The sequence below is a fragment of the Corvus kubaryi genome, unplaced genomic scaffold, assembly GCF_017639235.1.
Source record: "Corvus kubaryi isolate FWS band 111438036 unplaced genomic scaffold, C.kubaryi_AGA036_p1.0 121, whole genome shotgun sequence".
NCBI classification, from domain to species: domain Eukaryota; kingdom Metazoa; phylum Chordata; class Aves; order Passeriformes; family Corvidae; genus Corvus; species Corvus kubaryi.
The window spans coordinates 1,343,559-1,412,837 of record NW_024580656.1 but is presented as its reverse complement, the minus strand read 5'-3'; the positions used below and the strand labels follow the sequence as shown (position 1 = coordinate 1,412,837).

The following is a 69,279-nucleotide window of genomic DNA, read 5'->3' as shown; positions in this document are numbered from 1 at the left end:
AGAAACACCACTAAAAACTGCCAGGGGTCCTGCAAGGATGGCCAGAACAGGGAATGGGGGAGTCCTCAGAGGGTGAGAGGCAGCAGTGGCCCCTTCTCGACACCCTGGGGAGTTGTGAGGGTTCCCTGTGCCCCGGGACCCGCGGCCGTGTGGGTGTGACGGGTGTGACACCAGCTCAGCACTGGAAAACAAGGCAGGGCAGGAGGGCCTGCAAACCCCGGTGCTCAGGGGGCTGGGCTGGACTGGCCAGAAAGAAACCTCTCCTTATTTTTGCCACATCGTTCCCCTGCTTTGGTTCTCCATGTGGCTGCATAAAGCACAAAAAAGAGAAGCAAGAGGAGGAGAGGGAATGAGGAAGAGGATGAAGGCTGCTCCTGTCAGCTGATATCAGATTAAAGAGGTTGGGAAACAACAGCATCAGTTGAGTCTATTTGGTGCAATTGCAACACAAATGAAAGAAAAACCTTGATAAGGCACCAGTCCTGCAGCATCGGGGATTAACATTTACCTGTTCTGCTGCACCAGTTGCCTCCCGCTGTTTCAGATTCCCAGGATTTGGCTCGCAGACTGGAAACTTTTCAAGGCAGAGTGATTTATCTGTAAAAGATATTGCACATTCATGGACCTGCATAAATAATGCAAAAGTAATTAATAATAACTCGGTCCCTGCTCATAGCAATGCCAGGAAAAGAAATTGCTTCACCGGAGTGTCACTTATGCCTTTTGGAAAAGATCTTTATTTGTTAAGTGTCTCAGAGAGAAAGGACGGGGTAGTTTTGAAACAGGGAATGTTTCAAAGTCCTGGGATTTTGGTGACAGCCTGGCAATCTTCAGGACTGATTTAAGGAGCCTTCTGCTGGAGTCATGTGAAACCAACATTGATTCAGCTTTGATTTTATGTTTAGTTTTAATCTCCTGTGTCTGCAGTCAAAAGTTTGAAACCATGAACACAAAGGGCTGAGAAACCCAGGAAGGAAAGAGAGAAGCTCCAAGAATTATTCCTTTTAAAAGTCTTGTCCTTTCAACTCTGAGTGTAACTTTTGAGGTTTGACACAGGATTTCCAACTCTGAATCCAGCAATCCTGTCCCAGCCACTTCAGAACTGCTAGGAAAGATATTCCTTTATTTTCCTGCCCCCCAGTGTTTTCCCTACATCCTTGCTGGCCACTTTTCTTAGAAGACAAAATTAACCATAAATGCCAGGATTTCCCAGATATTGGTGGCTGTTCTGGAAAGGTGGAAGCTTCAGGTCCTGACTAGCTGACAGGGAATACTGTCACTATATTCCAAGGAATACTCTGTCACTGTTTTTGCAGGGTGTCGAGGTCCCTGCCTGTGTCCTTCTGTCTGAGCTGCACCCACAGCCAGGGCTGGGTTTGACCAGGGATCACGGAGATGTGGGGAAGGAAAAGCACAGCCATTACCTAGGCAAATAAACCAGTTGACCAAAAAATGAGGTTTTAATCAAAAGATCAAATAATCCCTTTGGCTGTTTCTATAAACCCCCATGGTTTGGTTCCACTTGGGAAGACATTCCCACTGCTGCTGGCAGAAGAAAAACAAGCAGCTCCCTTCTGTCTGGCAAAGTGGTTCGAATAACTTCAACTCTCTACTAATGGCTGCTATCAAAATACCTAAAATGGAAGGATTAATTTTTCTGTGCCTTCCCATTACAGCTCAAAACATGGTTTCAATTAGGGTCAGTCTCCACTTTTTTTTTTTGCTCACTTTCTGTGAACACTCAGTCGCTCCATTCCCTGTTCATGAGCTCAGTTCTGCAGTGGTTCTTCACAGATGTGTTCAAACGTAAAACTGGACTGTCCTGAAATGTCACACTTTGCTTCACTGGCACAAGTATTTAACAAACGACAAAGTTTTACCCGAAACGCTGAAATATTCAACATTAAGTTGTGCATGGGGTTATAAATTTCACCATCTGCAGTAGATGCTGCATTTATTTAGATAGGCCTTCAACAAGAGACCAGCTGTCTCAGCTCACTGAAATGTTTAAGCATATGTTTAATTTTAAGAATATGAATAATTCCATCGATATCAATGGCACTTACTTACACTTAAGAATATATTTTGCTGAGCTGGAGCCAGGAATAGTGCCATGTAATGCCAATAAAGTGCAAATTGCAATATCTCACTAAGTGCTTTCTGGGACCAATTTAAAAATTAATCAATGAAGATCTGTCGTGTGAAAATGCAAGAATTAATATATGTGAGATTTTGCTGTTTGCTATCCTAATATTGCCAAGTATTAACATCCACCAGAGCACTGACAAGTGAAATCAAACCCAAATCTGTGAAATAGAGCAAAAATGGCAACAAGTTGCATGTGTTGTTCATCAAGAATCATCCTATCAGGCTTCACGATTTACCCATGTAACATTAAATAACATTTACCATCCTTACAGGCAGACAGAGATATAGATTAATTCTAATTAAGATTTGGAATCAGATGATCTTTAAGGTCCCTTCCAACTCAAACGCTCTCAGGGATGCGCAGGGTGGGATTGCTGGGGTGTCTGTGCAGGACCAGGGGTTGGACTGATGATCCTTGTGGGTCTCTTCCAATTTGGGATATTCTGTGATTCTATGACTCTTAATGATTAAAATATTACAGAGCAAAGGGTCAGAAATAACACTATTTTCCTCTTTTTGCCTCTTACCCTCCACAAAACTTTGTTATGAGGATCAAATAAAAATTTCCAGGCACAAACACTTCAGCCATTTGTATTTGCTCTCACAATTTTACTCCTCACAAGTCCGACATCCCTGACATTGCCCGTGACCTACAGAGACCTGGGCCGTGCCCCTCTTCCCCTGGGACGGTGTCACCAAATAAATAACTCTATATCCATATGCAAATGATTGCTGTTTTCAAGCTGTTCCCCAGCGACCTCACACGCCGCCCAGACGGTGCAGGAATATGTTTCCCACATATGTCAGATGTTTCGTGACACATTTCACACGTATTTAAAATAGATCTCCTGGCCTATAAAAATGCCCAGGCACCCAAACCAAGTGGCCTGCACCTGAAATGTTTTCCAAAATTGCATGAAACGTGCCCAAATTGATTGTATCCTCCATCCAGCTCAAATATTGATGGTTTATAAGTTTATAAGTGCAGTGGATTCACTCATCAGAGGGTATTACCTGCCTTATTTGATGGCTGAGTAACAAAGAGAAAGAATTTGTTACAGCTCTGCCTCCACAGCGACAACTCTCAGTCCTCCCTGTATTGGTCAAAACAACATTTGTCACATGTGTTTGTCACTTTATATTCCAGCCTGACTCCCTTGGAACTGCACTGGCTGTGCTTTTATGCAACAAAATCCAGCTCCAGGGTGTTCGAGATGTGCCACGCTGCTAAAAAATGGTTTTGCTGCAATCAGGGGCACTCCTGTCTCACAGGTAATGATGGCAGTGATAAAGCTGAAGTTTCAGTGGGCTGAATTTCAGCATGGTAGGGCCAGCCAAACGCCCTGAGTCACAGCACGTTGGCATAGCCCCCACTGCAGCGTGGGGCACTATCTCAGCTGGTATCGTACCTGAACCAGGTAGAGCAGGGGTGGTTTGCATACATTTGCATATGTGGCAACCCCTCCTGCAGTTGCTGTGCAGACAGGTGAAAGCTCTTTTTACACCATTCCAGAAAAATAGTTTAGTGGAATCTGTCATGGGAGCAGCTGACCCAGAATCCACAAAAAAATCAGAAATTCTTAATAGTTTCATACAATCACAGAATCAATCACAATGGTTCAGATCATTGAGTCCAACCACCAACCCAGCAGCACCACCACTTAAACCATGTCCCCAGGGGCCATATCCACAGTTTTTTGAACACTTCCAGCAGTGGTGATTCCACCACTGCCCTGGGCAGCCCATTCCAGTGCTTTACAACCCTTTCTGTGAAGAGATTTTCCCAGTATCCAACATAAACCTCCCCTGGACCAACGTGAGGCTGTTTTTTTGTCCTGTCCCTGTTCCCTGGGAGCAGAGCACCCTCCTGTCAGGGAGTCGTGCAGAACCAGAACTGAGCCTCCTTTTCTCCAGGCTGAGCCTGGGAATGCTACAGGCTCTGAAAAACAGCTCCAGGAGCTCTGGTTTTGTCTCACAATGTGCTCTGAGTGCAGAGAGCATCACACACCACTGAGCTGGGGATCCACTGCCCTTGGAAAAGGCCAGTTGCTCTCAAAGCCGCCAGGCTGAATTACTGGGGTTGGAAATAGGCAGGACCACCAGATGCAAGAGGAGAAGGCTCCACACAACAGGAGAAGAGCTCAGAATGCTCAGAACCAGGGTAAGCATGAGTGTGCAGCCACTGGAGTGCCACATTAGAGCCCTAGGAATCTCCAAGCACTGGGAGTGCCTTGGGAGAGCTTCTATCTCAGTGTACTTGTAGAATCATAGAATCATGGAATGGTTTGGGTTGGAGGGACCTTAAAGCCCATCCAGTCCCACCCCTGCCATGGGCAGGGACACCTTCCACTATCCCAGGGTGCTCCAAACCCTGTCCAACCTGGCTTTGGGATGGGGCAGCCACAGCTGCTCCAGGTAATGTGGGATAGCAATCCCTACTCACTTTGTGGGCTCCTCAGTCCAGAGCACAACTCAGAACAGGCTCTTTGGTGCTGGTCAGACTTCCCTACTGATCTCCTTCTGTCATGTTCTATTTTTCAAGCTATTTTTTCCCCCATCTGGTATTTTTCAGTGGCCTAAAGGTCACCCTGCTGAGGGTGACAGTCCCCAGTCACAAGGTGGCCTCTCTGAGCATGCAGATGAGCACCTTTCAAAGACTTAGGCAGCAGCCAAAAGCCACCCTGTGCAGAGCAGACACCGATTTCAGCAGTGAATCTCCCTTCCTCCTATTGTCCCACGATTGTGTTTGCTCCAGTGGCCACATGAACTGCCTGGGCCCATCTTCTCCAGCTGTCCTCGTGCCAGCAGTTTGCATTCAGCCTGGGACAAATCCAGCCAGGGAAATTCTCCCTATGGCAGGTGTGGCCAGCTCTGGCACCACCAGGCCGTTACATCACTTGGCCAAAGCTGACCCCTGTGTGCAGAGCACAAGGGGAAGGTGCCCTCACCTCAATAGCCAGCCCCCGAGCATTGATGGGTGTCACTTCAGCGGCGCATTATAATGCCAACCTCACCTTTGGTGTTAATGAGGCCCCTTCATTAACAGGCTGGAGCAGAGGGGTCAGGGGCTGAATGGTGACAGGCTCCTTTCTCCCCCAGAAAGCTGGTGCTGCTCATTCAGAACTGGATCACGTTGGCGGGGCAGTTCGAGGACGCTTGTGCTGCCCATGTTGCATCTGCGAGGGACGTGACGTGTTTGGGACTATTCATCTGGCTCTTTTCACCAGCACTAAATATCCAGAAAGAATAAAATAAATTCTCATTGTGTTCCCACTTACTAAGAAAATTTTCCCTCTTCCTTCTGGTTTGGAGGGTTATTGTACATTTAAATCCTTCTGCATTTTTCAGTAGCTATAGCATGCTATAATTTAGATTTTCCTCGGGCACAAAAGAACTTAGTTAAGCTAAACTGTATTACAGTGTGGGTTGGGTTTTTTTCACAAAGTCCTTCATTAATAAGGAACTAAAGAATTTCCAAGCTGTCTGTAATTTTTCCCAGATGCAGCTAGTAGTTGCTAGGAGTATCTTTTTGGCAATCAGAGTTTTTGGTTATTAACAATCTGGGCTTTTGCTACACTACACCAGTGTTAAATATGTTCTGTGAACACTGCAGTGTGGAGTGTGAACTGCAGAAGGAGAAGGCAGACAACAGGCAAAAGAAAATCATTTTTTAGAAGAATAAACACTGCTGGGGTTAACAGCTGATTGGAACAGGCACAGGATTCCCTGCAGGGATCCCAGTGTTGATTAACAAACCAGGAGCCGGTGTGGCTGCAGCCCTCACTCACCCCTCACTCACAGCTTCTCCCTGTCACCCTGAGGTGACCCTGTGCCAGACACAGACCAGAGCAGTGCCCAGGCCCCCCCAGAGAAACCAAATCCTTTCTCAGCTTCAGGTTCAGGACATTTTCCAAGGCTGCACACAAGGACATGACGGTGCTGTTAGCAAAGCCTTGGTCCACTCCAGGAGAAAGATCTCTGCCCCTTCTTACCTAAATATCACCATTTCTGGGTTTCAGCTGCAGATTTGTTCATCTTGGGAACACCACCAAGCACTTGGCTCATGGGATGTGCTTTGCAGAAGTGGGTGAAGACCACTGTAATCACTTTGCAGCTGTAAGAGAAGGCAGTGAAGTCACTGACATCCAGAACTTGAGAATCCTTCCACTCAGGCACGTTGCACATGGGCACAAAGTGGAAGAGTGAATTTTCTCAGAGAAACCCCGTTCAAATGTGAGGTTTGTGTCTTAATCTTTAAATCCTTTAGAGCTATTACAAGATGATCGTTTTTCTACATTGCCTGATTCTTTCCGTGCTGGAATCAGCCTTGCTTGTTTCCTGGCTGGTGCCCAAGCCACTCAGAGCCCAGACTGACCACAGAAGTCATAGTCTTCAGTGCAAGAGTGGAAGCAGGGAAGGCTGCAACTAAATTAGTAATGAGAAAATAATAATGAATATGAAAAACAGTGAAACAAACTTGTTTCTCCAGAGACAGGAAGGGCAAGCCACAAGCACAGACATACAAAACCATGACAGGGACTTGCAGTCGATGTGCAGTTGATGTACAGCCCACCTCGCAGTGAGGGATGCTAAACGTACAGGAAAGAACTTTTGCTGAAAAATGAGCAATTCAGGCATCTCAGGCTGCATGAGAACGGTCTGGAGGGGCTGCTGGGGAGGGTGGGGGGCCCTGTGTGTGTGTTTGGGGGGTCAGTGCTGCGTTCCTGCAGAGAAAGGGAGCCAGGGGGAGGGAAGAGGTGCCTCGAGGAGCAGTTTTGTCTGCAGTTGCCTGCTCCTCAGATCATCCCAAGAGCTGGGGTGGGCTCTGCCACAGCTTCTGACAGTCTGGTGACTGGGGACACCTGAGTGAGGGCTGCTCTGTCCGGACCTTCCCCACTGGAGCACCGGGACTCATCTCAACGCCCCTTTACTCACACTCCCCAGGAACAGCCACGTTCGGCCTGTAAAGCATCTGTGGTGTGCACAGGCAGGAGAGAGAAAGAACGTGTTGTCCTTTCCCAGGGCTGGAACCTGGGAAAACACCCCTGAAATCTTTCCCATCCCTGGCCAAGACAGGGATAAGCGCAGTGCAAAGTCTTTTTTCCACTTTATTTTCCATCATCCCCAACTCTCACGGGACAGAACCAGCCCTTGGCATGGTCTCCTACCATGGGCCAAGCCAGATTAAACACACACCTTTCAGTCCAAGACAAGGATCTTTGAGGCAAGAGTCTGGAAAGAAAAATTAAAAAATAAAACCCAAACAAAAATGAAGGAGAGCTGTCGCGTCTCATTTGCATATTTGAATATGCAAATCAGAGCTGTTTCTTATCCATTGGCACTGGCCCTACTGTAGATGGCAGCAGCACAGCGGATCTCTGCCAGCATCCAGTGCCACAAAGAAAGACGCTAATTGGATTTGCAGACGCTTATTGCAAAGCCCAGAAGTTGCTGGAATAGGTATAAAGAACCAGGAGCTCAGCCCACGGCTGCCTCGGGTGCGAAGGCACTCGGCTGACAGCTCGTTAGCTTGAGATCTCCCTGCAAAATTAGGAGTTTGGAGAAGCCTGGATGGCTGCTGGCTCCGGCGTCCCCAGCACCCGAAACTCCCAACACGCTCCCAAAGAGCCTGGCAAATTTTCTACCCTTGGCTGTGATTTTTTTTTTCTGTTTGAGGGGAGCTTGAAAAGAAAACCGGGGTAGGTTTGATCAGTGGTTGCGCTGGAAACAGTTCAGGCTGGGAACTGCTAGCGGAGCAAAGGCTGGTTCTAGGAATTTCTCTCCTTGAGTGTTTTCACAGTTGAATGTAAAGAGCCACCCCAGCACATTTTAAATTAATCCATTCACGCCACTTCATCGAATATCCTGAGTTGGAAGGGATCCACGGGGATCAGCAAAGTCCAGCTCCAAACTGCTTGTCCCAGCAGAGCGCTTGGAGCACCAGCTGGTGCTTACCCCAAATGGGACACTCCAAATTGTTCAGTAAAATGTGGTTTAATACCCAATTATTGGGCTGCCAGCATGCATGTGGAAGCTGAGGCACTTGGCTCTGGGTTTCCTATCTTGGAAGTGTCCAAGCTCTTGCTCAGATCCTGCCCCTGAAAGCCGGAGGAGAGACCTGTGTCCAATCCAGAAGTGGGAAGGCAGCTGTGTCCTGCACTGGGAGAGCACAAAAACAACCATTAACACCAGGCTGGGCAAAAATAAAGGCACGGGAAAATTGCCATTGAGGGAAATTAAAACAAAAAGCAAATTCTAATGATGTTTCAGAGGAAGTAACAGGCAATTTTTCAGGAAAAAGCTCATGGTCTGGTGTGTCTGAACAACATCTCTTGCACAAGGTGGAAATTCAGCAGAGCAACAGCAAGCTTGGAAAAGACGAAGACATTCCCAGGAAATATTCAGCCCTGGGAGCACGTAACCACCGAGGACTCTGATGAGGCTGTGAGTGAATAGCCAAGATGGGGAGGTAGAAAATAAAAAGATTTAGACCCGAGAGTCACGTGCATGGGAATAATGTTCACAATTAAAGATATCAATGAGAACTCCCAGAGAAAGAGGCCCTGTTTCAACAGAGAAGAAAAGGGACTGTCCAAGGAGATGTCTCTTGGGACTGCATCAGACAGAAACATGGAAAATTAAAACTGGAGCACTTAAAGGAACCCAAATCAGGCTCTTTTTTGTTGTTGTTGTTGTTAACTGAAGCGATTAAGCATTTTGCTTCGCTAATATCCTCTATCAGGTTGATGAGGTAAAGTGGCTCTTTAGAACGATTTGGGAACCGATTAATCCTTGCCTGTGGCGATCAGTCAGCGACACACAGAGTTATTGGCTAACACGGGGGTTTTCTGCTGCCTCGCAGAGATCAACAAACTATTTCAAACAAGAAAGTTGCACGGAGGAAAAGAAATTCTGAGCGAGTTTGCTCGGAAACAGTCACCAATTGCACTTGTAAAGATAAGTCCCGCATTCCTTTAGGGCTGGCAAAATTGAGAGCTATAACTTGTCACTTAAAACTCTAAAAAAAAGGGTAAAACTCTCCCCGGGAGGGAGAATGATGGAGGGGGAAAGAGGGGGGAGAGGGGGAAGGAAGGCGGGAAGGGAACTGCGGGGGAATGAGGGACAAAGGGGAGAAATGAGGGAAGTGGAGGGGAAATTGGAATCGAGAGGAAATGTGGGAGACTGAGGGGGAGAATGAGGGGAAAATGAGGGAGATCGAGGGGAAAAAGAAGAGAAACTGAGGGAGAAACGAAGGAGAGTGAGAGGAAAATTGAGAGGAATGAGGGGAAAATGAGGGAGACTGAGGAGGAATATGGGAGAGTGAGGGGGGAAAAGGAGAGAAACTGAGGGGGAAAATGAAGGGGACTGAGGGGAAAAAAATCGGCGGAATGAGGGGAAATGTGGGGAAATTGGAACCTGAGGAAACGTGTGAGACTGAGAGGAGAAATAAGGAAGACGGAGGGGGAAAGGAGAGAAACTGAGAGGGGAAATCTAGGAGACTGAGGGGAAAAGGAGAAAAACATAAAATTAGGGAGACTGAGGGGATAAAAGGAGGAAGACCAAAGGGAAAAGGAGATAAACAGAGGGAAATTAGGGAGACTTGGGGAGAAAATGTGTGAGACAAAGGGAAAATGGAAACTTTAGAGGAAATGTGGAAGATTGAGGGGGGAAAGGAAAGAAAATGAGGGGGGAAATGAGAGAAACTGAAAGAAAGTGAGATTGAGAGAGAAAATGAGAGAAAACATGGGATACTGAAGGGAAAATAGAAACTGAGGGGGAAATGAGGGAGACCAAGGAAAAAAGAGTGAAACTGAGGGGGAAAGGAAAAAAACAGAAAGAAAAAGGAGGGACACTAAGGAGAAAATGGAAACTGAGAGAAAATGTGGGAAACAGTTGGGAGAAATGAGGGAGACTGAGAGAAAAAGGAAAGAAATTTAAAGAAAATAAGGGAGAGTGAGGGCAATTGAAACGAGAGAGAGCAAAGGAAAAATAAGGGCGAACAAGGGAGAATAAAGGAGTAAGGCAAAGCGGGGGAGAACAAGAGCAAATGGGAGAAACGGAGGAGAAATGAGAGATAAGCAGGGGGAAAAGGGGAGCACTGAGGGAAAATGAAAGACAACGAGGGGAAAAATGAGACAGGGGAACGTGAGGGAGAGACGGGAGAGAAAAGGCGCAGGACGGAGCGAGGCTGCGGGGAACAAGGCGAGCCCTGCCCGGCCATCCCGAGCTGCCGAGCCCGCCGCATCGGGACCTGCGGCTTCCCTCGATTCCCCTTGTTCCCGGCTCATTTATGTGGGGAATTAACACACCGGCGGGGAAACGTGGACCGAGGGCGGGATGGGAGGAGAAGGGGCGGGATGGCGCGGCCGGGAGCGCCCGACGAGGCCCACTCGCCTGGTGCCGGTGTTGGTTGTACACTACGAGGGACATCCCGGGGGACAGAAGCGGGGACAGCAGCGGCACAGCAGCCTGGGCACCGCAGCCGCCGCATCGCCCCACACGGGGCTGGGGGGGGCGGCCGGACCCCGCTCCCGCCCCCCGCCTGACCCACAGCGCTGACCCCGCCCTCAGCCCCGCCCACTCAGCAGCCCGCCCGCCGCTCATTGGTGGAAGCGCCCGTCCATCACAGGGCGGAGGGCGAGGCCCCGCCCCGCGGCGTGCGGCGCGCGGGCATTGGCGGCGCGCGGGGGCCGCTGTGGCGCTGAGGCGGTTTCCGGTTCCGCGGGGCGGGCGCGGGGCTGGCGCTGCCTGTGAGTGACACACAATGAGGCGGGCGGCGGGGCCGTGAGGGGCCGCGACCGAGCAGGCGGCGGCCGAGGCGGTGGGGAGGGGGGTGGGGGGGACGGACAGAGCGGCTTCGCTCGTGGACAGAGCGGGGGAAGAGATTCTCTCCCCCCCGCCCCGCCGACCGGGCAGCGAAACCGCCGCGGCGGCGGGAGCGAGCGAGCGGGGCCCGCGGCGCTGCTGTGCCCAGCCATGGACAATCAGGTGAGGGGAGCGGCCGCGCCGCGCTGCCGGAGGGGTGGGGCGGTGCCGCCCCCCCCTCCAGAAAGGGGGGCACGTAGGGGAGGGACCCCCTGGGAGGGGGCTCTAAAGGGGGGGGGTCCCTGTCCTCGGGAAGGGGGGGCCGGGGGGCATCGCCCCCCTTTGGGGGGGCATATCCCGTCCTTACAGTCTCTTTGGGGGGGCACACCTCCTCCATACACCTCGTTTGGGGTATACATGTCCTCCCCATACCCTCTAAGGGGCACATCTCCTCCCCATGCCATTTGGGGGGGGCATACCTCCTCCCCAGCCCCTTTTGGGGGGCACACCTCCTCGTCAGTCCCATTTGGGGGGCACACCTCCGCCTTCCCGCACCCTGTTGCGGGGGCAGGTCTCCAATCCCATTTGGGCGGTACACGTCCTCCTCACACCCCTTTGTGGGGGCACACCTCCTCCCTACACTCCCCACTTCGGGGGCATGTCTCCTCCTCACACCCTTTCGGGGGTGGCACATCCCCTCAATCCAATTTGGGGGGTCACATCTCCTCCCCACCCCCCATTTGGGGAGGGTGCACGCCTTCTCCCCACTCCCCTTTTGGGGGACACATACTCTTAATCCCATTTGGGGGGCATACCTCCTCCTTGCCGCACCTTTTGTATGGGCACATCTCCTCCCCAATCCCATTTGGGGGAGGCACACCTCCTCCGCACCCCCCGTTTGGGGGACACATCTCCTCCCCATACCCCTTTGAGGGGGTACATCATCTCCCCAATCCCATTTGGGGGGGGCACGTCACACCCCTCATTTGATGGGCACACCTCCTTCCCACCCCTCATTTTGGGGTTACACCTCCTTCCTAATCCCATTGAGGGGGGACACCTCCCCCCACCCTTTTGGGGGGGGGGGATCTTAGCCCTGTCCCCTCCGTGGGCGGCCGCTGCAGCCTCGCCCGCGGTGGGGGGTGTGAGCAGCATTTCCCGCAAATTCCTGCCTGGGATTATTGCCGGGGAGGGAGGTGCCGGCGGGGTGACCCCCCCCTCGAGGCGTGCCGGAAAGGGTTAATGCCACCGGGAAGGGTTAATGCCACCGGGAGAGTCCCTGCCGGCCCGGGGGGGTTCCAGGATGGATTCGGGAAGTTTACCTGAGGTGATGGGGATGAGGAGCCTTTTGTGTTCGGGGAGCGGGTAACAGGTACCTCTCGGGCTGGGGTTTGGGAACGAGCCCCGCTATCCCGGATAATCACCCGGAGGAGCGGGAATGGGAGCTGCTGATGGCTTTCAGGCAATTAGCACATCAAACAAAAACCAGAGCAGCCTTCAGAATGTTTATTGAGAAGTTGAAAGCAGGCTCCTTTGTATTATTACAAATTGTTTGAATAGGATCCTGATTTCCCTTTGTTGAGAGACACGCTTGGGAAAAAAAAGGAAAAACCCTCCATTTTCAGCGGAGCAACTTTGGATGCTGGTTATGTTGGGAGATCTTATTTTCAAATGTGTTTCAACTTCTGGCTTAATTCACAGCGATTGTTAATTGGAGCGGGGTGTGAGGAGTGCAGCAAGTACAACTTTCACTCTCAGTTAAACAGTTCTCTTTTATGTTTAATTTCGGTCTCTTCCACACAGCCCCATCTGGTTCTCAGCTCCCATTTCTCAGCCGTTTCAACTCGGAAAGGCAGATTTTGTAGCCTGACAGTCATTTGCACTTCTCAGGAGAGGGGTAGTAACTGGCAACAGTAGCAGGATTTAAAGGGTAATTATGGAATCGATAACGTGAGGCTGCGGCACAGACTGGCTCAGGGGATGTGAACACTGTGGGAAGCATCCCAGATAAAGCAGGCCTGCAGGCACACTCCAATGTGAGCTTAGGATTTCGGCAGGCTGGCTCCACATAATGCTTTTGCAGCGTTGGAGGGATTGCTGTGCTCGGAGTGAAGCACACCTTGCCTTTCTTCTCAGCCCTTAATGCGACATGAAAGAACAGCCGGCCCTGGGCCTTGCTTCTTAGCGCAGGAGCGAGGTGGAGCTGGCGGAGATAAGCCTTAAGAGCAGGAAGAAATGGCTTGCCAAGAGAACTTGCAGAGGAAGGTATCCCAAAGAAATGCTGTAGCAATAATGGTGGAGGAATTAATTAGATGAGCTTGTCCCCGAGCCGTAGGATTGATGCGTTGGGTGGCTGAAGGTATTTTGCTGTAAAGATTTAAACTGCCTGAAAGAGTGTGTTAAGGCTTATGGTTGAAATTGGAACTGGACTGCAATTTGGGAGGTCAGGCTTTGATGCCTGGTGCTCTGCAGACCTCCTGTGAGAGCTTTTTACAAAGACAAGAAGGCTGAGATGGAGTCACTTGTGCTTTTTCAGCAAGTATTCACCATGCTCTGGAAAAAGAAAGTCAGGTTAGAGAGATGCAAAATATTTTTTGAGCATTAATTGTGATCACACTCCTTGCTGCAGTTTGTCAGGGGGGAAAATAAGGGTGATACTTTCCCTAAACATTTGTCTGGAGCTCGGGAAGCTTTCTCTTTCCCTGCTCATTGTCTGACGTGCCCTTGGTTTGGCTCCAGGTCAGCGTGTAATATAGGTAATGACAAATAATGCTGCCTCTCCCAATGGCAGTTGGGACTTGCTAGGAAGAGCAAGCCTGAAGTGAAGAATGAGGTAGGGACTAAAACCAACCCCTTTTTTCTATGAGCCTTCTGGTGCTGAAACTGGATTTTGGTAGGTTTAGTTTGGAATCACTGCTGCTGCTCTGATTTTTGTAACAAATGTGCACAAAAGTAATGTACCTTGAGTGTTATTCTCTGTCTACAAATGTGGCCCTAAGATTTCCTTGATTTATCTTGTGTCTGAATCCCATTTGCCTTTTCCCTGTTACATCTGTTTAATTCATTTCCTTTCTCCTGGCTGTGAAGTCTGCAACACTACGTGGATTTTCACCATTAATTTCATTTGGTTTTTAAGGCACTTAATGGGATTTTTGTGCTTTGAGCCAGACATGGAGTACACCTTCTCTGTTACTCAGTGATCAGAGTAGGATTCAGGAGTGCAAATCAGAATTAGGTCAGTTTAGTATTGGACATTGTACAGGCAGATATGTTAACCTGGTCTTTGAAAGTGTGATAATAAAATATATTTAGAACCATACAGGAAACATAATTTTCTTCTGGTGAGTGATATATTCTAGAGAATATAATAAACCACCAATTCATGAACTGATTTTTCCTGTTTCAAGATGAGTTTTCTGTCAGTGCTGTGAATTCTGTAAGCTGTGAACATCAAGTTCTGTCTCTGACACTTTCTAGAAATAAAGATTCCTCAATTAGGACTTTGCTGACAATTTAACTGATAAGTGAGGCAGAGAAACCGATCCCTCTTCTAGAGCTGCTTTCTCTGCAATGTTAATATTAGGAAGAAAATAGATATGATACGGTGCTGGGAGCTATTTTTGTGCCACCTTTGCCAGTGATAACACCGCTCTGCAGTCTGAGGCTGATCCCTCCATGGGAGCTCTTGTGTTCCCTGGTGGATCTAGCACCTTCCAGCAAGGTTTTGTGCTGTCTCTGCTTACGTTCCCACCTCTGTCCCCACACAGTGCACGGTGCAAGTGAAGCTGGAGCTGGGGCACCGAGCCCAGCTGCGCAAGAAGCCGACCACGGAAGGGTTCACCCATGACTGGATGGTGTTTGTGCGGGGCCCGGAGCAGTGCGACATCCAGCACTTCGTGGAGCGCGTCGTCTTCCGGCTGCATGAGAGCTTCCCAAAACCCAAGCGAGGTCAGAGGGGTTGGGGATGTTTTATCTCTATGAAAGAGCATTTTGCAAGTCGAGGTTGTGTTGAACTGTCACTTTTCTGTGAAATATCTCCTTAAAGAGGAGCGAAATGTCCATTGCGTGCACTCCAGCTTTAACCTTTCCCCACTGTGTTTGAGGAAGGTCAGGGAGAATGGGACCTTTCTTCTGCTGAAAGGGCAGGAGGTGAGCTGCTTTCTCCTCTTATTTAAGCATTAGTATGGGCAGGTTCTCAAGACACAAGTGACAGCAGAAGATAATTCATGTCACAGAATGGGAAAGATGGGTTTGATTTGTTAGAATTCACCAGCAAAGGCTGGAAGCACATGAGAGATGCTCTAATACTGGGCTCAGATATGTACTGGGTATGTAGAGTTTTGCAGATTCTTGCAATTTCTGGTCTCAGGTGCCAGTTCAGGTAGCTTTAACCCAGCAGAAATCAATGCTGCCAAGGGGTGATGGTGTCTTTGCTGTACATTCCCCCTGCAAGCCCTGTGCAGTCCTTGTGGTTGGGGAGAGTATGGATGTTACATAGTGTTATTTTCTGACTTTGTTTTCTGACTATGTAGCAAAATTCTTGGCAAAGGGCAGCAGGAGCTCATGAGGTTGAGGAGCAGGAATTGCCCTTTTCAGGGGCAGTGCAGTTACGTCTGTGTAAGATTGCGTAACTGAAGCTGCAAGCATTAGTGGCTTAAGAAATACAAGCTGCCTGTGAGAACTGTTGTAATGTGCATTCTTGGAAATACTGCTTTGGAAGCAGGACACTCAGGATGTCTTAGGACAAACTGTGACTTTGGGTATTTGTGGGAGTCCACGGTGGAAAGGAACTCAGAGGTGCTCAGCATTCACAAGGATGTGACTCTGGTCTATGTGTTGATAATGTGTCCTTCAAACTGGTCTGCTAAAACTGATGTCTGATAAGCAGGTGCAGTACTGAGCTGAAAGCTGATTTATAGAATAAAAATGCAATCTGTGGGTTACAGTTCTTGTCTTCTGATGCATTACAAACAACTGTGTTGGGATAGTACACAGAATCCTGGAATGGTTTGGGTTGGAAGGGCCCTTAAAGCCCATCCAGTGCCACCCCTGCCATGGCAGGGACACCTCCCACTGTCCCAGGCTGCTCCAAGCCCTGTCCTACCTGACCTTGGACACTGCCAGGGATCCAGGGGCAGCCCCAGCTGCTCTGGGCACCCTGTGCCAGGGCCTGCCCACCCTCCCAGGGAACAATTCCTTCCCAATATCCCATCCAGCCCTGCCCCCTGTCAGTATAGAACCATGGCCTTTGCTCAGTCAGTTGCTGTATCATCTGCCTTTACAGAGGTATTTTTTCCCAGTCCCTGGTTTTTCCATGCTTCCTTGAGCTTGCTCCTAATGCCAGTATGCCTTTGACCAAGGCGTGTCTGGGTTGTACATAAATACTGTGGCAAATGCCTCCTATTCCTAGGTTTGTTTGAAGGGTTTCTTCAGATGATCCCCTCTTGGAGCAGATCCTGGTGCTGAAGGTGGGCTTGTGCTGCTGGCAGGTTGCTCTTGGAGCCCTTGGAATTTGTCAGTATAGAGTGGCAGAGGAACAAAGGCTGCTTGGCAGATAGGCTTAAGATTCCTGCTGCCATATTGGCACTGCTCTTTGGTTTGGGATTTTTCCCTCTAAATGACAGGGTTCTTATATGAAATTCAAGTTAAAGCAAGTCTAGAGGTTTTTGTTATTTTTAGTTATGCCCTTTTTTCACAGTTGAATTTGGAGTGCTGCTTTCCAGCACCTTAATGATGGTAGAAGTGCTTAGAGCTGGGTGGGGATAATACAGCTACATTAAAGGAAAATAATTTGTGTGCTTTTAGGTTTGATGTACTGTTTCCTAATCATATTAATTACTTGGAATTCTTAAGAGAAACTCAAAAGATTTGCGCTGAATTCCTCTAATTACCTAATTGACTTTATTTACATATATTGTAGTGCATAAATTATATGCAAGTGCATCCGGTTCCTGAGAGGGAGAATATCTGTGTGGGTCTCATGTTTCTCCTGGCAGCTGCTGTGTGCTGCTACGTCATGGCCAAATAAAAGATCCTGGAATCCTTCAAGTTGGATATCCTGGAATGGATAATAGGAAGGATTCAGGAGCATGAAGCTGCACCAGGTAGCGGGACAGGGGGAACTGAGGCAGGGACATGCAGATTAATTTCTGAGAAGCAATTAACTTTTCTAATTGCTGTTTCTGCAGTAAGCAGCTCTGACCTTAGCAGCAAACTGGTTCACCTTCCTCCTCGTGTTTCCTTGTGTGTGAAATAAATAGCAGTGCTCACCTGCCCTTCAGGTTTGTTCACCTCTGGGGGAAGCAGCAGCCAGGAGTGTGGCCGTTACCCAATTAGGAGCATTGAGGAGTGCAGGGGAGTATTTCAAGGCAAAAATAATCACTTGCTTGTGTGTGGTAGTGTTTTGATTCACAAATATGAGCATCAAAGTAAACTTTACCTTTCTGTGCTGTTCCACCTTTTGGGCCTTGGCCTTTCCTTGCCAGGCACTTGGAACTGGCAGTTTGCGTTGTTGTGGGACTGCCCTGGAATGTAATTGTATCTCACTGCACGGGAGGGGAAGGATCTCAGTTAGACTCGGGCCTGGAGTGTTTTATGTTTCCGTTCCATGGGAGGAGCTAAGAACAGATTTCATGTTATTAACTGAGCCCGTGGCCACCATCTTACTCTGTGTGGGCTTTTCCACAAAGGTCAGTATTTTAACTGTGCCCTGAATCGACAGAGGCCCAGTTCTCCTCTTGCATCTCCTTTTTGGCTCAGAGAAAGTTGTGCTGAATTGCAAGTTCACATTTATTTGTTCTCTTTCAGTGTGCAAGGAGCCCCCCTACAAGGTGGAGGAGTCTGGCTACGCTGGCTTCATTATGCCCATTGAAGTACACTTCAAAAATAAGGTAGAATCTGATTTCTGGTCGTCTAATTGTTTTGAGCTGTGCCAGAGCCTGAAACTGCCTGACAGAAAGACTCTTAAATTATGTGACTGGTTTATGTGTGTGTTTTTTATTAGTCTAATAAATAGAATTTAACTGGGAGTTGGGAGCTCCTGCCAGACTTCAAAAGAAAGCTTTTGGCAGAAATGGAATTGCATAGAGAGGTGATAGCAGGACAGTGGATGGCCCTGGAGATTCTGAGCAGAGATTGTACCACTTGTAGCTTCTTTAACATGGAGGATATTAAAACAACTTAAAATATTTTATGTGCTTATGGAAGTAAATAAACGTAAAACACTGGTATTATAAAGATTTGTAAACACTGTGTTGGTTGTCAATATATTAAAAAATCTACTTTTAAATTTGCAAGCTTATTACATTTAACTATATAGGTATGAAATTTTTAGAAGCCCAAGACAAACATTTGCATGTGTAGCACAAGTATTTAGAGCTGTGTTAAAGATATCCTTGTTCTAAACTCAGTGCTCTTCCAGAATGAAAACACTAAATATTTTAAGTCTTAAGATGCCAGCAAGTATATGAAAGTTAAAATTTGGGATTTATTGCTTGCTTTAAGTCTACCACAGAGGTCACATGCTGTAGGTTATGAAAACAGGGAATTGGGCACTTGTGTTCATATTACCTCAGTTTCAGTTAAATTGTTTTGTTAAACATGAATAATGGATGTTTCTAGGTTTGATTACTGCTTAAATAATAAAATAAAAACGAATGTTTTGCTTATGATCCCTAAGAGGGAACCGAGGTAAACTAAGCTAAAAATGTTGAGCCATATCCCTGTGCTCTCCCACCCCCTCAGCTCTCCAGTGACAAGCCTTTACCCCAGGTGTGTTGACAGCAGACCACATGTAACAGCCTGATTCTATTTAGTTTCCCATCCTCCTTTCCCTGTCCCTCCCACAAACATCTGTCTGCTGTTTCCTTCTGTCCCCACTCCAGCTCAGGATGCTCTCCTGGCAGTGTCATTTTGTGAATAATTAGCATTTTGGGTTGGGTTTTTGGCCTACCACATTGCTCTGACCCCACTTTATGGGTCAGAGGAACAAGCCAGATAATGGGACTGAGCCACAGAAGACAGCCTGCACTCCTAAACCTGGGAATGTTTTGCCCACAAGTTGTTTTTTGGGTGGGTAGGGTAAGCCAGAAGGCTGGGAAGTGGAATGGCAGTCAGGGGCTGGGGAGGTGAATGTTGTTGATGAAAGCAATTTTTTTGGCAAACACTGAGAACTACGACTTGAGTGCAACAAAAACACCTCAAAAGCTTGAAAGTAGCTCTACTTCTGGTGGCTTTTCTGAGGTTTTAGATGGGAATCAGAAAACTCTCCAGCTGCACTAAATGTTGGCTTAAGTCAGGTTCGAAGTCCTTTACACTCCTGACCAAAAAATGTGAACTTCTCCACGCTGATTCCTTAGAAGTGGAACCTCTAATGCCTGGGAGGGGTGAGCTGTGTTTTAGTTCGGCCTTTTCCATTTATTTTCCCTTCCTTTCTTCACCCAGCCTTTCCCCACACTTCCCTTTTCCCTGCAGCTCTCCAATGGTTTGTCTTTCACAAATCCTCAGGTCTCCCTCATTTCTGTGTGTCTTTTTGTAGGTGCTCATGTTTGCTTTGACTGCCATCTGCATTCCTGTGGCTTTTTTTTTTCCCTCTGTCCCTCATATTCCCACGTTCCTCACGGAATATGGAGCTGGCAGCTTTTCTGACTAGAACTTGGTTTCACACCCACTGGGGTCATCACTTCTCATTGTTTCTCTACGCACGTGACTGCAGAGTTGTTCCCCAGCACTGAGCAGAGAGGTGGCTTTTATAAATAAGGGAAATAGGTGGGCTCTGTTCTCCCTGGAAACAATGGAAGGAGCTGTTAATTTAGGAGAAGGCTCTTTGTTTCTGACATTTTGGTCTTCAGAAACATGACAAATAAATAGGAGAACAGGTTGAGTTGCAAACTTGTTTTCAAATCTACAGATCTTCAAAATTTTTATTTTTGCCCTGTTTTTTAGCTGCATGTTTTCTGGAGAAGTTCTTTTCCATTTTTAAGCTGATTAACAAATTGCTAATTTAGGACTTTCAGGCAGCACCTCTCATTATTTAATTGGGGCAAGGGGTGGTTGAGGGAAAAGGTGACAGGTTCCGTCTTCCAGCACATCACTGGAACAAAGGCATTTTCTCGGATTCAACCATGAACTAATTTAGGATTGCAGGGAGCTCAGAAGCTGTTGCTGAGGGGGTGAGCAGGGACAGGACCTCAGGGGATGGCTGGAGCTGTGTCAGGGCTGGGCATGGAGCTCAGGGAAAGGTTCTTCCCCCCGAGGCTGCTGGGCACTGCCCAGGCTCCCCAGGGAATGGGCCCGGCCCCGAGGCTGCCAGAGCTGCAGGAGCGTTTGGACAGCGCTCTCAGGGATGCCCAGGCTGGGGTTGTTGGGGTGTGTGTGCAGGGCCGGGGGCTGCACTGATGATCCCTGAGGGTCCCTTCCAACTCAGGATATTCTGGGATTCTGTGTGAAGAGTTGGGCTCCTCTGTCCATCACTGCCCAGTGATGATGCCATCTGCGAGTTTTAAGAGCAATGATTGTTTTCAGTAAGTGGAGTTGAAGGAAATGTAAGAGGTAAATACTTCTACAAAGATAGAAATGCAAAGACTGGGATGTAGTGAAAATTAAAAAGGTAGGGAAAGAGGAGGATGAATGGCAAAGGTTTAGAATGGCAAAGGCCTGTGTTCTCCTGAATTAAAGAATATGATGTTAAAACATCAAATAAATCAAAGTCTTCATTACTTCAACACCATGTTTTCACTCTGATCTGTTTAAACCTGTTGACACTGGTGGGGATCAGCTGGTGTGTGTGCAGCAGATATTGTGAATTGATTACAGCATTTGGGACTCATCCTTGAGTAATTCTCTTCAAGTAGATGTTATGGATTGATTCTGGGATTGGGGTGAAAAGGCTCTTTGGAGGTGACTGGGCAGGAGGAGTTGAATGGGTTTTGTGGCCATATGTTCCTCACATTCTGACACATTTTTGTTGATGTATGTCCTCAGCTGAAACCAGACTTGCAGAGGCTTTGGGATTTGTTTATCAATGCATGTTTAGCTTTGTGAAGGTGAGAAGAGAAAGGATTTAAAGAGGGAGTGAGCCAGTCTGTGGAGATTGATCTTTGCCATGGTTGGCTGAAATGGGGTTTTTTTCCACAGTTTAAGCCTCCTTTCTTAGCTATTTCCTTTCCCTGTTCTGATTTGTTCCTGGGATGACAAATCCTGGCTGTCAGAGCCCGTGTGCTCTTTGCTTTGGCTAAAGAAATACCAACCTGTGCTCTGGGAAGGAGCAGCTTTACTAAGAATGGTTTTAATGAACTTCATCAGGGATTTTTTAAGCAGCTTGGCATAAAATTGCCCATTGACTTTGTGTTGGAGGACTCCGTTTTTTATCATTGTTGTGTGTTTGGAGCAGCAGAGTCGGTGCTCTTGGTGCCTTTTTGTCAGACAGGGAAGCGTCAGCAGAGTGTGAAAAAGGTCTAAGAGCCTGTTCTTATTCTCCATCAACATCGCTGGTCTGTGTTTGTCCTTCCTGTGCTGCAATCCAGCTCCTCCATGAGTAGGTGCTTTCTCAGGGCTGGAATTTGAATTGCAGAATATGAATTGTGAATATTGCAGTGAGCCTGGGCAGTCTGGGGCTCTGAGCAGCCACAGGACTCGCAGTCTCCTTTAACACTGGCAGAGCCTTTGCTGCTGTAACTGATCCTGAAAAACAAATGGCAGGGGCTCAGCAGGTTGATTGATAAAGCTTTTGAAAGTCGAGTTGGCTAATGACAGCAGATCATTTGGACTGGAAATGTTAGTGTGCTATTTTTGTTTTGAAATCCTTTGTGTTCCTGTAACGAGGGCTGCTGTGAGTGGCTTCTGGTGCTCAAATCGATACAAACCGGGTACAACAAATGCGTTGCTGTTTTTCTCCTGCTCTTCCCCTTCCCTCTCCCCCTCAATTTCAACAGTCTGGAGGCTTTTTTTTTCTTCATTGTTGTCTCCAAATAAATCTCTTCTAGTGGTACACGTTGTAATCTGGAGGCTGTAATACAGGTCTGGCTTTGGTATTCATTCCCTGTGACATTTTTTGCATCCTAATCAAATTAGATCAATCCTCCCCACAAAGCTAAAGGTCTAGTAGATTTTCATGTTATTCTGATATAAGGCAGATGATAGTAATGCAACATGGATAAGATGTTGTATTAAAGTCTCTTTAAAGATGCTACCTCCTAATTTTAGTGCTGGAGATAAAAGCCTTCCAGGATTTACATAATGGATACATGGAACTTGGGCTTTTCCTATTAGTGAGAAGGAGATAAGCAAAGAAAGCAGAGAAATCTGTTTGATTTTTCCAGTGAGGTTCAAAAGAAAAATACGCATATTTTACCCCTTCTGCAACCTTTGTAGGTGTGATAGAGAAAACAAATAGAGAAATATTGGAAAAGGGAAAAATTATTTGTGCATCAAAGTAGGGACTCAGTGGAGACGTTGTAGGTGGGCTGCACGTATGGCAGGGGAGGTGAAACGAGATCAGCTACAACTGGTGTCAGGACTGTGCCATCCAGAAGGGATTGGCCTGGGAAATACTCCTAGGGAAGGTTGAAGAGCCTGTGTTTGCATGAGACATTTGATTTTACTGGAATTGCCATTTGGGGCAGGATGTGCACAGGTTTGAGAGGAGGAGTAGCTTTAACCTGTTGGTGTTTACTCAGTGTTGCTGAAAGTTGTGGAAGGAGGAGTAAAACTTGTCCTTTTGTCTGCCCTTTAAGGGAAGCAATTTAGGTCTGTCCTGTACCATCTTCCCTCCCAAACATGCAGCAATTCCTTTTGTCCTGCTGCTGCTGTCTGGTGAATCTTTTCTTTTACCTTTTTCTGTCAGAAATTAGGATGGATTATCAATTTACCCATTCCTTTATCTGAGCAGGGCCAAAACCCCTGGGCTTTGTGTGTTTGAGTAGCCATTCAGTGTGGCACATAGGCACCTCGAGATGCTGAAAATACATGTAAATACTTATATATATATATATATATTTGCAGTGTGTGGCAAGGATGTGTTTGCAGCTTTATCAGCCATGCCAGCTTCATATAATGTATTTGTAAGAGTTGGTAGATTATTAAGTGCTTGTCTTGGAGTAGTGAGTAGATAAAGAGATATATTTACACTCATCTGTTATTTATACTCATATATTTATTGTACTTGAGATATATACATATATATATATATAAATATATTAGGAAAACCTAATTTTCAAACAAAGTAATAAGCTTCTGATGGAGCAAAGTCCTAAATGCTTAATCCTGGAGAATCTTCCAAAAGATAAGGGTGGTTCATGGATTCCTGAGTGGAACATAAGGCTGTTTATTTCAAAATGTGAATATTGGGCTATTGCTTTTCCAATGCCCTGTCTGGAAGCAGCTCCAGGACCAGTCAGACGGGTTGTACCAGCCTGGAAAGGGGTTTCATTTCTCCAGACGTTCCGGATAAATGCCTCTGTCAGGCTGGATCTATAGCAAAAGGGAAGTGGTGTTAGATGTTATAGTTATTGAATAACCATGAGCCTGCTTCCTTGGTGTGCTAGATTTTTGTAGATAATTTTGTTTTATGGCTTTCTAAAAGTGATTTATGAGCTTTATGCGCACGCTACCAGTGAAATTCTTTTGATTTGTGTTAAGTGGCAAAGGGCACACCCTGCCTTAAAAACAAGACAAGGAAATTTTAACAAAAGACTTTGAAAAATTCCTCCTCTTACGAAAAGTGCCAAAAGAACTTTAACCCATTAGTTCAGAACTCAAAGGAAAAATAAAGCAGCTTCAGAGCTCGTAACAGCGCAGTGGCAGGCGGTGCAGACAGGAAGCAGTAAAAATAAAACCTAATGTACCCAGCTCAGGAGATTGGAGGTGGAATAGGGGGATTCACGGGATGAAGGGAAGTTTACAGCAGCTGCAAATAAAAGCCCTGGCTTTGTGGTGCTCACTTGTAGTTTACTTCTCTGGCATCCTGGGATTTAAGGGGCAGATGTAAAGTGAGGTTCTGAAGTGCCTTGCTGAGACATCCCTGCACCAGCTTAACCATTTCATGGCCAAATGCACCACTGAATTTGAATCTGAACAATTCATATCTACCAGTTAGAAATGGACATGATCCATCTTTTTTAAAGCTTTCCTTGGAAGTAGGGCCCTTTAGAAAATCTTACAGTCTTGGGAGCAGCAAAATACCCACAGAAACGGTCTTCCCTGGTCAGTTTTACTGATTGACATCAAGGAATATCAGAAGGTGGAGTTATCTAAGAGCAAAGCCTGGATTGTGTGTGTAGTTGCTACTGAAGCAGGAGTACATGAAGGATGTTGTAGGATTGTCTGGACCAAAGTTTGTAGGGTGAGAAAGACCCTACACGGGGTTGCAGCTCCCAGCAGCAGGATGTATGGATCCCAACATATTGAGAGAGGCTTTGAAGTGTGGCACTGTGGATTCAGGCTGGCTTTCCATTTAAAGTTAGAGGATGGGTAGGTCTGGGTCAATTGAGGGAGATTTTCCTTGGGTTTCTACCCCCCTTCTCCCCCTTGATGGTTGTTTGGGGGAAGAACCTTTTAGGGAGGACCGGATGGATTAAGCTTTGGAGTGGCCTGAGCTGTAATCATTAGCTGGGCAGTGAGGGCAGTAAAGGAAAGAATGTTTATTTGCAGCTTTTTGCTTTGAGACTTCTGTGGTGGTTCTTTTAGGAGTGCTGTAATTTCAACTATTCACTGGGGGGGGGAGGTGGGGGGCTCCTTATGGCCTGGGGGATACAAAGGAGATTTTAATGATCAGGGCACTCTGCTGGGGCTCATTCCCAGGGCAGTTGTGATCTCTGAGCTGGAGTAATATCACATTAAAAACTGCTTTAATTCTACAAAAATTCAACTGAGACATGATGAACATTTTGATGCTTGTGAGGCTGTATTAAAAATGGGATACCCAAGGTGAGAGGGAGCAGGATCTGCTGCCTCTCTCCTGCTCAGAAAGCAAATGGGCAAATGACAAAGCAGAGCTGGTAATGGGATGGCAAAACAGCTCCTGACCAAAGCCTGCGCTTGCTGATGGAGCCAAGATTATTTACTCTGTTGTAAACCAGGGAAAGCATTTTAGAAGCCATTATTAGGCCACATTTGGATTTCTATTCATCCTTCATTTCAGTTTATTAGACTTTGAGGGACCCTGTGCAGCTGCTGTTTGAACTACAGCGAGCGCACACGCAGAGCTCGCTAATGATTCTGTTAATGAGAACGGGCATGGAAAAGAGGCAAATGACAGGGCAGTGTACTTTGCAAGGATTTTTCTTTTTCCTCCCATCTATCTGTTTTAGTAGACTCCTTTGAGGAGCATGTGGATTATTCAGGACTTTCCCAAAAGAGGGCCTGAAGACCTGGTGTTGGCAGCACGTTAATCTGAGACTCTTCTCTGTGTCTATTGATGCCTACCCCTGTTTGGGGGTGAGGATCCAAGACCTCGACTTCCAGATGAGCTCAGGGTACTGACTTTGACGTAAACCAGGTGTAGCTACCACCCTTTATGTTATTAGAGGTGTAGTTTGTCCAAGGAATAGCCTCTGGAGCAAACAGCAGGAACCAGGGTGGTCTGAAGCCGTTTCAGCCTATTTTCAGCAAACCTAATGGCTGAGGCTGGGAGCCTGCAGCGCCTGTTCCCATCCAACAATGCCACTGCACCAGGAAATGGAGCTGCTGGATGGGAATTCTGGAAAAGACTGCTGTGCAGCTGCTCGGTGCTGCGCAGGGAATGAGGCATGTGGGATGCATTCATGGAAATACGCAGGGCACCGCCGGCCTCGCTGGGCCTCCCAGCAGAGTCTCTCTTGCCACATTGAATTTCCAGCTTGGAAATGCAAAATGCAAGGAACACCAGGCGGTGTCCTGTCGATATTTGTAATACACAAGAAGTGTATTTGCAGTTTTGGTGGGGGGGGAAAAAAGGGGGGATTTCTTCCATTCTGTGCTGCAAACGCAGCAGGTGGAACAGAAGCAGTGAGGCGCAGATGATCCCCCCACCATGCATACAAACTCTGGATTGCTTGGGTGAAAGTGCCCTTGGAAAGTTCAAAAGCCTGGGATATCTTCCCATTCAGTCCCTGCAATATGCATATTGAAAAGGATTTTGCAAACCAAGCCATCCTTTTCCCATTGCGTTTAATCTTTTCTCAGTGCCTGCAGAGATCCTGGGAGTTCAGAAGTTGCTCCTTCTCTAAAAAAGGATTATGCCTTTCTTAATATTGATACTTAGAGTTTGCTTCCCAAAGGAGATAGGATCTGAATTTTGGTGAAAACAGAGTAGTGCATAAAGCTTGTGAATCTGGTTTTCTGGGGAGCCTTGAGCAGCTTTAAACAGACTTACTTTCATTCAAAATCTGTGTCCATACATTGCTTTTGCATGAGAAGCCTCATGCCTGAGTTCCTGATGAACAATGTTAACTTCAGGCACAAATAGTTTAATTTCCAGCTCTCTGATCTCATGGTGAAAAACTCCATGAGTGCAACACTTAGTGGTTTATTTGGGATTTTCAGGAGTGACTGTTCGGATCCCCAGACTTAGTGTGTTTGCCAAGCTTCTTCCAGTTTCCCAAAGCCTTTCTTGTTTTTAGGAGGAGCCCAAAAAGGTTTGTTTCACATACGACCTGTTCCTAAATCTGGAGGGGAATCCACCTGTGAACCACCTGCGTTGTGAGAAGCTGACTTTCAACAACCCCACCAAGGAATTCAGGCGCAAACTCATCAGGGCTGGAGGGGTAAGTGCCCAATTTGGGATCCTAAAAGGAGTGAGCTCGTTTTGCTCTGAGGTTTCTTTTAGCCCAGCAGGCTTCAAGCAGTTTTCTTCATTCATTTAAAAGATGAGCCAGCCAGTTTTGACTCGTGGTTACAGGACTGCAGCACCTGTAGCAGAACAAACCTGCTGGTGGTGTGTGATTGGTGACACTGCATTTGTCAATTTAAATTGTGAGCATTAATATCAAAGCACTGAACCCCACTGGAAAATGAGATCTGCAGTGGATGTTGCAGGCTGCGGTTACCTGTGACCTTCCTGGTGCCAGGAGCAGAAAAGCTCAAGGAAAGTGAGCAGCTTCCAAAATATTCCCTATTAATTTTTTTTAGCTTACTAATTTTTTGTAGGTAGTGCTTCCTGGTCAATAAATGACCTCTAAACTTGGCATCAGCTACTTGTGGCTTCACCAATAAAAAATTAATGAAAAATTGGTCAATATAGAGTGAAAACAGGTGTGGGGGTTGAAAAATAGATATTCTCTAGAAGGCCCAGTAAAGTATGGGTTGCTGCAGTAGCTGAGCTCTTCCGTCTGGGAAGGCAATAAATAGTGATAGACTCTAGGATTATTCTCAAATAACTGCAGGATCTGGGCAAATCAGTCCAAGCCACAAAGGGCTAGAAGTTTTTAATGAGCCAGAGGATGTCAAGGCCAGGTTGGACGGGGCTTGGAGCAACCTGGAATAGTGGGAGGTGTCCCTGCCCATGGCAGGGGGTGGAATAAGATGAGCTTTGAGGTCCCTTTCAATCCAAATCGCTTCATGATTCCTGTTCCTCGTTGTGCCAGGGCTTTCCTGTATTGGGCACACAGAGGAAGGTGCTCATTTCAGCCCTAGGATGGCTGGAGCATCATCTGCTCTCTAGGATTTTCACAGTATGTTATTTGAGTCCTTGTGTACTGAGGTGTTTCAGCTGTTAATCACTTTTGATGCCCTTTCTCTGGTGGCACTTTTCCACAGAATTATCCTGACAATGCAGGGGAGGTAAGAAGGGAATTGTTCCGTGCAGCTCAGTGCTTGGTGTTAGGATTTTGTGAAGGGAGAGACCCAAGCCTCATTTTTTTCCTTTTTCCCCTGAAAGAGTGAATTCAGCTTCTCCTAAACAGAGAAAGTCTTGCTCATTCCTTCCAGATTTATCTCCCTAGCCTTTTTCAGGGGAAGAGCATTTGCAGCAGAACACACAGTTCTTGTCCAGAGCTTTATTGCCTGCCTGTGCTCAGAATATTGGCATTCCCTTTGGGAAAGACACTCGATATTGCATTGCTGCCTTTCAGTTTTTGTGGGTTTAATATTCTGTATTTGAGGAGCTGCCTTGAAACTGAGCATTCCATAGACAATATCTTTTTATGGCCTTTAAGCAGGAGAGGAAAAAACATTGAAAAGATGAATAATAGTGTGTTAATTGAGCAAGTGGCTTAACATAATCATGTGTTAATAGTTAATAGTCCGTGAGATTTTGCTCAGACATAATTTCCCTCCTCTTTATTCGCAGGTAATGGTGATGCCAGAAGGAGCAGAGACTGTTTCGAGGCCAAGTCCTGATTATCCGATGCTGCCCACGATACCTCTCTCTGCCTTCTCTGATCCCAAGAAGACCAAACCCTCCCATGGGTCAAAGGTCAGTGCAGCACACTTTTGGGTCAGCCCGAGGTGAAGGAGTCTTTCAGGCCAGGCTGCTGAGAGCTTGTTCAGCAGCTGTTCCTGGCTGCTGCTAATTCTGAACCTCCTTGTACTCTGCAGTTCAGTAGTTAATGGTCTGGAACTTCCCAGCCTTTAGGAGGCTTTTTTATGATCTGATAGACTTCTCTCCAGGGAAGTTTTGAAAAGAAAATTAAATGTGCAAGACTGGGAATTTTTGGCGAATTGTGTCTTCCTTAAAGGTGGATGAAATCCTCTCTGATTGTTCTGGTTGTGTCCTCGATGCTGAGGATGGATTCTGTGGCTCTCTCACTGTCTGCCATGCCACACTCTGAGTCCCTGCACCTCTTGGCATGAAGGCTGAGTGGAAAGTCAGCCCTTCCTCTGTCCTCAGGGCAGTGCTGGAGAGAACATCAAATATGCTTCACTTGGTCAAACTGGTGCTTTCCAGATTTGATGTTTGCATCCAGCAGTAGCCAGTTCTTGAGACTTCCAAAGAACCTCACCTTCGTTATTTTTTCCCTTATGTACTGAAGCTATTTTTATATAGTCCTACATGGGAGAAACGATCCCCAAGCACTGTGTTTTGGAGCAGATTACATGCATTTTATCAGCCTGAACAGTCAGAGGTATTAACAACAATTCATTTTCCAGTGTAATTCAATTCTGATACCGTGTTCTTCAGGGCTCTAAACACTCTGGCACTTCAGTTATGCCTTCTGATGTTATGAAACAGAGTGAAGATGACTTACCTGTTAGTGGCTGATTTCATTTTGGTCAGGAATTAAGCATTGGAAAACACAGGAAACAGCAGAGAAATAAAGGGCTCTGAGATGAGCTCTGGTGAAAATTGCCAGTTGCTAAAGAGACAACGTTCTCCTGCTTCCATTCCTCCAGGGTGCCCTCAGAGGTGCATCTCTGTTTGCATTCAGATTAAACCTGAATTAAACGTCTCTAGATGTTTCTAGACCTTTGACAGACCCTGGAAAGGAGCAGGAACATGTTTCATCCTTTCCTAATGTTGAAGTGCCCACTGTCAGTTTGTGTCCACCAGCTTGAGGGAAGTGTGGATGTTTACCTGGGCACGTGGGGGTGGATTTCTGCATGAAACAAACCTTGCCATGGGATTTATGAGGATGTGTTTTATCATTCTGTGTGGAGCTGCAGTTTCATACCCAGCTTGTATGTTTCTGTTGCTGAATTTTAGGATGCAAGCAAGGAAAGCAGCAAAGCATCCAAGCCACATAAAGTAACCAAGGAGCACAGGGAGAGGCCCAGGAAAGACTCTGAGAGCAAAAACTCCTCCAAAGACCTTGAGAGAGAACAGAACAAGCCTTTGAAGGACTCCTCCAGAAAACCAACTGAGAACAAACTGCCTAAGGAGGAGAAGGCACCTCCAAAAGCTGCTTTCAAGGAACCAAAACTGGCCGTGAAGGAGACCAAACTGGAGAACACCTCTCCAAAGGGGGGGCCACAGCCGGAGTTAAAGTCTTCCAGCAAGAGGCCCTCCAATGTGGAGTCACCAAAGCCTAGTGCCAAAAAACAAAAAAAGAGTAGCTCCAAAGGGGTAAAGAATATCCTGGGGACATCTCCCAGAACCTCGTCTTCCTCATATCCAGAGAAGAAACAAACCAAGGAGAAGATGAATGCCAAAGTGGAAAAGGTAAAATCTGAGAGCGAGGCCAAGGAGATCAAAAAGCCCATGGAAATGGAGGAGTCAAACTCAGAGGATGAAACTTCTTTCAAGTCAGAGGTGAGTAGGGATTTATCCTTTACCACAATTTGGAAGGATGATGTTAAATCCCTGCCTGAAAAAGATGTTAAAAATAATCTCTCCGAGAAGATAGAGAAGCAGATTGGTAAATGCTTAGGCTGGGTTGTATCTCAGATGAAATTCTTCTTTGAAACTCTAATCAATATTAATTGTTCCTCCTGTGTGGTTTAGCTTCTGCTTCAGATACAAACTTCTATTGAGATTTATGTGCAGGCAGAGTTACCTAAAAGTCAGAGTTTAAGGTTATGGTCCCTCATTCATCCCTGGCAGTGATATCTACAGAGCTACAGGAGATACAGGGACACTTTTCTGCCTGCTTATGATAGCGATGTTTTTGAATGTGATCTAATTTCAGAAAAGAAGGAAATCATCTCAGTTTTGGTAATGAAAAAAGCCCAGTATTAAAATGTAAATAAAGCCCCTCTTCCTGTCATGGCCTGTAAGAAATGTGCCATTGGCTGAAGCTCAAAATACAACCACATGCCACTAAATCTAAATAAGTTGTGTTGTGAAACATAAAACAAATTATGTTCTTGTACTACTATTTTTAAAAGCTGTCTAAATATTTTTTCATTTTTACAACTGAGAACATTCCTCATCCTCTGTTTTCTAAAAAGTGTTTTCCAAAAGAAGGCAAAAAAAAATGTAAGAAGGGACAGACAAATCCAAACTGTTGCTACTTTTCACTTGTATATTTGTTATAAAGAAGCCATATATCTTGTAGTAGGGTTCACAGGATAATGTCATGGGAATTCTGGAACTGGTTCCTCCTGACCGCTTTAAGAAAGGTTTATTTTATTAAGATGAATGTTCTGGGGACAGTTTGTATTATGATTTAATCAGCACTGTGATACAGCAAATACTGATGTGTTTGTCAGGAGGGGTTTTTTCTGCAGGATTCCCAGTAGAAGAGTTGATCGGGGAAGCGTTAATTCCACTCTGCAGAGAAGTAACATCCCTGGAAGTGTCCAAAGCCAGGTTGGACAGAGCTTGGAGCACCCTGGGATAGTGGAAGGTGTCCCTGCCCATGGCAGGGGATGGCACAGAATGATCTTTAAGGTCCCTTCCCACCCAAACCATTCTGGCATTTTATGACTTTATTTCCCAGATGGATTAAATACTTATATTGGGCATTAAGAAGAGGCAGTTCCTCCCCTCTTTTAGCCTTTTACCCAAAATGCAGCAGTGTGCAGCAAGCCCCACATCTCAATTCCAGACCCACAGCCCTCCCTGCAGACCCGTGTCCTGTGCTGATCCCAGAGTGTCCTTCGCTGTCCCCGAGGTGTCCCCGTCCCCTCGTGGGGGGCCCGGACGGTGTGAGCTGATCGTGCTGCCAGGCTGTCCCTGAAGCCACAGCCTGTGGCACTGGAGCCTCAGCATCTGCTGCAGCCCGTCCTGCCCCTGTCCTCCCTGGCTCCAGCTCCTGTTGGGTGCTGGACAGTGGGATCTGGGGAGGGCAGGGACACTCTCTGTGAGGGACAGGGAGCGGTGGCAGCTGCCGCTCCCACCAGCTGAGGTTCCTGTGGAACCTGAACTCCAGGGCACAGCTGCATAAAGCACTGGCAGCAGCACCCAGGTTCTGGAGTTCCTTGTGCACCCTGGGGGCATCTCCCTGCTCCCAGCACTGCTGGTTGCTGCTCCAGGGTTTCTCCTGGCACAGCTGCGTGTGGAGCCGTGTGGGAGCCACATCACTAAAGCGAGGGAGCAGCTGGAGGTGGACCAGGGCCCGGAAACTCTTAAATCAGCTCTGCTGCTGTAGCCAGGGATTGTGCAACAGCTCCAGGGCTGCAGCTCCACGGTGACTCCTAGCTGACATCTTTGCAGGCTGCTGTGGAGAGGAGCAGCCCTGCTCCCATTTGTGCTCCTGGCCTGGGAGCTCAGAGGGGGACTCTCCAGAGGGATGAAGGACTTTCTCCTGCTATTTCAGCTCTTGCTGGAAGTTACTTGGCCTTTCTTTCTTTTTTTTACCTTTTTTTTTTTTTTTTTTTTCCTTCCCCCATCAAGTCCAGTTCCCTGAACTGGCCTCATGCTTGGCTGCCTCCGTGCTGACAAAAGGGAGAGCAGGGATGTGAGGCAGCGTTGCTTTTTGCCATTGTCGGCGTTGCTTTGGTCACATCCCAGTGACAGTCACTGAGCACACGGAGCGTGTCCAGCTGCATCCTCCTCTGGCTGAAGGAGCTGATGGGGTTAATGGCAGAAGGAGAGATGAGTTACCTCCAACTTCTGCTGCTTAGGTCCTGTTAAGTCATTTTAAGGGAAGGCCTGCAGATTACCAGGAATGAGGGATGTAGGATTGGAGCTGTGGGTCAAGCACAAGAACTGTGCTCCCTTAGCTTGAAAATATTCATAAAATCCCAGAATGGTTTGGGTTGGAAGGGACCTTTAAATATCATTCAGTTCCATCCCCTGCCATGGGCAGGGACACCTCCCACTGTCCCAGGCTGCTCCAAGCCCCAATGTCCAGCCTGGCCTTGGGCACTGCCAGGGATCCAGGGGCAGCCCCAGCTTCTTTGGACAACCTGTTCTCTCTGCTCTCCACTTCCATGTTGGAATTTCCCTAAACAGCCAGGGCTGCTGCAATGTGCCAGTAGATCTGATGTTGGAATTTTTAAATTATTCTCCTTCACTCCTGAACCCTTCCCAAAGGTTGTAATACCATTTTGGACACATTTTCCCCATCTTACAGTGGAATAAATGAAACTCTTACCAGTACTTGGGTGACAGTGTGGCCAGCAGGACCAAGGCAGGGATTGTTCTTTGTGCTGGGCACTGCTGAGGCCACACCTCGAGTGCTGTGTCCATTTCTGGGCCCCTCACAAAAAGGACATGGAGGGGCTGGAGCATGTCCAGAGATGGGAATGAAGCTGGGGAAGGGGCTGAAACACCAGGAGAGGCTGAGGGAGCTGGGAAAGGGGCTCAGCCTGGAGCAAAGGAGGCTCAGGGGGGACCTTGTGGCTCTGCACAAGTCCCTGACAGGAGGGGACAGCCGGGGGGTTGGGCTCTGCTCCCAGGGAACGGGGACAGGATGGAGGAAATGGCCCCAAGCTGTGCCAGGGGAGGGTCAGGTTGGACACCAGGAAGAATTCCATCATGGAAGGGGTGGTCAGGAATCAAAAGGGGCTGCCCAGGGAGGTTTGGAGGCCCCATGCCTGGAGGTGTCCAAGGAAGGCCTGGACATGGCACTCAGTGCTCTGGGCTGGGGACAAGGTGGGCATCAGGCGCAGGGATTCTGTGATAAGTTATAAAGAAGGGTGGTATTGGAGTGAAAAATTTTGCTGTCACTTTCACTTATCAATTCCCAAAGCTGCCAGTGTGCCTCTTTGTGCCTGTCACAAAGTTTTTTTAGTATTAACCCTTCCTTTAACACACTTAACAGTGGGAATGTGTGATCGCTCCAGTGTGAGGATGTGGCAGCAGTAGTAATAAGTAGATTCCTAGGAATGAAACAGTGAAACTGAAATGCTGATTTCCAGGGAATTACTTTTAAAAAGGCAAGATACTACAGTACTTTGAGAATCTTTGAACTAGAACCTGCCTGAGCGCCAAATAAAACCGTTTTAAGGGGAATTTTAGGAGCTGTTTGGGGATGGAGGGAGTTGCTGTGGCCTCTGCTGCCCTCTGGCGGTCCCCAGGGCTATTGCAGGTGATTGCTGTGCGGTATCGGATTTACGATTAAAATTTCCCAATCTCACCCAAATTTCCTTCCTGGATGCTGCTGTTACCAGTATTCACTTACTCTTCACTTACTCTTACTGCACAGGATACTCCTGGTACTTCTGCTGAGTGCTGATGGAGGAGTTGGGGTCACAAGGGTTGAGCTGGTCTCTGTTATGTTTGCACAATGTAGTGGAGCCAGTACAGTGGATCACTCAAACTGGTGTAGAAACAACTGGGTTTAGGGGATAATAATAATAATTTAGAATTAATTTTGGAGTCATGTGAGCTAGTTGGGAAAGACATCTCCGTGTCTGTGAGGAAAGGGATAGGGAATTGGGATTGTTCATTGAAGAAGAGAAGCTTTGGTGTGACCTCCAGTGCCTGAAGGAGCCTGCAGGAAAGATAGACTGTTTGTAAGGGATGGAGGGACAGGACAAGGGGGAATGGCCTCAGACTAACAGAGAATGGGGTTAAATGGGATATTGGGAAGGAATTCTTGGCTATGAGGGTGGGGAGGCCCTGGCACAGGGTGCCCAGAGCAGCTGGGGCTGCCCCTGGATCCCTGGAAGTGTCCAAGGCCAGGTTGGACCAGGCTTGGAGAAGCCTGGGACTGGATTGGATTAAATCATCTTTAAGGTAATTTCCGACCCAAACCGCTCCATGAGTCTCTGAGTCCATGGTCAGTGATCAGTCTGAGGCTCAAGGGAACCTTGGTAGGTACAATAAATACACTTTTTAAGAGGGTTTAGGTAGTTGAGGGTTCTGTGCTGGTCATCTGTCACTTCAAAGTAAGGGCTTTTCATTTAAATGTTTTTCAGATGCTCCATATCATCAGCTGGGGGGTTTGAACCTTGTGGTGTGAAGGGGTTTGCTGGGAGTCCTTGATGTTGCTCCCAGGAGTGCTGAGCTGCATCCTGCCAGACTTCCATAGATGTTTTTTTTATTCACCTCACATTCTGTTTGTTTCCATAATCCCGAGAACTCCATTCAGCCATGGGTGATGTTGTAGAGTGCTCAGATGCTCCTGTCTCACAGTGCTTTGTGCTCTGCTTTTCTGGATTAGAAAGATTAAGATTCTTTTTCTTTTGTTTCCCTTTTATGGGGGGTTAAGTCTGTCCAGTCCAGCCCTTCCAACTCCAGCTCCAGCTCCGACTCCAGCTCTGACTCTGATTTTGAGCCATCTCAGAACCACAGTCAAGGTGTGTTAAAACCTTCCTTGTGTAACTTTAAAAGGCTCAAGAGAAATAAATCTGATTTTCCAGCACTATAATAATACAGTTTCTTGCATGCAGCCATGTGTTGGAGCTGTGATGCTTCAGCAAGAAAAGGCAATAATGTCATAACATCATGAACAAGTATTTTTCTTCTCTTGGCAGCTAATTTATGAGTAGGGAATCCCTCTGGATTTGGTTCTTTCCCTTCTGGCTTTGGTTTCTGCCTCGGTTTATAAATGTGTTGCTGCTGCCTGGTGTGTAGAATCACCAGAACAGTTCTCCTCCAATCTCATCTATGTTTTATTAAAAATTATAAATGTGCCATTCATCACTTTGCCAGTGTGTAACAGCTCCTTTCTCAGATCCCTTCACTGATAACCCAGAGAGGGAAACTCTGGCAACAGTAAATGTTCCAACTGCAGCAAATGCTGTGCTGTTGCTGCTGTCTCCAGTGACATTTAAATCAGCCCCACACACATGAAAAATGTGTCCTTTTGTTCTCATTTGGGAGGGAGGGGAGGCTTTGGGGAAGGGAGGGAGCTGTAAAGTTTGTCAGCTCTGCTTTAGCCCTGAGCCTGGGGCAGGCTGTCCTTTTCCAGTCACATCTCACTGGCAATCAGGATGTGTCTCAGCTGAGATGCAGGGGTTGGGCTGGGGCTGTGCTGGTCGTGTCCTGGTGCTGAATTCCCTTCTCCCATCTGCCCCAGGCCCCCTGCGCTCCATGGTGGAGGATCTGCAGTCGGAGGAGTCGGATGATGACGACAGCTCCTCTGGAGAGGAGGCAGCAGTCAAAGCAAACCCCGTCAGCCGGGATTCCAGGTGGTAACAAATCCGGAACAGGGATGTTTGCTTGGCGCTCGGCCCTCTGCATTTGGTATTTTAGGGTGCTCTCCATTTGGAAGGAGGAATTAAAGAGCCAGGGCTCTGTGTGGGAGGGGAGGAAGGGCAGATGTGTGGGGTCACTCAGCACAGGGTGGGGACACAGAGCTGGGGACAACAGGGTTGGCCGAGGAGCACAAAGAGGGGAAGGCACCAGGAAGTGCTGAGCTGAGCTGGCAAGTGTCACTGACTGACACCTTCAAACACCTTCACCTAATTGTGACCCTGAGATCTCTGCAGAGCTGCTGGGGTGTGGCACCTTTGATCTGCCAAGATTAGGGACATGTGGGGGACAGGCAGAGTGTGCTGCTCTGGCTGCCTGCGACTGACAGGGCTCAGGAGTCACTCTGTGCCTACCCTGTGTTGGCTGCTCCTCTCCTCTGGACTCAGTGACAGCTGTTTCCTGCTCCAGGCCCCGGAAGGAGTGGAACTTCATCCTTCTTCCCTCAGGAAATGCTGCTACAGCCCAAACCTGGAGTCTCAGTGAATTGTTTAATCCAAATGCTTGGCCCAGAGAGCAGCTGCAAATCAGAAATGCTGCTGGTGGTTACCAAAACAAACAAATATCCATTATTGCACTTGTCATCATCAGCTAAACAAGGATGGAGAGACATTGAAGGGTATTTTTGTAGATCTTTAGGGGATAACCAGTTTTCAAGTTCGTCACAGGTAGGCTACCTGCCATATTTATAGGGCCAAAAGGAGAAGGAGAATAAATAGGAAATCTTAGAGGTCACACCAGCAGCAGCACTAAATGCATTTTTTGTCTGTGGAGGTGTCAGTGAGCCTTTCATGCTCTTGGTGACACTGGGAGGAATTCTTGAACTGAACAGTTGGCTGTGTGTGAAAATCAAGTGGTGCTCAGTTGTTCTGGGGGACTCGTGTATGCCAGAGTTGAACTGCTGCCTGTGCTGTGCCACCTAAACCTCCCTGGGAATGCCAGGTGACACCAGCTGGGAAAAAAGGGATTCTTGGAATCTCCAGTGACCCATTCTCGCAGCCAGTGTAGGATCTATGACATAAAAGAGAATTTCACTAGCTCTGTGTGGCTCAGCTGGCAGCTGATGAGTTTGCTGCTCCCTGGTGATGCTCATTCTCTGCTGGTGGTTTTTCAGACTGAGCCTCAGTGACAGTGACAGTGACAACAGCGCCGACTCCTGCCCGCCCAGCCGGGAGCCGCCTCCTGGGCAGAAGCTGCCCCCAGCAAACAACAAGGTATGAAATCCCCCCTTCCCACAGCTCTGCTTCCCCCCTCTCCTGGTTCCTGCATTGGAAATTCTCACTTGCACCGAATTCTCCCTATTCCTGTCCTCAGCAGACAAGTGATTCCTTCCATTTCAGCGCTCTGCTGGGACACCCCTGTGGTTCCTGAGCTGATTTTGATCCTGTTGTTGGTTTCTTTTCCCCTCAGGCATCTGGAAGGAAAAGCCCAGAGTCTTGTAACAAGCCAGAGAAGATCCTGAAGAAGGGAACGTATGACAAGGTGTGTCCTGTGGAGAGGGATCTTTCATGAGGGCCTGGAGGGACAGGACCCAGGGAATGGCTTCCCAGTGCCAGAGGGCAGGGCTGGATGGGATCTTGGGAAGGAATTGTTCCCTGGGAGGGTGGGCAGGCCCTGGCACAGGGTGCCCAGAGCAGCTGGGGCTGCCCCTGGATCCCTGGCAGTGCCCAAGGCCAGGCTGGACATTGGGGCTTGGAGCAGCCTGGGACAGTGGGAGGTGTCCCTGCCATGGCAGGGGTGGAATGGGATGAACTTTAAGGTCCCTTCCCACCCAAACCATTCCAGGATGCTCTGATTGAGGAGCTGAGTGTGTCAGAGCTGCTGGGCCTCACCATGCACAAAACCACCTGAATCAGCCCAGCCTGTTCATTGTTCTGTCTCAGCAGGGTAAAAGCTTGAGTTTAACAAAAACCAGATGTTGAAAGGACAGACTTTGGAGAGTGACACTGCAGAAATTGTGTACGTTACATAGCTGAAGCCCCAGGTGGTGTTCATAGGCAAAACGTTAAAATTGTTGTATTTGTTTGCCCTTTGTCTGAACCAAGGGCCTGGGCACTGCTGCAGTGCTGGGGCACTTCATTAAAAGGCAGTTTCACCTGGCTTTGATCTTATAAATTAAATATTATTTGCTGCTCTGCTTTGCAGGTTTAGTTGGAACCTTTGTTTGTTCAGTGAAATTCCCTCTTTCCTTGCCTCCAAGGAGAGCAGATCCATGTTCATGCTGTGATTCACTGATTCTTTGGATCAGTTTTGCTGATCCGGACCTGTTGTTGGCTGTCTAATAAAAACTAAAATTAAAAAAGAAACCCAAACCACTCTTACCTAAGAACAATGAACATGTTGAGCCTGTGAACAATCCTTCATTTCCTGTTGTGGTGTAGGTAAAACTACCTGGGACTACAGTGCACTCCAAGAATTTTTCCTTACCTAAATGGAAGTCATTGCTCAGCAGATTGCTGGGGTGTTGGTCACTGATGCACCTGATGTTTTCAGGTAATTTGGAGTTAATTAGGAGAATCCACTGATGAGGAGCTCACACTGAGGGTCACCAAGGTGAACTTCACCTCACTGAGGTCCTTAAAGGTTCTGCCCAGTTCTTGGGGCTGGTTACAGGTGTGGGTGTCATTAAATTTAAAAAAATGGCCTTCAGAGTACTTGTATTTAAGGGAAGTCTTCAGTACTTGAGGAGGAGGCAGTGAAAAAAGTATGGAAAAATTGGGAATGTCTGAAAGGGCCTCAAGTTCTTCTGACCCCTCACTGGGGTCAGACACTCCACGGGTCCTTCAGACACTCCACGGGTCCCTGTTTGTGTTCCAGGCCTACACGGATGAGCTGGTGGAGCTCCACAGGCGGCTCATGGCACTACGGGAGCGCAACGTGCTCCAGCAGGTACAGACCTTGTCCGTGCTGGCCCCGGGGATCTGGGTGTCCAGAGGGCTCAGCCAGGCCCTTCCAGAGAGCTTCTGCTTTGCTTTGAAAGCAAAAATATGGAAAATAAAATAAAATCAGCTGTGCATGCGGTGTTTTTGTTGGAAATAGTACAGGAGTGTGGTGTGGGCACCTTCCCTCTGCCATCCTGGCAGCAATCCCTAAGTTGGGGTCTCCTGGTCTGATTGACGGCTTCTTCCTGGGGGCAGGGGCTGAGCTCTGCTCCGGGACAGGGACAGGAGCCCAGGGAACGGCTGGAGCTGGGTCAGGGCTGGGCATGGAGCTCAGGGAAAGGTTCTTCCCCCCGAGGCTGCTGGGCACTGCCCAGGCTCCCCAGGGAATGGGCCCGGCCCCGAGGCTGCCAGAGCTGCAGGAGCGTTTGGACAGCGCTCTCAGGGATGCCCAGGCTGGGGTTGTTGGGGTGTCTGTGCAGGGCCAGGGGCTGCACTGATGATCCCTGAGGGTCCCTTCCAGCTCAGGGGATTCTGTTATTTTATGATACAAAAGGACAGAAACGTGCCCACATCACTGTCCAGAATGAGCTACTCAGGCATGCAGGAGGAGCTGGTTTGCTTTCTTGGGGAGAGCATTCCTTTCCTGTTATGAGCCTCTCCAAGGCTGTTCCAAAGGGGTGGGAAAGGCCTGGATGGGCTCTGTGTGCCCGCTGCCCTCTGTGCTGTACTGATGTCCATCCCCCTGTCTCCAGATCGTGAATCTCATTGAGGAAACCGGGCATTTCAACGTCACCAACACAACCTTTGACTTTGACCTCTTCTCCCTGGATGAGACGACCGTCCGCAAGCTGCAGAGCTACCTGGAGGCCGTGGCCACATGACGCTGGGCCTGGGAAGCTGGCTCTGCTCTTCGACCAGAGATCCCCTCCACTGGTACAGGAAACCACCCCATGGAACTAGGCCTTCTTATCCTCCTGCCTCACCCGAAGAAGCACTGCCTTAGAGAACAGCCATGCTCTAGGAATGCTCAGCCAGCTGCACTTTTCTTGTAGGCTTCAAACCAGCGCCCGCCTTGCTGAGTCTGTCCCCCCCCGGCTTCGTGGGCCAGGCCCCGAGCAGAGCAGGCGTGCTGCACTTAGGCTGCACAGCGCGACCTTTTCGGTTTCCCTTCGAGCAACTGTGTTTCAAGAGCACATTTTCCAGGCGTCTCTGAGCTCTGAAGGAGCGTGGATGCTGTTCCCTTCCCCCGGAGCTTGGGACCAGCCTGCGGAGAGCTCCAGAACTCAGAGCCCTCCCGCTCTGCCCCGCGCCGTGTGGGTCACATTGACAGAGCTGGCCCGGAGACTGGGGACACAGGAGGCTCCCGGGGGTCCTGCTGGTCTGCTGCAGAGGAGAGGGGCTGCATTCCAGCTGCATTCCAGCTGCATTCCAGCTGGGATCACCCACCGGTGACTCCCGGTGGGGGCAGGACCCTCAGCTCCCTGCAGGGACACTCTGTGCTCGGTGAGGAGGCCTCTGGAACCTGCTGTCTCCTGCTGGGGTTTGGAGATGTCTTGTTTGTTGATCTGAGCTCCTAAACAAAGTCCCACTCCTTTCAGTCTGCTTTAACTGTAATAGGACTCCAAAACTGTAAGCTGTATATTTTATATATATATATTATATATATGTATGTACTGTATGTATAAGAAGGGCCTAGTTGGGTCTTATGATCTTAAGGGTGTGTTTTTCTGTTGTTTTTTTATGGCTCTGGCAGGGGAAGGCGCTTAATAAGATTTGACTCGTTTCGTTCAATGCCTCTTGTGGACAATTTGTAGTGTAAGGAAGCTGGACAGCAACCTCCAGGCATCCCGTGCTCCAGAAGGGGCTCACCCGTCGTCTTTCCATTTGTCAGTGTTTGATAACTTTGCCAAAACATGTGATTGGTTTTGTTCTGTGTTCTCAAAGAGGAATCTCCTTGCAGTGGCCCCTATAGTAGTGGCTGTACTTTGGGAAAACCAAAACAAGGGAGAGCTTAAATCTTTGGGAGACGCTGATGTAAAACACGGAGTGGAGTCAGGTTTGTTCCCTCCTCCCTCTCCCACCACGCTGCCTGTGCAGGAAAAGGCAGGAAACACAAACACTAATGCAACCCCTTCCCTGGATTTCTAGTTAAACTAGTACTGACCTCCAAGTGTTGTCCAGGCGGGCGTGGGGAAATCCCAGCGCCTTCCTCAAAGCTGTGTTACACTCCTGGTCCCTAAATTCAGTATTTTCCCAGGAATTGCTCATTTTTCCGAGGGGTGTGGGAAGCTTTTGCCAAATGTCCATGGGGCACAGGCGGTGTGGGAGCAGCGGTGCTGGGGAGCCCCTCTGCTCAGGGAGGGTTGCACCGCTCCAGGTTTGCTGTCCCTTGTTTTGGGTTCCCCCTTTCTTTATCATGGAAATGTTGCAACTAATCAACTGAAGTGGCAATATGATGATAAGCTTGTTTGAGTTGGGTCATGTTGACCCGATTCCCATTAATTTTGTCCTTGTACCACCTTTCATGTGTTGTGTGTGTGTATATATATATATATATATATGTGTGTGTGTATATATATATATATATGGAAGTTCAAGCTCATGCCAGGTGCAAACCCTGTCACACCAGTGATCTCAGCTCTTTTCTTTCGTGCTGGACGATGCCAGGGCTGGAGAGAAATGCCAGAGAAGGTGGAGGGCAGTGGGCAGAGGAGGAGGTGGCAGCAGGACACCCATGGTGGAGGCTGGCGGTCACAGCCCCTGGGTGGGTACTGCGAGTCCTCGTGTCTCCGTGGGGCTGTGCCGGGGGAGGCAGCTCTGTGCCCACTCCGGGCAGCCTGGCACCCCCGTGCTGGGTGGGGTTGGTGACACTGTCCTGTCCCCAGAGCAGTGGGGGTGGCCGGGCTGACCCAGCTCTCCCGAGGTCTTTGCTGCCCTCTCCACCCTGGTCACTCCTCCCACAGCTCCGGTCCCAGCACTTCCGGACTGTCCACAGCCTCCAGAGCTGCCCCTCAAGGGACTGGAGGTGCCACCTCCCTCCTGCCCCTTCTGCTGTCAGTGCCCCGTGCTCACAGCTCCCAGCCAGCCCAGGACATGCGTGGGAGGCTGTTCCTGAGCGTGGCTGGAAGCACCGTGGCCACGGCATCGTCCTGTCCTGGAAGTGACTTTGTTGGTGAAGTCTGCTGAGCATTGATAGGGATTTGGTTTGGTTTTTATAAGAAGTATTTTACACATGAATTTTTTTAGACTGTTTATAATCCCCCTGAAAACCCGAGGTAGGATTGTTCCCCAGCAATAGTTCCTCTCCATTGTGTGCACATGCTGATTTGTTACTAAAAGGTTTTTGCAAGTACTTAGTTGTTCTACAGAGTTGATGTTTTTTGGGGTATGTGGTAGCGTTGGGGAGCACAGGAGGAATGACTCTGCAAACTAAGAATGGTCACATTTGGGCCTCATCTTGTGTCCCCTTGGAGTTCCCTGTGTAGATTCCCTCTAGGCTGGCTGAACGCTGTTCTGAACATGCCGTGTACAGGTTTTTGTGGATAAAGTGTTTGTTCTTGTGTCACTCTTGAGAGCATGGATGGATTATTGTACTCTAGGAAGGAGGGGGCAGTGCTGCTGTGGGCATTGCTTCAGGTCCTCGAGGATGTGTAGTAGCTTGTGTTGTTAAAAAAAGGAAGAAAAAAAAAAAAAGAATCCAAAATTGACTTGTAGCCATAATGGTTTTTCCAAGGAAAATGGACAGGACTCTGTTACTTTTCCGTGTCCTTCGTGGTGGTGCTGCTGGCACAGACAGGTGCTGGGCAGCGCGAGGGCTTCCCGAGTTGAGTTGGAATCGTGTTGGAGGTGGGATCAGGACTCGGCTCCTTCGTCCTTGGCCCAGATCAGAGGCCAGGGAGGGGTCGGGAGCATTTTCCTGGGTCCTGGTCTGCGATGTGTTGAGCCTTGAGGCTTTGATTACTGACATGTACTATTAAAAAAGCTAAAAAAAAAAGAGGAGAGGAAGGCTGGCTGGCTGCAAAGCCCGGCTGAGGCGTTTGGGCCACGGAGGGAGCGAGGCTGGCTGAGGTCAGGCTGAATCCATGGAAGTGCAATGACTCTGCCACCCGTGGGATCGTGGGGTGCGGTGGGAGCATCAGAACGAGCCAAGCAATTGATGCAACAATCCAGAAGCAGTTTTTTTGTCAGATCTTGGAAGGTGTTTGATGGTGAGAGAGGTTTAAACGTCCCTTACGGAGGGGCCTCTCCACGAGCAGAGCCCGGAGCGGCTCCGGTTCCGCAGTTTTCCATTGGGGATGTGCTGGAGCCGGCTCTGCTCGCATGAGGCTCCTCCCTGCTGGCCCGGGTGCTGTGGTGACGCTGTGACAGCCCCGGTGCACCTGGGCCAGGTGTTAATTAGTGCTGGAAGGACCCAAATCGGTGTTGCTTTCCTGGGGCGCGGAATAGCCATCAAAAACTGACAAGATGAGTTTGCACTCCTAAAGAAAAATGTAAGTACTTCAACTTCTAGAGAATTTTTAATTGTATTTCTGCCTAGAGCCGAGGTATTAAATACCTCAGCACCTGAGGATTTTAAAAGTTGTGTTGGGAGAAAGTTCTTCACTCAGCTGGAAGAAATGCAGCTGAGCCAAGACTAACTGCAAGATTAAAAAAAAACCACAAAAAAAACTCATGTTTGTAATACGTTACAGGATTGTTTGTCCTGAATTTTAAACTTTTTGTTAAATTTGTGGAACTATGGAGGAATTTTCTAGAAAAAGTGAAATAAAGTAAGATGGAAAAGTAAAACTCGGAAGTGGTTTTCTGTTGTTGTGTTGTTTCTCCAGGGACGGCACCGTGGCTTTCCCAAAACCTCTCCTCGTGGCACAGCACTGGGGCTGGGAACACCATGGGGCCTGGCAGGGGCAAAGCCAGGGAAACGGAGTTGTTATAAAAGCGTGGGATGGCTCCAGCAGCCCCTCATCCATCAGAGCTTTGTCTGTTCAGGTGAGGGGTCCCTGCCCTGGGGGGAGCTGGAGCAGCAGGTCCCTGGCCTGGGGCAGCACCCCTGGGAGTTGAGGGGGTCCCCACTGCACAAGGAGGAGCCCTGGCACGGGCCTGGCCCGGCACAGGGTAAGGGTGGTGCCGTCCATCCCCTGAGGGAGCGGCCCAGGCCCAGCTCTGGCTGCCGCTGTCCCTGCCCGGGGCAAACCCGGCCCAGCCCCGTGCCCAGCCCTGCTGCTTCCCAGGAATGAGAGAGAGCTGAGAGACACAAACGGAGGAGTTTATTACACATTCCTCTGCAAACACACACTGGGGCACAGGATGAGCAGCAGTTCCAGTAGTGCATTCCCACCCTTCCACCGGGCACTGGAATTTCGCTGACCCAAAGCAGAGACAGGTTTAGGTTTAACCCACCCTGAGCCTGCTGTGATACCAGCACTGAGCTGCTCCCACCTGCCCCTGCTCCTCCTTTCCCTGGGAAATGGTGCTGGGAATCAGCTGGGCTGCTCTGCCTGTGTGCAGGGAAGGATTCCTGGTTTGAAATAAGCCATTTACAGGCAAACCCAGTGCCCCTGGGTGCTGGGCAGCCTGGAATAAGCCAGGAGCTCCTGGGTGAAAGTGCTGCCCTCCAGCTTTGCAGGTCATTCTGTGTCCTCCAGACAGTGAATTCACCATGCAGGATCTTCACAGCCTTGGGCTGGTTGATCACAGACCCTCAGGAGAACCAGCCTGGGCTCCCAGCACCATCTCCTCTCCCCAAGCACAGGGACAGAGCCTCAGCCCACTCCCCTCCACTCCAGAGTTCCCCAGTTCAGACACTACAACATTTCTGGATTGTAAGACACAGACAGATTTCACACACTGTACACAGCCTTATAAATAATCCCTGGAGTAAATCACTTCCCAGAATACCAGCCATGGATACAACTCAACAATACAATTTATGGCTTCATTATAACTCAAAAAGGTAAAACAAACTCAAAATATTGCACAGACAAACCCAGTTCATGTGAGGTTCCACCTCCACTGCTGTGTGTAGTCACACAGCATTTGTCATCTCAGACAGGAATAGTTTGTGGGAAAGGAGATGTAAAACTATATGGATGCCATCAGCATGCAGGGAAACGGGCAGCAGGGAGGGAGGACACTGCTGGAAAATGAAATCTGCCTTTCTCCCTCAGCAGGAAAAGTGCAGCTCCTGATTTGCAGCTCCTGTTTTACATTCATCTCAGGAAAAGAAAACTTTGGTTAGAACGTAACATGTCACGTGGATTTAAGGTAAACATTGTATTGCCCTTATAAAAATGGAAATAAAAAATACAAAGTTGAGATATTTGGGATATCTCAGCACGGGACACAAGACACGGCAGAACATGGGCAGGACCACGCTCACCACACTGCAGGGCCAGGACATGAGAGCGAAGCGACGCCGAGGGGCTGCCTGAGAGCTGAGCCTCTTTATTTCAACAGAATCCAGGGAATCCTTCCTGGGCAGCTGGGAACGCCCTCGGGAGTGGTTTCAGTCCCGGCTCTATGGCCGGGTCGAGGGCTCCCCCGAGGGGGTTTCGATGTCCGTGTAAAACTGAGAGATTTGGTCCTGGTATTTCTGAGCCACCACCGGCCTCTTCAGCTTCATGGTGGGGCCTGTAGGGAACCAGCACTGGGGTTAATGGGGAGGGAAGCACTGGGAGCACCCACCCGGCCTGGGGTGAAGCAGGGCTGGAGGGGAGAGGCAGAACACAGGAACAGTGACCAGTTCTAAACTTCTCTTTGGGTTTAATAGAATCTCCCTCCCTCCCCTGTGAGCAGAAGCAGCACAGCAGCACCCAGAGGCTGCTGGGCACTGCCCAGGCTCCCCAGGGAATGGGCCCGGCCCCGAGGCTGCCAGAGCTGCAGGAGCGTTTGGACAGCGCTCTCAGGGATGCCCAGGCTGGGGTTGTTGGGGTGTCTGTGCAGGGCCAGGGGCTGCACTGATGATCCCTGAGGGTCCCTTCCAGCTCAGGATATTCCAGGATTGCAGGAGGGTAAGCACTGCTCACTGCTCCCCTGGGTGCTGTTGGGCAGAAGTGGGAATTCAGCCCAGCTCATCCCACCCCAAACTGCCACATGGAAAAGGCACAGTGAGGAAAGGCTGGGGGCAGCTCTGTGCACTGGGGTTCTGTTGGTGCTCAATAGCCAGGGAAGGGGCGCAGGGAAAACCCCAGACACCTCCCCCACCACTCACCAAGCTCTCCACCAAAGAGGGAGAAGTCCTTCTCCAGCAGGATCCACTTCTGGACTTTCTGGGCATTGGACACAGCTCTCTCATTGACAGCAGAGATCCCTTTCTGGATGGCGGCGTAGACGGCCTTGTCTTTGCTGCTGATAATTTCCGAGACCTTGGTGGCCTTGCTGCCCAGCTTCTGACAGAATTCCAGAGCTTCTGGAGTGAGGTCATCTCCAGGCTTGCCCGTTTCTGCATCCACAACGCACTGCAGGACAGGCAGAAGGGGAACTGTGCATTGCTGAGCACCTGAGGCCCTCTGCACTGAGGAGCCTCCAGCCCTGGAATGGTTCCCAGGCTCCCTTCCCCACCCCGCTCCAACCCCATCAGCCCCTCAGCTCTCACCCAACCCCTGGGTGCCAATGGAAGCTGGGGACAAAACACAGATAAACCCCTGAGATTTCTGCCTGCTCAGGAGCCACCTCAGGGCCAAGGAGCAAGCAGGGTACAGAGCTCACCTGCCAAATTCCTCCTGTGCTATCCAAAGTTAATCACTTTTTCCAGGCCTTTTCTGGAGCACAATTTACTTCCCTACACTGTGCAGCAGCATTCTTGGAAGTCACACACAGCATTCGATCATGACAAGCACAGCAGGGCCACCACCAGGGCCACCTCAGGTCTCCTGCCCCAGGCCCAGGCTGTTGGCCTTGGTCTCACTAAGGGGCAATTCCCACTCTGACAGTCAGCACAGGCCACCACGGATGTGTCTTGCTGGAGTTTAAAGCCAGAGTCTGACAAATCCCTGACAGCTTTTTACCTCCCAGACTGCTCTGGAAGAAACTAGAAGAGGTGAGGAGACCTGAAAGGTTTCCTTTTCCAGCCTCACTTCTGGGTCTTTTCCTTCTGTTTCTTCCTGCCCTGTGTGGCACAGAAAAAGCTGCCCTGAACAGCAGCAGGACCTGACAGTCTGAGCAAGTGACAGCTCTGTGCTTTCAGCTGCTCTTTGCAGCTCAGCTACAGCAAATTGTGCTGCGGGTTCCTGGCTCCACAAGACACTAGAAGTGTGTAAAAGCTTTCCTCCTCCCTGGATTTAATGAGATTCAGCAGCACAGGTAGTGGATTCCCATCCTGTTTTCCATTACCTTTAGTGTCAGAAGCATAGCAAGGAATTTGGCTTTGTCTCCAACCAACATGGCGTTGCTGATGATGGGAACAGCATTCTTGACAGCGTCTTCGATTGGAACGGGAGGAATGTTCTCACCTCCTGCAGTGATGATGAGCTCTGGAAAACAATCAAATCCTGATTAATGCTTGGAGCTTCTTCCCTTCCCACAATCTCAAAGAACTCAACTGCTCCTTCGTGTCTGCTGATCAAACAGTGAGCCTGTGTCAGCAGAGCTGGAGGAGGCAGCACACCAGGCCTGGGAAAGTCACAGGGTGACCATCCCTGGAAGTGTTCAAAAATGTGTGGATGTGGCACTTGGGGTTGTGGTTTAGTGGTGGCCTTGGCAGGGCTGTACTCAGGGATCTTAAAGGGCTTTTCCAGCCTCAGTGCTGATCTCATGACTCCAGCCAGGCCCAGAGAGAGGAGCAGGAGCTGTGCACACACAGCCCTGCCAGAGCTGCCTTGGTGCTCCGCAGGTGTTTGCAGTCTGGCAATACAGAGCCCCTTGGCACCCTGGCACAGACCCCTGGGGGTCTAAGGCACCTAAGTGGGCACCCAAATTGTCAGAAATTGAAGTGAAAGATTTGCTGGGGCGGTGCTGGAGGTTCCCATGTGCTGCAGAGCAGAGGGGAGCCTCCCCTTCTCAGTTATCTCCTGTTCCTCAGAGCAGCCCTCACATGAGCACCTCTCTCTTTCTGAGGGCTGAAGTCTTGCATGACTTTGGCTTTGTTTGGGGTTGCTCAAATTGCTGTCCCAAGAGCCACATTGCTACAAGACACTTGCACAACAGAGTTAAGCTGCTGTTTTCCTTGGAGGGCACCCAGCAAAGCTCCTGAAACTGAGGGAGCTGCTGGTAAAACAAGCCCACAAAGCATTAACTCTGCTGGGGCTGAAATCACAGGGCTTCTCCCTCACTCTGCAAACACACCCAGGCTCCAGAGGCTGCCCCTCTCCTCCCACCACACCCTGCAGCCACGTTCACATGGAACCTCCACAAGGAGAAGGATTTAAACATTCTTCTGTGCAAGTCACAACCACACAACCAGCAGAGCCTCCCCTGCACCAGGGGAGGTTTAGGTTGGATACTGGGAAAAATTTCTTCACTGTTCAGCATTGAACAGGCTGCCCAGGGCAGTGGTGGAGTCACCATCCCTGGAAGGATTTAAAAGATGTGGCAACTGGGGACATGGGTTAGTGGTGGCCTTGGCAGTGCTGGGGAACAGTTGGGCTCCATGAGGCCTTTCCCAACATTAACAACTTCTACAGGGCTGCACAACACCAAGGTAAAGTCAGGCGATGTGTTACCTTTAATTCTGCCTGTGATGAAAAGGAATCCATCCTTGTCGTGCTTGCCCAGGTCCCCTGAGTGCAGCCAGCCATCCTCATCGATGGCCTCTTTGGTTTTGTCCTCCATGTTCAGGTAGCCCATGAAGATGTGCCTTCCTGAGAAGCAGATCTCCCCAACACCATCCTTGTCGGGTTTATGGATCAGGGTGTGGCAGCCCGTCAGCTCCTTCCCACAGCTGAAAGTGACACAGACCAGGGATTAATTTATTTTAAACTGAATTCAAGCAGAGGTTACAGCAGCACTTCTCAAGCTGAAGGGGTTTGAACAAAGCCCAGCAGCTTTTTAGCACGACAGCTTCAGCAAAGAGCTTCAAAGGCATCTGCTCATGGAAGGGCAGCTGCAGAAAGAGCTGTTATTGCAGAGACCAGTGCTCACACACCTGCTGGTTTGCACTCATTGTTCTCAACACCTGAGCTTGGAACGAACAGATTTACATCCTTGGCAGCAAACTTTCACTGTGCAGACTGAACAAGCCACCCAAAGCCACCCTGCACCCTTCAGTCATTAAAGGGAAGGGTAGTTGGAGTTACCAATTCTTCCTTCTTCCTACCAGCCCTTCACTTCTTCCCCAGCTCCTACAGAACCCAGCCAAGGCAAATTCACACATCCCTGCTGCCTCTGCCCTCAGCAGATCTCTTCACCCATGATGTGGCTCCCCAGTGACCTTTTAGTGGCAGCAAAGCTCTGGGGATGAGCTGTGCCAGGAGAGAGGGATGTGCCAGAGGCAGAACCCACCACTCCCTCTGCTCCCAGGAAGGTGCTCACCTGCCGAGCTTGAAGGCGTGAGGTAGGGAGACGGTGTGAGGCCCAGAGCTCTCACTCATCCCATACAGCTCCAGCACGGGAATGTTCAGGCTCAAAAAGAACTCCAGGGTGTCTCTGGTGATGGGAGCAGCCCCCGTGTAGCACTTGGTGCAGCGGTCCAGCCCGATGGCCTTGCGCACCTTCCTGTACACCAACTGCCTGGCCAGGCGGAAATTCACCGGCACCTCGGAGCACCTGCGGGAGGAAAACGGGCACACGTGGAACTTCTCCCCCTTCCTCCTTTTATCTTCATCCTACTTTAGTTTATTCAATAAAGTAACAGATGATTTCCCCCCTCGGGTCCGAGCGCCACTGGCCTTTCACATGGGACATAATCCTGGATGGAATATAATCCCTGGGTGGGATATGATCCCTGATCTGACAGTAAAGTTCTCCTAAAACTCATCAGCATTCCTGAAATGTAGCTCATAATTACCCATTCATCCTCTTCAGGTTGGTCTGCAGCCCCACTCCCTTGGCCCACGATGCCACCTTCCTTCGGAGCGCTGAGGATTTCATGCCCACAGATTTCATTTTCTCTTCCATTTTTTCCCAGACACGAGGAACTCCCAAAAAAGCAGTTGGCCTCACTTCCCGCAGGGTCTCCACCAAGCTGCCCTGAGAGAAGAAGGATTTAATGCAGTTTTTAGAAGTGATTCACTGCAGACTTCAGGTCAGCTCTGGTCACTAGCAAAACTTGGGACTCTGCCATCAGTTTTGAGGAATTGTTTGTTTTTTGCAGTGGCACCAAGAGAAGGGAACCCCTGGGGCATTCCAGGGGGAACTGGGAAGGGAGCAAGGGTCAATGCTCTCAGTGCCAGTGCTGACAAAAGAATCCTTTACACCCAGGACTCAGATTTAGCTGGGGCCATTGTGCAATGTGGGCAGAGCAAAGCTGTTGCTCAACCAGTTCTCGATGTGGGACCAGGTATCAGGTGAGAACTCAGCAGCTCCCAGTTGAGAAGTGCTGGGTCAGCTTCTCCCAGTCTGTGACAGAGTCAAAAGGTGACGGTCAGAGTGGCTCCACTCAAACCAACAGGGGCATTTGGTCAGTGGGCAAAGTAAACCCAGTTAGCAAAGCTGACAGAACCATGAGATAACACAGCCTTGTTTTAAGCACCCACCCCAGCTCAAGCAGGTGGATGGGTGTAAGTTTATTATCTTTTTTTTTACCTTCAATGCATCTGGTTGGGCAAAGTAAACTTGCACTCCAAAGGTCATGGCTGACCAAATATCAGACATTTGTGCAGCGATGTGGCTGAGGGGCAGGTAACTGACCACCTGCTCCTGCCTGTCCTGGGCATCGCTCAGCATGATGAAGCGTCCGGCCGCCGCCGCCGTCCACGTCAGCTGCAACAGGGACCCACAGGGGCTTCAGAGCAGCACAGAACACACAGGCACAACAGAGCTACAGCATCCTGGGATCTCAAAGGCAGGACTGGAGCAGAGGAGACTGAGAGGAGGCTCCTGGGGGCTGCAGCTCCTCCCGAGGGGAGGCGGAGGGGCAGGGGCTGAGCTCTGCTCTGGGACAGGGACAGGAGCCCAGGGAACGGCTGGAGCTGGGTCAGGGCTGGGCATAGAGCTCAGGGAAAGGTTCTTCCCCCCGAGGCTGCTGGGCACTGCCCAGGCTCCCCAGGGAATGGGCCCGGCCCCGAAGCTGCCAGAGCTGCAGGAGCGTTTGGACAGCGCTCTCAGGGATGCCCAGGCTGGGGTTGTTGGGGTGTCTGTGCAGGGCCAGGGGCTGCAATGATGATCCCTGAGGGTCCCTTCCAGCTCAGGATGTTCTCCCTCAGCACCCCCAGGGTCACAGTTGCTGGGGTGGCTCTGGGCACTCACGTTGTCGTGGCTGAGCATGACGCCCTTGGGCTGCCCCGTGGTGCCCGAGGTGTAGATGAGGGTGCAGCACTGGTTGGGTTTCTGGGCCGCGATGACCTCGCGGAGCCGCGAGTCCGGCACGTCCCTGCCCAGCTCCATGAACTCCCTCCACTGCAGAGAACAGAAGAGCTCGGTCACTTTGTAAGGTATCACCCACATGAAAAATTAAACCCTTTGCTGCACACCAGGACAAGGATGCTGTTCTCCCTGTCCAAACCTCTGGAAAAGGCTGTAAATCCACAGTCATCCCACAGTGTTTTCTGGCTGACACAGGGAGAAGCAGAAAGGAGACAGACCCACCCCCAGTAGCTTTACAGCTCTGTAGCAACTCCCTGGAGTAACTGCAGGGCCCGAGGCTGCCTGGCAGAGGTCAGTAGGCTCACAGCCCCCTTACAACATGGATTATCCAGGTTGCACAACAGCAAACTCCTGCCCATCACAGCCAACACGAGCTCAGGGGATCACAGTGACAGAACCCCAGGCTGGTTGGGGTGGAAGGGACCTTAAAGACCATCTCATTTAAGGTCCTGTGGGAGGTGACAGGTACTTGCAGCCATCGGCTGAACACAACCAGGACTCACAAGCACTGAAGAAGCCCAGGACTTACCGAGTACAGATTGGGTCTCTTCTCTTTGATCTCCTCCCCATACTGGACAATCCCCTTCAGATGAGGTAGTCTATCTTCAATCTGTATTAAGAAGGGAGATTCATGAGAAGGAGCAAATGCTGTTTGTCCCTTTCAGGCCTCTGTAACCCCCACTTAGCATCTCCTCATATTTGCCATTTTATGTAAAGCCAAGAGAATCCCATCTGTGCTCCTGAAAGAATGGGTTTGCCTCACTAGGAACAGTCATAATTTGAGCTGGGATGTCGCCAGACAACCTAGAGGATGCTCAGTTGCTCATTTTGGCTTCTTCTATTTTAAGCCCAAGGCTTTTAAGAAGTGAAAGCACCACTTAACCTCTTGTGAGACGTAGTGCCAGTGCCAGCTCACCCAGCTGAGCAGGGAGCACACCAAGGAGCTCCCCTCTGCTCTCAGAGCCAGCATTCCCCCCAGGTAATGCCCTCCCACAGCATTTTACCCTCCCACATCTGTCAACAGGTTGCTGTAACCCCCCAGACATTTAAAAAACATAATTACTTCTAAGATTTTTTGCAGCTGTTTATGATTTTCCACCACTATAACGTTGGCACTGCAGTTCTCTGCCACATAATGACAGGCCTCGGGAGAGTTTGTAGTGTAGATCCCAACAGCAAATCCCCTGCAAAGGAAAAGGGAAAAAACAAAACAGAAAAGCAAAACACAGAGTTAGAGGACAAGCAGAGCTGCTGTCAAAATTCAGATCATTTCAGAGAAAAAAAAACTGTAATAAGAATATCCCATAAAATGTCAACAAAGAGGGGAGGGCTTAATTCCAAGAGGAAAGATTCTGTTCTGGGGCGTGGGAAATGTCAAGAGTGGCGTGAGGCACCAAAATGTCTCACGTGGAAGGCAGATATCACAATCCAGCCCTGGGATTCTCTGGCATTTCCCACCATGTTTTAATCACTGTGTACATAAGAATGCTTTTGGATTAACGTACTGGTCATCTTATTTTGAGAGAAGCAGCTGGCTAAAAAAAAGAATTTAACTCTGGTCTCATTAATTCATTATGAAATAGTTCATGTTCTATCTAACTTCATTAAATTCAAATATAAGCAGTTGGGTTCGGGGGTTTTTTTGTTTGTTTTATTGGGGGTTTTAATCAGAACCTGCTTCTCATGACTGCAGTCACTCTCTGCCTGCCAAAGCAAAATGCATGGCAAGAAACAAGACTCTTACCCTGCAAGGATAGCTCCAATGTCAGCAATGAACCACTCTGCAGAATTAAATCCCAGGATGCCCACTCCATGGAAACGCTCCAGCCCCAGCTGCAAACAAGAGATGACATTACAGCAGCCTGGCTTCTCCTCTGGACAAAGCTCAGAGTTCATTGCTCTGAGCACAGCACTGAGGGAAAGAGTTCATGTTCTTACACGGGGTAATTCCCACTGAAAAACTTCCCAGGAGCCAAGATGGAACCAGTGAAAGTTTCACACCACTGTAAGTGGGCAGGAAAATAGAAATTTGCTGAGGTCTGCCCTTGGAAAGACTGGCTCACTGGCACTAACAGGAACATAAACCTGCAATCCAGGGAGTTACCAGTTCCTGGGGCTGGGAATGAGAAGGTGAGAGGTGAAGACAGACAACACCTCCTGGGACATTTGGTACAAGTTGGGTATGTCAGACATCAATAATGGCCAGAGCAACAAGCTCCAGGGACAGTGACACTTGGCTATGAAATTCCAGCTCTTGGAGTCCCAGTCTTTAACTGCCTGGTTTTGTCCCAGAGTGGAAGATCCCACCACAGGAGTAAAACCAGGCTGGCCTCAACTTGAAGGGATAAGACTTGATCCCAACAGTAAGAACAGATAATGTTGGTTTCCCTCTCCAAGTCTCCTAATCCCAACAGCACAGGCAAAGGGCTGGGCCACTTGGGACACTTAATTCTGGTTGGTAAGCATTCCTTTGAGTTTTTTTCTTAGAAAGATGAACTTTTCCATGCCTCTGGAGGGGCAGTGTCCAGGCTTACCAGGCACCTCAGTTTAAATGTTTCCTTATATGCTTTTTTTCTTGGTTAAATGTGGAAGCAAATGTCAAAAATATTAAATACCAAGGTGTCCATAGCATGTTCAGGTACTTCCCTGTCACTAAGATTCATCTGCACTCAGGGAATTTGCAGGTTTAAGACAGACCTGAATGCAGCCATTCCAGCACTTAAATAAGTGACCATCAAACTTGACTTTTTACACAGTGGTAGGAAAAGGGAGAACAGTTTTAAGTTAAAAGAAGATAGATTTACATCAGATATTGGGAAGAAATTCTTGGCTGTGTGGGTGGGCAGGCCCTGGCACAGGGTGCCCAGAGCAGCTGGGGATGCTCCTGGATCCCTGGCAGTGTCCAAGGCCAGGTTGGAGCACCCTGGGATAGTGGAAGGTGTCCCTACCAGCGCCAGGGGTGGCACTGAGTGAGCTTTAAGGTCCCTTCCAACCCAAACCGTGCTGATTTTAGGATTCTGTGAATATGAAAAAAGAGAATTCAACACACTCTTACCTTCAGAAAGCTTTTGGCTGCTTTCCAGCACTCATCATAGTACATCTTATATGTCAGCTTTATCCACTGGCCATCTTTTTTGGATGCAAGGGCGTAATAGTCACTGTATTTATTCACACTTTCCTGCAGGAGCTGGTGCACAGTCTTTGGGGCCTCGCTGCCAATGCCCTGTTCTTCCATCCTCAGCCTGACCTCTCCATCACGACGCGTTGTCCACACGCTGGAGCCAGGAGGGGGGGAGGCTGCTTGGAAGGAAAAGTGTTCAGCATCTTAGATTAGAAATTTCCTGCTGCCATAACAGCAGTAGAAATACAAGTACCAAGCACATGAAAGCAAATGCTGTTACACCTCCTCCCACAGCTCTTTTTTGACCTTTTCTTCTTGGCAAGTTTGCCATGTGACCCCCAGTATTTTAGACTGGAAGCCTCTAGAGCACTTTCAAATTTTGTTAAACATCTCCCACTTACATCCCCTCTAACCTGCTCTGCTGCCCTAAGGCTCTTGTACTGGTAAGGTGAAAGCTTCCTGCATCTTACACTCTGCTATTTTTAATTTTTTTCTTTTAAGGAGGACTGAAAGCAGGACACTGGTAGCTGGTAGATGAGCATCAGGCACTGACACTGCCTATTTAATCCTTGAAGCACAGCTGGGCTCTAAAGTCTGAGTTCAAGACACTTCTGCACAGCCCATCCTGCAACCTGAGCTGCTTCTTCCATTGTCATGACAAATCCTTCTCTCATTGCAATAATAATTTCATGCACACCACAGTCACCAAACTTCCATCCACCCACCTTTGGGGCCGAGTGAGTTCACCTGACATTTCTCCATCTTGGAATCTTCCCCTGGCTCGCTGTTGTGTGGCTCAGCAGTTCTGCAAGGCAAGAGGAATTATCCCTGGATGAGAACACTGAGGGCTGCCTGCCACAGGCAGGTTTGCTCCACCCCTTAATGTCACTCAGTCCTTGGATGTCAAAGTGACTCCTGATGTTCTGCAGGTGACTTTATTAATTCACTGCCCTGCATGGCCCCAGCAATGGAACAGGTCCCTCAGAGTGTGCAAGCTCTGCCTGTTTCGAACACGTGAGTGTTGTCCTAATTGCAGCTTTCATTGCAGACGAGCTGCAGAAGAATCCATAAACATCATCCCAAAAACAGCCATCATTTAATTCCTAAGGTCTGCTCCAGGTGCCTGAAACAAAGAGCCTGCAGCTGGGAGGAGGAGAAGGAGGGGGGCAGGAAGGGACACATGGATCTGGAGCTCATCTCCTCTCTGCAGTATGTGAGTCCAACAACAGGGAGGCCCTGGGGACACTCTCAAGTCACCCCATGGGGAAACCCACAGAGATTTCCTGCAAAAGAGCAGGAAATTGATTTAACAGGAAATCTTGTTCTTAGGTATTCCTATTAAAGCCAGGGCTCCCACCAGATGCTTGGGAAGAAATGGAAAGAGGCTCATCCCCATGTGCTTCAGCCACGCTCCTCCCAGCTGAGTTTCAGCCCCCTTTCACTTTCAGCCCTGCAGGAGCTGGTGCAGCACCACCTGCCTGATTGCAAAACTGTTCTTACTCTGCCCCTTTCCAAGCTGGACTTTCTCACAGCCCTAAGAGAGGGGGATAATCAAGTCTCATGTCCCACTTGAGAGCAGCAGTTGGAAGCCAGACCCGGTGAGATTTGGGAATCCCACCCTCCAACCAGGCAGCCGCTGCTGGGTTCCCTGCCCTGGGCAATGCCCTGCCAGGACCATGGGCACAGCACTGAGGTCTGAGTTTTAGCTGATTTAAGATTATCCTGCAGAGACCCAAACTCTCCATCCCACCCTGTCCTACCAGGGCCCTTTGCCTCAGCCCATCACACAGGTGTTGTTTCTCCAGGCCGGTGTTTTCCCTTCCCCACAGCAACACCTGGCTGCAGCACCAAGCCCAGGCTCCTCCAGAAGGGCTGCAGGGCCCTGACATCACAATAACCCCAACACTGCAGGGGCAGCTCTGGGGCAAAAGGGAGCCCTGACTCTGCCCCTCACAGTCACACTGCACACAGGTGAGAGCTCCTCTGGTCCCACACGAACTCCTCAGCCTAAGCCAGGCAGGGCTCCCACCAAGCCCCACCTTTTCTTCCCTTTCTACCAGGCCAAAGACAAGAAAATCCAGCACAGGCACTGTGTGAATTTCAGGCTAAGGGGGAAATCTCTTCCCTCTAATTTACATTTACTCTGAATTTCTAGGGAATAGTCAACTATCACTGCTTTGGGTATATGAGGAGGTTTAAGGCCATGGGAAGATCTGACACGGCTGATCCCATGTCCTGTCCTAAAGCAGAACTGCTTCTCAGAACTAATCTGCAAGCCAGCAACCAGGGCTGAGTAAATAATTTCTTTATTTTCCCCAAAGGGATTATGAGATGTTCCCATCTCCGTGCTCCCTCCTCATTATTGAGAACATTTTTCAGCACAAATTAATCCTCAGTTGCAATAGTTCTGCACCATTTCTCCATCATCTTTTGTGATCAAAGCATGCAAATGACCCAGTAATATGAGGAGAAAAGCCCCAGCTATTTCCCTCACAGTCAATCAAGTCATCTTTTCTCCCCCTTACGACATGTAATTCAATGCAGCCCAAAAAAAAATTTAGGTAAAGAGGTTTTAGACAGCTAGATCCTATTATGCTGTGGTGAGATATAGACCCTAATCTGCTCTTTAGTCTGTAAATCTAAGCAGCCTCTTACCAGCAGGAGTTTGAGATCAGTGTAGGTACTGCACATGAGCCGTTCCCTGCAGAGGCAGGGCTCTTCCAAAATCATTTTAATTAATCAAAGTAAGCATGATAGAATATGAACTATATATACAGGTCACAACAGGATAAATAAAACCCCAAATTAGACAAACCTGGGTGAAGAGTTGAGCAGCACATCTTTCAGTGACACCTCACAGGTCGCTTGAGGAGCTGAATTACAATAGGCCACGGGGACTGGTTCTGCAAGTGCCATCCTTTCGTCTGACTCACACAGCACTGTCCCTTCGAAAACAGGTTTGAAAAATTAAAATACAGTCAAACGTCAGAGCAAAGCAGCTCCACTGACGTGAGCGAGGCAACCCCAAAGACACACAACTCGAGACTGCTGCATTTGCACGAAATAGGGGAAATTCTGACAGCGGGCACGCTCCGGTCGTTGCAAAACCCCGCAGCAGAACCAGCGTGACACCCACAGCTCCCCAAGAGCACCACGAGCCAAACAATTTCAATTCCAACTCCCTTTGCCCCAAATGCTCCCGCTCGGCTCGCAGCCCCCCCGACCCCTCCAGCCTCACCGCGCATCGCCGGTCCCGCAGCCTCCCCTCCGCAGCCGCTCCGCACCGGCGCCGAGCCCGACGTGTAATATCCTTTATTTTTAAACTAGCGCCCAGGAGGCAGATCTGGAGCATCTTATGTCATGTGCTGCTGCCTTGCAATTGGAAGCGGCTCGTCACCCCACACCGCCGCCTCTTAAGGAGGCTCTGGCCCCACGCCTGCCCGTCAGCCTCGGCACACCGGGGATTTCAGGTCCCTCTGGGGGGACACAGCCCTGGGACACCCCACATTTAGCCTGTTCTCATCAAAATAAGCGTTTTGCAGCTGGTTGTTTTGGTGGCTCTCACGCTGCTTTCAGCACCTCGTCTTGGGGGATTTCACCGCCTGAACGAAGTGTGTTCTAAACGCTGATTTTATTTAAGGTTTACACTCATCAAAAGCCTTTGGTGCTTATGAGTTGCCAGGCTGAGCTTTAATTGTTTCAAGGGATTTCAAGCTGATTAGAGATGAATCCCATTATCCTTGATCTCTCTAAGAAGTGGATTTTGTGCTTGCTATTTTGTGCCTGCATTAGACAGACTCATTTAAATCGTATGATGCGAGTAGCATATTTTTTAAATTTAAATCGTATGTTTGAGGAGCATCTCGATGAGGGACAGGAGAGAAAGGAAGGAGTCTTTTTATCTCATAAATCCGACCCAGCCACGCTGCAGCCTCCTGCCTCTGCCGGGAGAGGAAAGCCACGCCAGCCACAACTCGGGGACGTCCCCCTTTCCGCTTACTCATCCGCGCAAGGACACGTTGCTGCTCACGCCGAGCTCTGCTACAGCCTGCGAGTCACCACGCCGAAAATAGTTTAATTCACGAGCAGCTGAGAGGGGGATGGCTGCAAAAAATCCCCATTCTGAAGCGCCGAGGTAACTGGGAGGCGCTGCCCCACACCCCGTTCTGGGCTGGAACACCAGAGAGGTTTATTGGGAGTCTGAGAAGAGGGTGTTGTATCAGCAGCCCCGTGCTCGGAGCAGCCACTCAGACCTGCCCAGCCCGGAGCAGCCCAAACGCACCCGTGGCAGGGCAAACCCACCCGCGGTGCCACCCGAGATGTCCCCACGGCCTCTCTTGCTCAAGGAAAAGCCGAGCAGAGCCCAGGAGGGACGGACCACAGCAGCTGCCGTCACTCCTGACCCCCTTTCGCAATGCTGCTCCCACTTTCGTTCCCAGCACCCCAAAGCGAGGGGTTCAGGGCACCCCAGTGCCCCTGAGGGAAGCTTTGGCCTCTGCACTAATTGCAGCGTTTCTCTTGCCAGCTGTGCAATAGTGCAGTAACAAAGTTTCAAGGGAAAGGGGGAGGCGTTCTCACTCCAGCTACAAGGGAATCACAGCATCCCGGGATGGTTTGGGTGGAAAGGGACCTTAAAGAATACCCCATTCCCCACCTGCCATGGGCAGGGACACCTTCCACTGTCCCAGGCTGCTCCAAGCCCCAGTGTCCAGCCTGGCCTTGGCCACTGCCAGGGATCCAGGGGCAGCCCCAGCTGCTCTGGGCACCCTGTGCCAGCCTGGGCCTCCCCTCCCTTGCCCACCTGCCCCTCTGTCAGTGGGAAGCCAATGCCCCTTGTTCTGGCATTCCAGGCCCTTTTAAAGTCTCTCCCTCTCTCTCTCTAGTTTTCTTGCTGCCTCCCTTCAGGTCCTGGAAGGCCACAGTTAGGTCACCCCAAAGCTTCTCTTCTCCAGGCTGAACAATCCCAATTCTCTCACCCTTTCCTCACAGCAGAGTGTTCCATCCCTCTAAGTTTCATGTCCATGGTAGGCTTTCTGCATCACCTTCAGTCACTCAAGAGCAAAAAGCTCCTCCCAGTGGAGACCATCCCTGTGTCCTGCCCTCACTGTGCACAGCCCTGGGTACACTTGCACCAAGAACTGAAGTCCAACCTGACTGTGCAGCTTCCCAAACCAGACATGCATTTTATCCAATCAATTCAGGTTAGAAGCAAATATTTCCTAATATATGCAGACTCTCCCTAGCTCTGCTCAGCACTGCAGCTCGGCCCTTCCCTCCCTGATGCTTAGTTACAAACACAAGCCACTGGAAATCACACGCGTTCCAGGGTTGGGAGGGGATAATCTTTAAGGTCCTTTCCACCCCAAAACAGTCCATGGTTTACCAGAGCCAGGTGTAACTCTTGAACCCCAAATGCTCCTCTCCCACCTCACGCTGTTCCCTGAGGAATTAACACACCATGATGTACCACAGGTGTTCCAAACAAAAACCTGTGGGGAGAAACGTCCCTTTTAATTAAGCCTGTCTGACTCCTTAAATCATTTAAATAAAAACATGTTCTGCTTTGAGGGAGCACCGTGACCCAGAAGAACTGGAAGAATTGGAACCACTATGGGGCTTCACTGACAAAGCAGAATAAAGGTCTGAGGATGTGCAGACTCATGACAGTGAACGGGGCAGGCAGTGAAGCTTTCATTTCTAACAGGCTTTGGACACACCTTTACCTAAAACACACAAGAGCTTCAACACCACCAGTTCAAATTCAAATTACTGAGTACGTTATCAGCCACTTGACATTTTCCAGCACGGCCCCACTCGGCTTCCTGTGGCTGATTTCTTTAACCAGTAAAGGCACCACATCCGCTCTGCTCCAGTTCTCCCTGTCCAGAGCGGTTCCAGGCAATTGCCACATCACCATCAAAAGTGAAACTTGGGCCTCTTTGTTCCTATGTTACCTTTAAAGTTTACTAAGTGAGGAAACAAAAGCTGAGCAACCCACTCTTCTTCCTCTTAAATAAACTCCGTTTCTAAAGGAGGCAGTGATAAAAGCTTCCTGAGCACTGAATGTTTTGTCCTTGGCAGCACCACTGACCACATGTGCTGGGGTGGAGAAAACAGGAGAAAAAGTTACTTCAACCTCTGTAAGGACAATGAGTGTCACAATTGCAGACAGGCACCTGCCTCCACCACAGCACCTTCAGAGCTGAGCTTTGGCCGGAGAAAGCTGCCCACTGCCCATCCCTTGGTCAGCCAGGCCCAGCTCCCCGGCCACGCAGACAAGCACAGAACTCTCCATTTCAGGCACATTGCTTCTCCAGGACAGCGGGATATTCCAGGTGAATTCCCCAGCAGTGTGACTCACCAGGAGGCTGAGCCAGGCTCCTCTTTCCTAAGCTTTTGCTTCACCACACCATCTGCACGGTCGCCGGCAGGGGGAAATCCCCTCAGGCCGAGCAGGAAAGCACGGGGCTGAGTTTCCACAGAGGCACCAGCTGTGTTCCGCCGGCTCCCACACGTGGCTTTGTGTCCGCTGGGAGCTGGCACAGGAACATCCCGAGCACTCGGGTCACCTCACAGCATCCAAAACTTTCCGAGCACCTCACCGAGCATCCCGAGCACTCGGGTCACCTCACAGCATCCAAAACTTTCCGAGCACCTCACCGAACATCCCGAGCACTCGGGTCACCTCACAGCATCCAAAACTTTCCGAGCACCTCACAGAACATCCCGAGCACTCGGGTCACCTCACGGAGCATCCCCGATCCCACAGGTCACCTCATAGAGCATCCCAAACACTCAGCTAACCTCACGGAGCATCCCCGATCCCACAGGTCACCTCACAGAGCATTCCCAATCTCTCAGGTTATCTCAGAGCATCCCAAGCTCCCAGCACACCTCACGGTCCCTCACGATGGGTTCCTGGACGGCACAGGGGAAGGGACAGCCCTTCTCTCCCTTCTCCTCAGACCACCTCCTGCCCTGACAGGGGGCTAGGGGGGAGTCACCCCCAACCCACCCCGTGTTCATTTAACCAAAAACCACCAAGAATTTCCCCACCCCGCTGCCCAGACACCCACCCACAAAAGACACATCACGAGAAGCATCTGCCGGCATGGTGAACCCCACACTGCAACCCCCGCGGCGGGCGGGCACCCCACACACAGCGGGACTCGCTGGGAACACCCAGAGGGCTTGTGTGGAGTGGGGATCCCCCTTCCCTCCCTCAGCCCCGGGCCGGGGTCGGGCTTTAGGACCGCGCGTTACCTGCGGGCCCGGCGGGCGCGCGCGGCCCCTCAGCAGCTCCCGCGCGCCGCCGGGCGGAGCCCTTTAGAGCGCTCACCCCTGGGGGCGTGGCCGTTTCCGTTTCGCCCCGCCCACCCCGCCCTTTCGAAACACCCCATTGGACGAGACGGCGGTGGGCAGAGGTGAAGCCACGCCCCCTTCGCGGGGGGTGAAGCGCACCGCCGCGCGATTGGAGGAGGCGGCTGTCAATAACGGCCAGGACCCGCGGCCCCCCCCCCCCCCCGCGGCGCGGGTTACCCGCGGTCAGTGCCCGGCGCGGTGTCCGGGACAGCGGCAGTCGGGGATCGGCTGTGCCGGACACCGGGAATCGGCTGTTTCTGTGCCTGGAACACAGCCCAAACACTCCCCAGGCTGTGCTGGAACAGCGTGAAGCTCTGGAGCACCTGGGGTGCTTTGGTGGTGTGGGGCAACGCAGCAGAAGTTTTCGGGAAGAGGAGGATAATAGTCGGAATGCTTCTGGAAGCTGTTTTTTTCCCTAAAATGAAGTGAGGTTAAGGGCGAGGTTCAATAGGACAAGAGGAAACGGCCTCAAGTTGCGCCAGGGGAGGTCTAGATTGGACATCAGGGAAAATTTCTTCATGGAAAAGGTTGTAAATCATTGGAACAGGCTGTGCAGGGCAGTGGTGGAGTCGCAATCCCTGGAAATGTTCCAAAAACACGTGGATGTGCCATTTGGAGACATGGTTTAGTGGTGACCACAGGCTGGCAGTTGGGTTTGATGATTTTAGAGGTCCTTTCCAGCCCTAATGATTCTGTGATTCTGTGAAAAAGATTTTCAAATGGGGCCCTGAGCAATAACAACACTTTGACCAAATGAAACAGGAGATGGTTCATAAAGATGCTCGTGGGCCATTCTGGACAGGGCAAGATGTAAAATGTGCTCCAACCACAGCTGGAGCAGAACAGTCCAACGTGGAGCAGAAATCTCCAGGGAAGGATCAAAGTGGGTTTTTAGATTTAGGGATACAGGGGACGAGAGGCCCCCTGTACTCCAGGGAGGAGCAGTGTGGGGGCTGGCAGAGCACAGCCCTGAACAAACCAGCCCCGTGCTGTTGTTTCCCAATCAGCACAAACCAAGGACACGGGCTGGAGCTGCTGAAGAGCACCACAAGCACAAGCACGGGGCAGCTCTGGCTGTGATGTCCAGGCCCCCATTACCAGACTGGGGCAGAACCTGTGGTCTGGTGGCAGCTCCACCATCTCCTGCCCTCCCTCCTTGCTTGTTTAAGCTGGAGTCCAACAGTACATATATTTATTTACTTGTTTGTTTGTTTGTTTTTAAGGGTTATGATCAGGTGGATCCATCTAACTGTTCTCAGTTGTTCCTGGCTGATAAAGCTGCAGAAAAGCCAGGATTTTGTTTATCCTGTTAGGAAAACAGCTGTATCTGTGAAATGGATTATTGCTGCTATTTTTCTGGTGCCAGGCCAAGAATTCCAAGCCGTTGTTTTTTTCCCTGTGAATTCTTCTCTGCCTCCTCCCACTGGCCAGAGACATTCCCCACTCACACAGGGAGGGGAGGGTATGGTTCTCACCGTTCAGCTGATGAGCAAACCTGAGGAATATGTAATTAGGGAAGCTCCTGCCAGAAGGTCAGGCTGCAGCTGGAGCAGCGGCAGGGCCAGAGGACAGAGCCGTGCTGGCGATATTGCAGCTGTAAAACAGCATCAGCACAGCAAGACAGGGGTGCCAAGGCAGCCTCAGGAGCCCTGCACTGTCCTCTGGCCCAGGCACCCCCAGTTCCTGCTGTGTTGGCTGTTTCCCATCTGCACTTTGAGCCTTCCCTTGCAGCTCCTCCACGCTCCCATCTCTCCCCAGCTGTCTCACCTCCTCCTCTCTGCAGCCCCTCCAATGTGGCTCCGCTCTCATTCAGATGGTGAATTTATTTTGAAGAGGAAGACAAAGCAGCTGTTGGTGAGATCTGTAAAATTCACAGACTCCTGACCCTCACACTCCAGCCTGCCCTAATCCTCAGCCAAGACCTGCTGTGCTGATGAGGGGCACAAAATTCCCAGTGAACCAAGGAGAGCTCCAGGGGCACAGCCCAAAGGTTAACTCAAGTGGCAAGAGTCTATTTTTGGCCATTCCCTGAGCCAACAAATTACCTCGGGTGAGCGGCTTTTTTAGTGCTCCCTGTGTCCTTGCCCATCAAACGGAGGTGGCATCACTCCCAAGATAGATCCTGTGGTGGTTGCTGAATTCCTGCTGGTTCTGGGGCCAAAGGGGACCACGCTGGTGGTGAGGGACCAGGTTAGAGCAGAGATGAGCCCAGGTGGTCCTCGGGCAGCCCTGCCACAGGCAGGAGAGGGGTTGATACCGTGGAGTTATTATTGATTGGTGATAACACAGCCCTTTATAAACAAACAGGGAGTTGTTAGGCTTGGAATAGCAAATGCACTGGAGTGACTGGGTCTCTGGTCAAACAGCTCCTTTGCTGGCTCTGTATTTGCCAGGAATTAACTCCTAGGGAGCCACGGGGTTCTTGCTTTCTGAGGCACCAGGAGCAGGGTGGCCCCAGCAGCTCCAGGAAAGTGAAGGAACCAGGACCAGGACATGCTGGTGGTGACCCAGTGGAGAGCAGCTCTGCAGGGAGGGGATTACAAACCCAGGAGGGACAATGGGACCCTGGGGGCATTGGGAAGAGTGTGGCCAGCAGGGCAGGAGTGATCCTGCTCCTTGGTCCTAGTGAGGCACATCTGGAGCAGTGTCCAGTGTTCAGTTCTGGCTCCATGGTTCAAGAAAGACAAGGAGCTACTGGAGAGGATCCAGCGGACGCCACAAAGATGATGAGGAGTCGGGAGCATCTCAGATGAGGAGAGAATGTGGGAGCTGAGCCTGGTTAGTCCAGAGAAGAGAAGGCTGAGAGAGCATCCCATCAATGCATATAAATATCTCCAAGGCGGCTGCAAAGAGGATGGTGCCACTGCTCGGTCATGCCCAGTGACAGGACGAGAAGTAATGGGCACAAACTGAAACACAAGACAAACACCTCAACATGAGGAAGAACTTTACATTGAGGGTGGCTGAGCACTGGAACAGCTGCCCAGAGAGGTTGTGGAGTCTCCCTCTCTGGAGACATCGCAAACCCGTCTCGGCGCGTTCCCGTGTCACCTGCTCCGGACGACCCCACTTTGGCTGGACTGGGTCATTTCTTGTGGCACAAGATCAGGAGGGAGGAGGTGGCTGCAGGTTCAGCAGCCTCGAGCTCTGCTGATAACACAGGCTCAACCTCGAGGGGAGGACCAAAACCTCCACAGAATCCATTTTGCTCCTGTTGGTGAATGTGTGGTGAGAACGCACACAAAGCCTTCAGTTCATGATCTGCTGGGGTGAGTTACAGCAGTGTCTGGGCTCTCTGTGCTGGGATGTTACAGATTTTTGCCTCTGTGATAAAAGTCACTTTTTTCCAAGTGTAGACACACTCCTGGAGGGGTTTAAAAGATGTGGAGATGTGGCACTTAGGGACATGGTTTAGTGGTGGGCTGGCAGTGTTAGACTATTGACCTTGCTGATTTTAAGGGTCTTTTCCAACCTAAATAATTCCATGATATCTTCACATTTCTGCCTCACCTTGACATTTCCAGCTATTTCACATGACTAAGGCAGGGGGAGATGCCAGCAGGGACAGAGCTGTCCCTCACAAGAGCATCAGGATAAGAGCAAAGGCCCAGGATAAAAGCAGACTGGGGCTGTGGGGATTCCAGGTTTGTGCATTTCAAACCACCCCACTGTGGGTAGGGACGCCGGGGCACAGGTTTGGTGGTGAGACATGGGCTGGCTGCTGCTTCTCCTTCACCTCAGCCACAGCTTTCCTGTGCCCTACAGAACATCACCCCAGTGAAATTTCCATTTGCAAGTTCTTTCCTTTCCTACCTCAAGAAAAGCATCATCCCTTCCTGTGGACACAGAGAGTGGAAATAAGTTTCTTCTTCAGCTTAATCATTCCCCGTACGGAACAAGCCCTGTCTGACCATCTGAATTGCCCAAGACAGTTTACATAATTCTCACTTTTATCACCAGCCCTGGCACTGGATCTGGGAGCTAGTCTGGGCTAGCATTCCTCTGATAACGCTCCCGAATTCCCAGCTCCAGAGTCACTGGTGGCAAGTGACTCAACCCGAGTTGTTGCACCTCAGGACATTGACTTGGAAGATAACGGGGCATGGGAGGAAATGAAATATTTCAGCAATTTCCACTTGAAGCTGGACACAAGGAGAAGATGCATGTGATGAGGAAACAGGCTGGAAACCTCGTGGTCACAAGGCAGGAAGGGAGACAGAAGAGTGTCTTTATACTTGAGTCATTTCTAGACTTCAACTGCTCACGGTGTCTTTCCCATCAAGGCCTTGCAACATCTTTTCTCGTCGTGTGAAAGGGTCTACAGGAAACAGGTGTGGGAAATACTGGAAAAACCAAAAAAAAAACCGCAGCCCAAAAGCACTCAAACACAACAAAAAGGCACACACACACTAAAATCGCCACCAAATTATGCTCTAGGTTAATATCCAACTCTCAACTGTCATAAATCAGCAAAGCCAAGGACTCATCAGCAGGATACACCAGCTGATAACTGACCTTTATCTGCCTCTGTCTGTGATTAAATGAGTCTTCTGCAATTCTCATAAACAAAACAGGGCAAAAACTACTTACCCTGGCCTGTCATGGGCATAAACTCCTTTTTAATTTTTTTAAAATACTCATTAAAAACTGCACACTCATGGATTTTGAACACAGAGCGGGCAAAGGCTGTTTATGCAATGTGCAAATTGTAGTGTGTGGAATACGTATTTATAAAGCCTGAAAAGCAGTGGAGAATTAGGATTTCTTGGCTGTATAATTATTTAGTTTGCTGTTATATATCACCTCACTTCAGAGGCCGTGCCTATATCCTCTGAACGTTAAACCTAAACCCAAATTGCAACACCATCTATGCCCACAGGTAATCCTAATTTTGGCAAAGAATTCTTTGGAAAGCCATTTGCTCTAAAATGAGATGGATACAGATGTTGCACGGAGAAGAGTTGTTTGTAACCTCAGAAACAAATCCAACTGCACCTCCAGAACTTCAGTAAAAATGGAATTCTGTCTTTTCTCTTGCTGCTGGAGGCCGAGAGCAGCGGGATGCTCCCCCCTCCCCAAGCCCCACGGGACTTTGTGGCAGTGGTGCCACAGTGTTTGCCAGGCAGAGCAGGGCTGTGCCCCAGCTGCCCTCCCCACCCAGGCTGTGTTGTAAGCAGGAAAGGGATGAACGAGTGACCAGCAGCAGTGACACAGAAACGTCCCTTGGTGACATGGGCCAGGTGCTGCCCCGGGAGCTGGGGGGCAACACAAGCTGACAACTTTCTGCTGATGGTTGACTGAGCTGGAGTGAGGTGCAAGACCTCTGCACCTGCAATTCAGCCCGAGATGTTAATAATCCACAGGGCCACTTAATCATTTTCTGTGGTTTTTAATCATGAACTCACCAGAGTAAAACAGTTACAGAGCTTTAAGACTCTCACAGCCACGAGGATGTCAAGCTTCCCCTTGTCAACAAACCGAACCTTTCTGCTCAATATTCAGATTCCAAGCTTCCAGCAGCCTGCCCAGGGGGCCAAGAAGACCAGTGGCATCCTGGCTTGTACCAGTGGCCAGCAGGACCAGGGCAGTGCCCATCCCCCTGTGCTGGGCACTGCTGGGACCACACATCAAATCCTGGGTTGTTTCGGGCCCCTCATGATTAGAAGGACATTGAGGGGCTGGAGTGTGTCCAGGGAAGGGAATGGAGCTGGGGAAGGGTCTGATGAGGAGCAGCAGAAGAGGTTGTCCCCAGGTGCCTCAGAGGTTCCTCTTTATTGCTGTGCAGGTGCTGAAGGTGCCACTGCCGTGCGTTTTGTTGATTTTGTGCCCCCTCCCCACCACATCACCCAGGCCCCTCACTCTGATCCCGTCCACCACCCCCTCAAGGCTCCTGGTCACTCTGCTCTCAGCCCCTGTGGTTTCCTGAGGAACGAGAGGAGCCTCATTCAAACTCACTCACCAGAAAACCTGTGCTTGGTGCAGAAATTCCATTTAAATCCTGCACGGGGGCTATTCAGTCACCGAGGGTGTAATTCCACATCTGTTGCCTCCGTGCAGGAGCTGTGTTGACAGAAGCTGTGCGGATTTAGTCATATCAATATGACTGCACTTGATTACATCCAAGTTGTGGACACATCCTCCTTCCGTGGGCTCAGGAGGCTGCAGCTCCCTGCAGGGAGTGGCACACAAAAACCCACAGGCACTGTTTCTTTTCCATGACTTTATCCAGTGTTTTCTGCGGAATTTCCAGGCAGCTATGGCCAAACCAAACAGATAAAACTGCAGATGGATGTTCGGTCCTTTAAATCTCATGAAAGGAAATTTCCAGGGTGGGGTGGGGGGGAAGAAAACATTTGGGGTTTTAGCTGTGCTAAAAACTTGTTAGGGGGAAGATGTGAGGTTGAGAAGAGCGACCTTTCCAAATCCCACGTTGTGCAGGGAAGCCTCTGCCAGGGATTGTCGGGATACAACCCAAGTGAGGCAGGAAAAAGAGCACGGGAAGGGCTGAACACCCTCTCTTGTTTCTCCCACCTTCAGCACTCACCTGTTTGCTTCCAGGTTGGAGGAAAACAATGCTCTGGGCCACTGCCAGGACAGGACAGAGCACCCTGTAACAGCCTGGAATTCATTTTCCTGCTGGAGAGACGCGTGGGCAGGGCACGACAGGGTACAGTGCCACTGGGGAATTCCAGCACGGCCTTGGCACAGCCACACTCAACAGATTTCTCCATTCAAGCCCAGCCAAAAGCACCGAAGAATGTTGCTGTCTGACCAGCAGCGAGTTTGTGATGCAGAAAACGCAGCCCTGGCACCGTGCTTGGAGCAGGATCTCACCCAGGGTTATCAACCCATGGGATGTGGCAGCTCCCTGAAGGAAAAGCTGCAGCTTGCACCAGTCCCACTGGAGTTTCATTGGAAATAGCTGGGATGGAGATTTAATCTGTTCCAAAGTGCATCCCTGCTTACAAAACCAGGACATCTCCCACGTGCACCACAACTTGAAATGATCGTGAATGAATGATGGTGAGGTTTAATTTTATTGCTGGTGTATTGAAGGGAAAATCCACAATCACAGGTGAGATGATCCTCATAACTCGCATGGGATGGTGCTGTTGATCCTGTGGGACTGGGGACACAGAGAGGCTCCAATTCCGGCTCCAAATGTTCTGCACTGAGCTCACCCAGCAGTAAAACACAGCACGGAGAGAATCCCAGAATCCCAGAATCACCTCCAGGGATGGGGGGGAGCTGGCACAGAAATCTGCCAGGTAGGAAAGTGCTCAGTGGGTTGGTACCTGTGTAGGAATAGGGATTCTCCCGTTTAAAACAAGCAAACTTTTTCTTTAAGCAAAAATCCCAAAGGCAAATCTTTAGGTTTTTTTTTGTTTCAGTCCTCTGGGGATTTCTTTTACTCAGGAAACAATTCAAAGGAATAGTTTCAGTTAAGGTTTCATTTCCAGTACCCAAAACAATACTATTTTTCATGGATAAACACAAGATTTCGAAGAATCCCACTACCTTTACAAGGAATTTGCTTTCATCAAAATACTCTTTTTCTGTCAAAACCTCCC

General features: G+C 49.5%; 2 protein-coding genes across 6 annotated transcripts; one reads left to right on the top strand and one right to left on the bottom strand.

Annotated features, from left to right (window-relative positions):
* The first annotated feature begins 10,972 nt into the window (after positions 1 to 10,972).
* MLLT1 (MLLT1 super elongation complex subunit) lies at positions 10,973 to 43,557 on the top strand. Of its 2 annotated transcripts, none has more exons than XM_042046453.1 (12): positions 10,973 to 11,136; positions 14,721 to 14,901; positions 17,761 to 17,843; positions 26,550 to 26,693; positions 28,217 to 28,342; positions 29,570 to 30,115; positions 34,905 to 34,992; positions 35,715 to 35,826; positions 37,002 to 37,101; positions 37,298 to 37,369; positions 38,705 to 38,776; positions 39,522 to 43,557. In XM_042046453.1, the coding sequence occupies exons 1-12, from the start codon at positions 11,125 to 11,127 to the stop codon at positions 39,648 to 39,650; spliced, it is 1,665 nt and encodes a 554-aa protein (XP_041902387.1). In that variant the 5' UTR covers positions 10,973 to 11,124; the 3' UTR covers positions 39,651 to 43,557. The 2 variants fall into 2 exon arrangements, with proteins under 2 accessions (XP_041902387.1, XP_041902302.1); XM_042046368.1 differs by having other exon boundaries at positions 34,896 to 34,992.
* A 454-nt stretch (positions 43,558 to 44,011) lies between these two features.
* ACSBG2 (acyl-CoA synthetase bubblegum family member 2) lies at positions 44,012 to 61,684 on the bottom strand. Of its 4 annotated transcripts, none has more exons than XM_042046171.1 (15): positions 61,610 to 61,684; positions 57,162 to 57,291; positions 55,072 to 55,151; positions 54,281 to 54,522; positions 52,970 to 53,058; positions 52,289 to 52,409; positions 51,755 to 51,835; positions 51,109 to 51,258; positions 50,446 to 50,622; positions 49,709 to 49,890; positions 49,234 to 49,467; positions 48,426 to 48,643; positions 47,098 to 47,237; positions 45,977 to 46,223; positions 44,012 to 45,396 (listed from the first exon to the last, which is right to left on the bottom strand). In XM_042046171.1, the coding sequence occupies exons 2-15, from the start codon at positions 57,260 to 57,262 to the stop codon at positions 45,284 to 45,286; spliced, it is 2,175 nt and encodes a 724-aa protein (XP_041902105.1). In that variant the 5' UTR covers positions 57,263 to 57,291; positions 61,610 to 61,684; the 3' UTR covers positions 44,012 to 45,283. The 4 variants fall into 4 exon arrangements, with proteins under 4 accessions (XP_041902105.1, XP_041901948.1, XP_041902184.1 ...); XM_042046014.1 differs by lacking the exon at positions 61,610 to 61,684 and adding an exon at positions 61,423 to 61,512; XM_042046250.1 differs by lacking the exon at positions 61,610 to 61,684 and adding an exon at positions 60,708 to 60,868.
* Positions 61,685 to 69,279: the final 7,595 nt, after the last annotated feature.

Excerpts from the sequence above, each read along its gene's own strand:
- ACSBG2 (XM_042046014.1), bottom strand. The coding sequence starts at position 61,459 with ATGCCGGCAGATGCTTCTCGTGATGTGTCTTTTGTGG. Across the intron at positions 51,259-51,754 it reads AGAGACCCAATCTGTACTCG|TGGAGGGAGTTCATGGAGCT; the intron begins GTAAGTCCTGGG and ends TGTTCTCTGCAG. Across the intron at positions 48,644-49,233 it reads CACGCCTTCAAGCTCGGCAG|CTGTGGGAAGGAGCTGACGG; the intron begins GTGAGCACCTTC and ends TGTCACTTTCAG.
- MLLT1 (XM_042046368.1), top strand. Across the intron at positions 37,102-37,297 it reads TGCCCCCAGCAAACAACAAG|GCATCTGGAAGGAAAAGCCC; the intron begins GTATGAAATCCC and ends TTTTCCCCTCAG. Across the intron at positions 37,370-38,704 it reads AGAAGGGAACGTATGACAAG|GCCTACACGGATGAGCTGGT; the intron begins GTGTGTCCTGTG and ends TTTGTGTTCCAG.